Below are 72,089 nucleotides of genomic sequence, written 5' to 3' on the forward strand. Positions count from 1 at the left end.
GTGCAGGAGGGGGAGGGGAGGACGGTGACATATTTGTAGCCGATTTTTATGTACTTTGTATGTTTTCACTTATTTTTAAGCTCATTGACTACATGTAGTGCAGGAGGAGGCTCGTGTAGCACATGGAAACTGTCAGCAAGCGGCTAACAGATCTGATGTTATATAGTCAGTGCATTACAATGTCAGATCTACCTGGAAACTGTCAACAAGCAGGTCAGAAGATGACGACGGATCTTAGAGTACGTTCAGATGGGGTATTTTTTAGACCAGAACCTGAGGCGGAGGCAGTGTTATGTGACTACTCTGCTGGGCACTGCCATGGCAATCTCTATGGTGAGACAGTGGCGTCTTGCACTGTTATGGGGGCGCTGTGCTTGATTATGGCACTGCTATGGACATTGTAGGTAGGGTAGGTTCACACTGGTTTTTTTGGGCGGAGGCCGCCTCAGGTTCCGGTCGAAAAGCCGATGCAGTGCACCAGCATCCAGCCGCGCACTCCTCTCCGGATTAGGCCCAATGAAGGGACCTAGTCCGGAGGAGGGAGTGTCCTCAGGCCGAATCGCAAGGCGACCCCGCCTGAAGAATGAGCACCTCGCTTCTTTTTCCGGAAAAAAAGACCTGAGCGGCTCCCATTGATTTCAATGGCAGCCATCTTTTTGGTCAGGATTTTGAGGCTGTATTCGCCTCAAGAAACTCCGTGTGAACTTCCCCTTATTGTAGTTTCTCTTTATTCTCATTATCTCAGGTCTCCTGTCAAGTCTGTGTGGTCGGAGTGAAAACACCAGGATGGGCACGGACTGGAATTATTACCAAGGGGCACTGTTTATAGGGGGAACACTCTTGCTGCCCTAATATAAGGCACTGTTTATGACGGCTTTCTATAGCGGGTATTATTTAGGGCACTGTTTTTGTTTTCTTTGGGGGGGGGGGGTACCGTTTGCCTGCTACGCTATTATTTAGGGCACTGTGTATGAAGGGCTGTCTCTCGCCGGCATTACTTAGGGCACCGTTTATAAGGACACTCCTTTGTGGCTTCATTTGGGGAACTTGTTATGGGAGCACTCTCCAGCTGGCATTGCATATGAGGGCACTCTCCGGCAGGTATTATTTAGGGCACAGTTTACAGGGCACTCTCTGGCCGGCATGGTTTAGGGCTCTCTTTTGCTGTCACTTATCCTTTAGCGGTTTGTAGTCTATTAGGTAAGCCATGACTCGTGGCTGTTTGTGTAGCTGGCAGCCAATGCCCACTGGCAGTCTTAGTCACACGACTAGGAGTCACTTTGGTTAGTGGTTATGTGGTTGACACTTATTGCCATGTCCGCCACGCCTTCCTCCATGCCAGAGATGTGGACGCCCGGGCACCAGACACATTTCAGGCCTCCATATACGGTTCTAATGGCCTACAGATGTAGCAGAGCTGAATGCGTCATGTATCTCGCAGGGCCTGCATCCTCTGTGATAACTGTCTGAGTCATGATCTGCAGTCCTATGTAAAACCAGACAACACATCATGATATTACTATAGGAGTATTGCCAAATGTCATCATCAGCTCTGCTACACCTGTATGTAATACACCGCTAACATGTAAGTCATGATAGGAAAAAAACCCAGAGATGGTGCAATAGTGTTCCCCGCAGAGCTACGCCCAATGTTTTGTGGCGGTGCCAGGCGGGTAATCCGCACATCCTCTTTGTCCTAGGGCCCATCTGGAGAGGCCCTAAATAATTGATGGTGACTTGTGGACACAGAAGGCAGGAAGTGATGAACTCGGCTTTCTTAATGGGCTGCATCAGCACCCCCACCATCCCCCTCCCTCACGCCCTCTCCCTCTTCTATGTGGAAGTAGCAACAGGAAGTCTGAGGCCTTGAGCGGCTCCTGTATAGCAGAGCCTACAAACAGCACATTCCTGGCATAGCAGAGCCAGAGCTGTAGTAACACAGGCCAGGGGAGCTGCATTGTACAACCATGCACTGTGCTTGTATACCGCCACCTGGTGCCACGCCCATGCACAAGAAAAGTGCAGGGCTCTATTCACACTGCATTTGATTCCACAACAGGACGACATAATACAAACTTCTATATAGTGTACTGTACAGTCCATATAACACCGCCATACACCGCTCTACATGGCTGGAGGATTGTCTACATTTGTCCATGTAGTGACGCAGCCTCACAAATCTTAAAGGGGTTTTCCAGGATGTATATATCAATGATCTATCCCATTATGTGATCGGTGGGGGTCCGGGATATCGGCTGGTTGAAGAGTCTCCATGTAACCCTTAGCCATAAGGTACCCAGGGCTTACACCTACCTCCTGCTGTGCCCAGTGCTTGCCCAGAATCCTGAAAGGCAATGTATTGATGTATCCCCTGCCATAAGTAATACATTCCCTGCTACAAAGACTACACATGGGCTATCACCCATCTTTTCCAAGATTCTGAATGCCAAAGCAGCACATCCCTTACTAAATAACTGCTAGGAATCTGAGAAAGCTGTAATGCTTGCTAAGTTGGCTGTCCCCCAGCTTTCCCAGGCTTCTGAATGGCCAAACAGCACTTCCCGTACTGCATTTTGCTACAGGACTGCTAGGAATTTGTATGGCTAGCTATACTGGTAGCCACCCAGCTTTCCCAGGAACAGATAGATATGATTTAAGCCTAGAGATCTTGGCAGGAGTTAATGGGACCATGCCCTCTGAAGGCCAGACTGGAGCTGGGCAATGACTGGGGGACATTTCTGGAGTTGTTGAGATGTCTTGCAGGCTGCACCTATCTCAGGAGGATGAGCAGGATTCTGTCATCTAGGATATGGGTCACTATGTGACTGGCATCTTCACCCTGCCAATATCACGGGTATCATCTGGCCAGCCCAGTGCCAGCCATTAGCATACTCCTATAAGCCGGTCACATGATCCTGGCACTCCGACAAAATTGCAAGCAGCCAGAAATGAGTCTGATGAGTCTCTGAGACCCAATATGGGAGGTGGGAGGTGGGAGCTGGGGGGGAAGGCTCGCTTACCTAATGAAAGAGCATAGAGACCACTGTAAAAGCCTATAAAGCGCTCCCTCCTGGGAACATCAGCTCAGAGCAGCTGCCAAAGTCTGCGCTAATGGGTTAAATGGGATTGAGAAGCTGTGGATAAGACTCAGAGGAGCAATGCTCAGGAAAAACCATCTGTCCTCCTCTTAGCAAGAAGCATGGGGGGTGTAGAAGGAAGGAAGACCAACATACATACTCACATCTCCTCAATCACCGGCAATACTGAGTGCTATACAGAGCAAATGTAATACCGCCATACAGTGCGGAAATAATACACAGATAAAATAATATCAACATACATAGATGAAATAATACCGCCATACAGTGCGGAAATAATACACAGATAAAGTAATACCGATATACACAGATGAAATAATACAGACATATAGTGCGGAAATAATACCTAGATAAAGTAATACCTCCATACAGTGCGGAAATAATACCTAAAATAATACCAATATAAACAGATTAAATAATACCTAGATAAAATAATACTGACATACAGTGCAAAGTAATACCAACATACACAGATAAAATAATACCGACATACAGTGCGGAAATAATACCTAGATAAAATAATACCGACATATAGGGCGGAAATAATACCTAGATAAAATAATACCTCCATACAGTGCGGAAATAATACCTAGATAAAATAATACCAACATACACAGATGAAATAATACCTAGATAAAATAATACTGACATACAGTGCAAAGTAATACCAACATACACAGATAAAATAATACCAACATACAGTGCAGAAATAATACCTAGATAAAATAATACCGCCATACCGTGCAGAAATAATACCTAGATAAAATAATACCGCCATACCGTGCGGAAATAATACCTAGATAAAATAATACCGCCATACAGTGCTAATAAATACCACCATACATAAATAATAAAATACCAACATACAGTGCAAAGTAATAACAATAATAATACTAACACACAGTGATAAAATAATACCAACTTATAATGAAAAGATAATACCAACAAACAGATAAAATACCAACGTACAGTGCAAAGTAATACCACCATACAGAGAACATATAATACTACCATAGATAATACCACTAAACAGAACAAAATAATACCATCATACAGTGCCAAAAAATACTAACCTACAATGTACAAATAATACAACTATACAGAGCATAAGTATTACCTCCATATAGAGCAAAAATGATACCTCTATATAATGTACAAATAATACTACCATATAAAGCAAAAGTGATACCACTATGCTGTGCAAAAATAATACACTATACAGTGCCAATATAATACCCTCTTACAATATAAAAAATAAAACCACCCTACAAAGCAAAACTCACACCCCTTTACGTGCAAAAATAATACCAACATATAGTGTACAACTAATACTGTCACACATAAAGTACAAAAATAATACCACCATACTCAAAGTATGTCTCAAAATTGTTGCAAAATTGTCTCACTACAAAGTAAATATAATACCACAAAGTAAAAGAGAACACTACCCTGTAAATTCTAAATAGTAGTGTCCATAGGTCGTGGCTAGGGGTGCAGAGGTGGCGGTCACCCCTAGGCCCTGGTGCCTGCGTTGCCCTAAGACTCTTCTGGCAGATACGAAGGCACTCATTTTCCTAAATGGCGCAGGGTAGTCAGGGGCTCTATTGTAGATCTTACACTTGGACTCAGGGACCACACTTCTTGTGAGCACACCAAATATCCAAGCAGAACAATAGGTCAGATGGGTCGGGGAGGTTTTAATCATGTATATAGGTCCATTGGTAGTCCTTGGTGTAGTTTTGGAGGCCAAAAATTTTAGGGTAATTCTCTATTGACCTGTGATATAAAACCCCTCATTAAACCCCATTCTAGGATAGAGGGGTGGGTAGAAGAAGATGCCATCTACCTCTGTGGCTACTTTCAGATCTGGAGGACTATGTAGTGGACTATGTGTATCTTGCTCACTCCCCTAAGGCAAAATTTTTGGACACCCTCGAAATTTCTCGAAAGTCTCCAAAACGGGCAAAGTATGGATAAGGTTACTAGCCATCACCTTGACAAGGACTGGCCTCATGTCATGCTGGTGCTGATACCTTATGTGTATGGCGCACGGTCTCATCTAAGCTGCGGCTATGGAACCTGATCCCTCCATGGAGGATAGTACAATGCCTAGCAGGCCTGCGTGGTCCGGGTCGCTCCGCGCTGCAGCTGCCGGCCTCCTGTTTGCAGCTGTGATGAGCGAAGCGTTTTATAATCTATGAAGGATGAAGGATTCAGCGAGGCTGCGGCTCCAATTTCATGAAGGCCACGAGATTCATACAATGGGACATAAGAGGTGGAGAGTATAGGTCCGATACCATTCTATATACTCTGCTGAAGGGTCCTATAAGGTCGCACACTATGTACTATACGGCTACTAGACTGCACTATTTCCATCCCAGTTATGACCGCCAAATTCTTGCCATTCCGTGCTGGTCAACATGGAAGTGACCAATCCAATTCCTCTATGCGGCGTATGATGAAGGCCGGGACAATGTTACCTGCCGGACTACACTATGCCAGATGTAGTCTGGTGGAGGAGGGGCAATGCTATGGGGTTGTGTCTGACCTCACAAATCCCCCCAGACAAGTCCATATTATTACCTACAGATTTACAATGGGGAGTCAGAAAAGCGCCTGTAGGTGTAATGTGCACACAGTCCAATACTCTGCTCCTTATACTGAATATTAGGGCCAAAACATAACTTTTTAAGTTTTTGGAGTGCTGAATATTTTGTGTTTATTTATATAGGATTATGTAACCTGATCCCGAGGCCCAAATGTTTATGTATAGTATATATTAGAAATATAGATATGAGATAGATAGATAGATAGATAGATAGATAGATAGAGGATAGATAGATAGATAGATAGATAGATAGGAGATAGATAGATAGATAGATAGATAGATAGATAGATAGATAGATAGATAGATAGAGGATAGATAGATAGATAGATAGATAGATAGATAGATAGGAGATAGATAGATAGATAGATAGATAGATAGATAGGAGATAGATAGATAGGAGATAGATAGATAGATAGATAGATAGATAGATAGATAGATAGATAGATAGATAGATAGAGGATAGATAGATAGATAGATAGATAGATAGATAGATAGATAGGAGATAGATGATAGATAGATAGATAGATAGATAGATAGATAGATAGATAGACGATAGATAGATAGATAGATAGATAGATAGGAGATAGATAGATAGATAGATAGATAGATAGATAGATAGATAGGAGATAGATAGATAGATAGGAGATAGATACATAGATAGATAGATAGATAGATAGATAGATAGATAGATAGGAGATAGATAGATGATAGATAGATAGATAGATAGATAGATAGATAGATAGGAGATAGATAGATAGATAGATAGATAGATAGATAGATAGATAGATAGATAGATAGATAGCTTATACTACGCCAATTCCCTATCAGTAAGTCTATGGAGAAACCCCTGCGATCCCGGGCAGAACATACATATCCCATGCATACGATGTCCTTTGTTGGATTTGGACCCAGGCCCCCGATGCTGACCCCAGAGCACCCCCCACCTTGGAGGACTATGTATTACATTGTATTACATAGTTGCGCCCTGATTTTAGTAAGTGCCATGAAATATCCCGTCTTGTGATTTCGTGCACGTCAGGTGATGTTTATATAAATGTATGTATTAATAGGAGATAATTGGATGACATTGTGTAGGGCGGCGGGCCCGGCTGACTCACATGGCTCGCAGACCTTCCCCGTATAATTTCCTGCTTATGACTTGGTTGTGTTTTTAGGGAGGGGGGGTGGGGAGGAACCAGCCGTGTAAAGTGTCTGTGCAAAGACTGAGCCATAAAAGGAGAATCTGCAATGAAACCTTCGGAGGTGACGGGGAGAGGCCGGAGCACAGATGGGTTCCTTGTGCAGATATTTTTTTCTACAGGATCCTCCCACTTCATTTTTCGCATGTTCCTTTAAGTGCACCCCCTCCCCATCCAATACCAATCCAATATCCATAATCCAGACCGGCATGGTTAAGCAGGCGGACAGTTTTCCCGGTCGCTTTTGTCGCTAACCCGTTCTTAGCATCGTCGTCTTAAGAACCGCCGCGGTGTCTTGCGTTGCTATATATGGAAGCGTGTTTGATATTAAGAATGAATAACCAGGAAGCGAGCGAAACTTCTTCCAAGGATGAGCCCTGAGATGGGGGAAACAGATGTGAACAATCCAGCTGACTGGGATTTAAATATCTCGCATTGTTCGGCTGGGGATCCTAAGAAGCGGTGCTGCCCCCTGATGGCGCTTGTATGGTATTACACTGAGGCCTCTGTCCTCTCCTCTGCCCACCCCACCTAAAACCTCAGCTGTTTGTGGAATTGAACAGCCACGCTTGCTAACTTTTAGTGATTCATAAATTATTTCCTGTGATCTCTCGCTGGCAGAAGCAAGTGAACAAAGCCGTTAGAAGGCGCGGGGATGGCGAATACGGCGGGCAGCGCTCTTCATGTATCATAAAACTACTCCTTAAAAAAATACTTAATGTCCAATGTCTTCTGGTCGATGTAACAGTTCATATAGAATGGTGACATGTCGTAAAAATGTATACTGGGGTGTAACCAGTAGGGGGTGCACTGCGGAGTGGGGGGTTTTAGAAACCCCAATTTCCCCTCCCCTGTATATGGTGCATTAGACTCCTCTCCTGAGCTGTACAGGCGGTAGGTGAACCACAAATGGCGGCACGGTGAGGAAGAAAACGTAACGTATGGTGGACAGTATGAGAGTGACCCCAGACCAGACCTCTATATTACTATCAGACCCCAGACCTCTATATTACTATCAGACCCCAGACCAGACCTCTATATTACTATCAGACCCCAGACCTCTATATTACTATCAGACCCCAGACCAGACCTCTATATTACTATCAGACCCCAGACCAGACCTCTATATTACTATCAGACCCCAGACCTCTATATTACTATCAGACCCCCAGACCTCTATATTACTATCAGACCCCAGACCAGACCTCTATATTACTATCAGACCCCAGACCAGACCTCTATATTACTATCAGACCCCAGACCTCTATATTACTATCAGACCCCAGACCAGACCTCTATATTACTATCAGACCCCAGACCAGACCTCTATATTACTATCAGACCCCAGACCTCTATATTACTATCAGACCCCCAGACCTCTATATTACTATCAGACCCCAGACCAGACCTCTATATTACTATCAGACCCCAGACCAGACCTCTATATTACTATCAGACCCCAGACCTCTATATTACTATCAGACCCCAGACCAGACCTCTATATTACTATCAGACCCCAGACCAGACCTCTATATTACTATCAGACCCCAGACCTCTATATTACTATCAGACCCCAGACCTCTATATTACTATCAGACCCCAGACCTCTATATTACTATCAGACCCCAGACCAGACCTCTATATTACTATCAGACCCCAGACCAGACCTCTATATTACTATCAGACCCCAGACCTCTATATTACTATCAGACCCCAGACCAGACCTCTATATTACTATCAGACCCCAGACCAGACCTCTATATTACTATCAGACCCCAGACCAGACCTCTATATTACTATCAGACCCCATACCAGACCCCTATATTACTATCAGACCCCAGACCTCTATATTACTATCAGACCCCAGACCAGACCTCTATATTACTATCAGACCCCAGACCAGTCCTCTATATTAATATCAGACCCCAGACCAGACCTCTATATTACTATCAGACCCCAGACCCCTATATTACTATCAGACCCCCAGACCAGACCTCTATATTACTATCAGACCCCAGACCCCTATATTACTATCAGACCCCAGACCAGACCCTATATTACTATCAGACCCCAGACCAGACCTCTATATTACTATCAGACCCCAGACCTCTATATTACTATCAGACCCCAGACCAGACCTCTATATTACTATCAGACCCCAGACCTCTATATTACTATCAGACCCCAGACCCCTATATTACTATCAGACCCCAGACCAGACCCTATATTACTATCAGACCCCAGACCAGACCTCTATATTACTATCAGACCCCAGACCTCTATATTACTATCAGACCCCAGACCAGACCTCTATATTACTATCAGACCCCAGACCTCTATATTACTATCAGACCCCAGACCAGACCTCTATATTACTATCAGACCCCAGACCAGACCTCTACATTACTATCAGACCCCAGACCCCTATATTACTATCAGACCCCAGACCCCTATATTACTATCAGACCCCAGACCAGACCTCTATATTACTATCAGACCCCCAGACCAGAACTCTATATTACTATCAGACCCCAGACCCCTATATTACTATCAGACCCCAGACCAGACCCTATATTAATATCAGACCCCAGACCAGACCTCTATATTACTATCAGACCCCAGACCTCTATATTACTATCAGACCCCAGACCAGACCTCTATATTACTATCAGACCCCAGACCTCTATATTACTATCAGACCCCAGACCAGACCTCTATATTACTATCAGACTCCAGACCAGACCTCTATATTACTATCAGACCCCAGACCCCTATATTACTATCAGACCCCCAGACCTCTATATTACTATCAGACCCCAGACCAGACCTCTATATTACTATCAGACCCCAGACCAGACCTCTATATTACTATCAGACCCCAGACCAGACCTCTATATTACTATCAGACCCCAGACCAGACCTCTATATTACTATCAGACCCCATACCAGACCCCTATATTACTATCAGACCCCAGACCCCTATATTACTATCAGACCCCAGACCTCTATATTACTATCAGACCCCAGACCTCTATATTACTATCAGACCCCAGACCAGACCTCTATATTACTATCAGACCCCAGACCAGACCCTATATTACTATCAGACGCCAGACCTCTATATTACTATATTATTCCAGGCCTCTATAACCATCTGATCATAATTCAGTGTATGGGGGGGGCACAGGTTTGCATTTTGTCGGCAGCACATCCCCCTTGTATGTGAGATGTATATATGACAATATGCAGACTCTATAGGGACTGACCCATTGTCGCCCCCACACAGTTGGTATGGGGCAGTGTAACGCGCTCTCTACACGACCTATTATAACTTAAATACACTTGATATGGGCAGGTATAAGGACCGTAGCAAAGTTCAGACTGAAAAATATTCAGACCCCAGACCCGATGGCACAGATGCACTGGGTGATGTCTGCCGCTCTCCTGGTAATGGCGTGAGTTGGAGGTCACCACTGAGACATGGGCACACTGAGTGTCATGCCCATGGGATTGCTGTGGCCCCATCACAGACCCCAGTGCTGACCTTGTGACTCGACATCACCAGAAGAACGGCAGCCCAAGGGCCACATCACATCTACTGATGTAATTCAGAAGCTCTGAGGGCCTGACTTACACTTTGATTTTTTGGCCGTCCCATTGAATACAATAGGATGTAGATTTAGGGCAGAATAGGCCAAACTTCCACATGTGAACATACCCTTAGGGTATTTATGTGTAACAATATATAAGTGACTGAGTGCCCCCCCCTTCAGGAAGTCCTGGGTACTCCACGGCATCCAGCACCGATGCACTTTCTGTACAGCACTCCAGACTAGGTCAGCACTATACACATAGCAGGTAACACATGAATAAGATCATGTCCTCAACATAGAACTGTCTGCAGGGTTTGCCACGGTGAAGGAGTGCCTTCTACTGTCCATGGCTGGTACTACACATCTTCCCAGGCCTTCATGCTGAATGCGGCTCCTGCGCTCTCTGTATTTGGCTCTGGAGATATAACATGCCGTATTTATCCTTAGTTTTATTTTTGGGGGACAGAACCATCCGGCTCCGTGGCTTCTGGAAGTGACGGTGAGAACGTGGTCGCCCTCCATATGATTAGCACCTGGCAGGAAGCACAAGAGCCCTGTGGATTATTCGGTAACACCATGTGGTTTTCCTCTCTTCTGCAGCCAGTAATCTCTGCCTGTGCTGTCGCCTGTGATAATCGGAGCTGTCACAGAACAAAGAGCTTCCTCTCCTTTGGGGAGTGCTGCGCGCCTTGTAAGCTCTGAATGCTACAAGTCTCTCCTATTTATTTTTTAAAGCATCGGGCAATGGTCCTCTAAGAGTTCACACTGCCAATGGTGGCATGTTGGAGGTGGGCTGCCCCCTGGTGGAGGTTGGAGAGCATGGCATGTTGAGGGTACATGGCTGATACGGCAGTTCCATTTTTCCTGGCCTTGAATGTCTCTGGTTCACTTGTCCACAAACTCCCTTTACACCCCTCTCTTCACCCACAACCTATTGACTTCCTTTGGAGACCCCAATTATGGACGCATGACGAGTATCCAGTGTCGGCCTGAACTACCAGAGAATCAGAGGATCCTCCGGTGGGAGCAGGGTCTAACACAATAATGGTCCAGCAGTAGATACCCAAATTTTAAGGGTATTATGGTCTACTAAGGGGTTGTTGGAGGATGTGCCCCCATAATTATTGAATAATAGCATGTGCCCGCGACTTCATCTGTGGGTTGGGTGTGGCGCTGAGCCACTTCTATGTAGCAAATTCTTGATGGTTATGATGCGCTGCACCCCTTAGGCCCTCGCCCCCCCCCCCCCGCCCCGGCTACTTAACGCGTGCACCCGGCCCCCCTTCCTTCGCGTACCTGGCCCCTTCCCCCTGCATGCCCTTCCGTACCCATACCCCTCCTCCCCCGTGGTGTACCTGCCGCCGCCACTCCTAACCCTCCAGTGGCACGCGACAACGGCCCCCGCCGGTTCAAGATACACATAACCCCCACCGCCCCACGGGCCCACCCCTCAACCCGACATGTTCTGCGGCTTGCACATCGTCCATCGGCCGCCCACACAATGCCGCCAACGTATCGGGCCGCGCTGCTTCTCCTTCAGCCCGCCCACAGACTGCTGCGAACCAATCAGAGCCCGGCTGAAAGACCTGGGATGACGTCATCTCAGGTCCTGCAGCAGAGCCGGAGCATACTTTCGTCGGTTGAGGTCGGGATTTAGGGAGAGTGTGCATATGAAGTAGCCTATGTTTCCTTCCTGGTGAATATCTAGGTATGTGTGAAATCTCAGCCAAATCCGTTCAGCCGTTTTGCTGTGATTGGGGAACAAATAATCCAAGCGCAATAACTTTCACACTTATAATATTAATATTAGTAGGAGGATTATAATATTAGTAGGATAGGATAGTAGGATAGGATAGGATAGGATAGAGGGCCCATGGACCCGCAGTTCAACACTATTGTAGCTAACATGTAGAAAACAACGATTCTGATGGTGCTGGAATCACCATTCTCATCGTGTCTGCTACCTTCACGTCTTGCTCCGTGGCTCAGTCTCTGTGCACCTGTATTTATCCATTGCTACATAGTGGTAAGCTGTTGGAATTTTTCTTGCTATACTTTACTATTATAGCTACCTGAACGTACTGTCTGGTTCTTCTCGGGGGTCTTCCACCCATAAAGAGACTCTACCATTCAGATGGACCACCTAGATCTCCTCTTCGGCACGCCAGACCTGCGGGACCCATTGCCACAAAACTTCTCTCCTTTGGAAACAGCAAAAAACATACAATGAGGAAATTGATGAAGACTAGAATTTCTAGGTGTCCTGAATTTATTAAAGAGATCTCCCAGACATATTAAACGATGACTGATCCATAGAATAGGTCCTCAGTCAAAGTCTGACCACCAGCGCCATTCATCTGTATAGTGGCAGTGCTTGGTATTGCAGCTCAACCCCATTGCCTTGCATGGGACTGAGCTGCGAACAGGCAATGTCACCAATGAACATCACATGGTTTGTGAACGCTATCTAATGTTTATAACCAGCTTTAGGTACGGAGGATTTTAGAAAAAAAACAAAAGGCAGACAGACAATCTTGTTGATTGTTTCCAATAACAATCTGCAGAATTATGAATGCAGCTCCGCAGTATACAAGTTCTTACATGTTTTCTTTTTCTTATAATGGCTTCTCACTGAACAGAAGACCCAAAAACAAACCAGAGATGAAATACACGAAGAGTTACACGGATCCCCCACAGATACTGTGGCAGACACAGCTCCTCTACTGACAAGCCACATGGCTTCTATCTTGTAGCAATAAAGGAAAACATGAAAGGAATTTGTATCCAAGAGGAGAAGACAAGTCAGTGTATTTAAAGGGAATGTACAGAATGGGTATAGTCTACATAAAGTGGGGGTACACTCCCTTTAGGGATCAGTAATAGCAGGCTCTAGGCCAGGGGGTCGCTCACCCTTGTTGTTCAGCGTGACGATATAAATTATAAAAAAATCACAGGTGAGATCCTAAGTAATAATTGTAAGGCTGACAACACCTATGCTAAAGTATAAATTGCCATATTGTGCTTCCAGCCACGTGCGTATTTACCTTGATACACCTGTACTTCCATTAGAAGCAATAAGTAATGTAATGTATGTACACAGTGACTGCACCAGCAGAATAGTGAGTGCAGCTCTGGAGTATAATACAGGATAAGTAATGTAATGTATGTACACAGTGACTGCACCAGCAGAATAGTGAGTGCAGCTCTGGAGTATAATACAGGATAAGTAATGTAATGTATGTACACAGTGACTGCACCAGCAGAATAGTGAGTGCAGCTCTGGAGTATAATACAGGATAAGTAATGTAATGTATGTACACAGTGACTGCACCAGCAGAATAGTGAGTGCAGCTCTGGAGTATAATACAGGATAAGTAATGTAATGTATGTACACAGTGACTGTACCAGCAGAATAGTGAGTGCAGCTCTGGAGTATAATACAGGATAAGTAATGTAATGTATGTACACAGTGACTGCACCAGCAGAATAGTGAGTGCAGCTCTGGAGTATAATACAGGATAAGTAATGTAATGTATGTACACAGTGACTGCACCAGCAGAATAGTGAGTGCAGCTCTGGAGTATAATACAGGATAAGTAATGTAATGTATGTACACAGTGACTGCACCAGCAGAATAGTGAGCACAGCTCTGGAGTATAATACAGGATAAGTAATGTAATGTATGTACACAGTGACTGTACCAGCAGAATAGTGAGCGCAGTTCTGGAGTATAATACAGGATAAGTAATGTATGTACACGGTGACTGTGCCAGCAGAATAGTGAGCGCAGCTCTGGAGTATAATACAGGATAAGTAATGTAATGTATGTACACAGTGACTGCACCAGCAGAATAGTGAGCGCAGCACTGGAGTATAATACAGGATAAGTAATGTAATGTATGTACACAGTGACTGTACCAGCAGAATAGTGAGCGCAGCTCTGGAGTATAATACAGGATAAGTAATGTCATGTATGTACACAGTGACTGCACCAGCAGAATAGTGAGCGCAGCTCTGGAGTATAATACAGGATAAGTAATGTAATGTATGTACACAGTGACTGCACCAGCAGAATAGTGAGTGCAGCTCTGGAGTATAATACAGGATAAGTAATGTAATGTGTGTACACAGTGACTGCACCAGCAGAATAGTGAGCGCAGCTCTGGAGTATAATACAGGATATGTAATGTAATGTATGTATACAGTGACTGCACCAGCAGAATAGTGAGCACAGCTCTGGAGTATAATACAGGATAAGTAATGTAATGTATGTACACAGTGACTGTACCAGCAGAATAGTGAGCGCAGCTCTGGAGTATAATACAGGATAAGTAATGTAATGTATGTACACAGTGACTGCACCAGCAGAATAGTGAGCGCAACTCTGGAGTATAATACAGGATAAGTAATGTAATGTATGTACACGATGACTGTACCAGCAGAATAGTGAGTGCAGCTCTGGAGTATAATACAGGATAAGTAATGTAATGTATGTACACAGTGACTGTACCAGCAGAATAGTGAGCGCAGCTCTGCAGTATAATACAGGATAAGTAATGTAATGTATGTACACAGTGACCGCACCAGCAGAATAGTGAGCGCAGCTCTGGAGTATAATACAGGATAAGTAATGTAATGTATGTACACGATGACTGTACCAGCAGAATAGTGAGCGCAGCTCTGGAGTATAATACAGGATAAGTAATGTAATGTATGTACACGATGACTGTACCAGCAGAATAGTGAGCGCAGCTCTGGAGTATAATACAGGATAAGTAATGTAATGTATGTACACAGTGACTGCACCAGCAGAATAGTGAGCGCAGCTCTGGAGTATAATACAGGATGTAACTCAGGATCAGTAAGTATTGTAATGTACTGTAGTTTTCCAAAACTCTCTATATAAACTAGAATAAGATTTAATAAGGAAGATCCAGCAGCTCTTCATGTACAGATGAGTGACACAGGTCCAGCAACTGAAATTCAAGTTAAAGAGCAAATGCTGCAGACCTCTTATGTCTACATTATATGCCCTAAGACCAAGACCAAGGAGATGGTGGTGGACTTTAGTAAACGGAGAAGTGCTCCGACCCGGTGGAGATCCAAGGAACATGTATTGAGATAGTCAGGACCTATAAGTACCTGGGTTGCTCCTCAATAATAAACTAGACTGGGCTGATCACCTGGAGGCGCTGCACAGAAAGGGCCACAGCAGACTCTACCTGCTCAGGAGGCTGAGGGCCAGGGGTCCAGGGGACACTTCTTAGGGCCTTCTTCAACTCTGTGGTTGCTTCAGCCATCTTTTTCGGTGTGGCCTGCTGGGGGAGCAGTATATCAACCAGGGACAGAAATAGACTTGACAGGCTGATCAGAAGGGCCAGCTCTGTCCTGGGGAGCCCCTTGGACCCAGTACAGGTGGTGGGTGACAGAAGGATACTGTCTGTGGTGACCTCCATGCAGGAGAACAAATCCCACCCCATGTATGGGACCCTGATGGGACCTGGCAGCACTGTAAGTGACCGTCTGCTTCACCCCAAGTGTGAGAAGGAGCTATCGCAAGTCCTTCCTTCCAACCGCGACCAGGCTGTATAATCTACATCAGGCCAAGTGCAGACACTCCGCACAGAGAACTAATGAGTATGACTATGAAGTCTTCCTTCTTTCTTCTCTTACTTAGCTGCTATGGACTCCTAGTATATCTTCTCTTCTCAGCTTATGTGTGTCTACGTCTGTAATATATTACTGTGTATTATCCTGTATCTGTATTACTAGGCTGCTGTAACATGCTGAGGGAATATTAAAGGATTGTCTATCTAATAGGACAACCCCTTTAAGTAAGGTGCCCTTACACTTTTTCTTTTGGTTCATTTCCATGTCATACTGGATTTCCAAGTATTTTTACATGCAAAAAAAATTGCACAAAAGTGGCAAAAAATAAATGCAGCAAATGCACCAGACTGCAACCTTGACATGGCATAGGGAATGTGACATCGCCATCGTTCCTGTACATTGTCATGGTGGGTTGTCCCTCTCGCGCCGGTTTCCAGTTCATTGTATTTGATCATTTTGCTACAATTACCATTAGTGGGGCCTCCTTATTGCCCGGTCAGCTTTAACCAGGAGAGCTATGGTAACGGTATTGATTCCCTCTCTATCCTTTCCATTAAAAGTCCCAATTACTCCAAGTCTGAGATAAGGGAATCAGCTTGTCCACTAGAGTTAAAGCCGACGTGCTCTGTATTAAAGGAGCGGAGCGTGTCTGTACATCTCATCTGGCTGAAATCCAATTAGGTTATCCCTGCAGGGCGGCTGCACAAGACCCAGATCTGTCAGCTCGGAGAGGCCAATTGGACCATGCAGTCCTGAAGAGGGGGCTCTATGGGACACGCAGGCAGCAGAGTGTCAAATCCTAACCGACAGAACCACAAGCGCAATACTCCAAGGGACGCCGAGCTGCCTCGTATTCCCACTAGCTCCCGAGCATACAATCCTACTAAGCGCAGCTCTTCCTGAACCTAATTCCTGCTTTTTTAACTCCACGTCATCCTTTTGGGAAACCATGACGATTGGAGAGAATTTTTGATGAGGATGAACACAAGTCTGAAAATCCATCAGACTCCTCAGTAATGAGAGCTCGGCTCCCGTACGTCACAATTCGGTATTCTGTGGGGTTGACTGACCTCCCTAATGCAGCGCCCCCTGGAGACTAGAGTTCCTGTAATTTCATCACCATCATTAAAGGGGTTACCTATTGATAATCTATTCCTAGGATAGGTCATTAATATGTGGTTGGTGGGGGGCTGACACCTAGCACCCCCACCGATCAGCTGTCTGAATAAGCCACGACATTCACAAGTTCATCAGTCACCTGGTTCCCAGTGTTCTGTTACTTTCTATGGCATGATGATTCCTTCAAGGCGGAACTAAATTGTGCCCATAGGTTTCACCGCAGGAGTCGTTGGCTACTCTCCCATGGTGTGACTTAGTGACATGAAACTTAAAGGGATCCCATCATTAAAACTCAATTTTTTTTTATGCCTACCACGTAGGAATAGCCTTAATAAAGGATATTCTTCTCCTACCTTTAGATGTCTTCTCTGCGCTGCCGTTCGGTAGAAATCCCTGTTTTCTTCAGTATGCAAATGAGTTCTCTCGCAGCACTGGGGGTGGTCCCCATTGCTGCGAGAGAACTCTCCAGCGACACCTCCATCTTCTTTCGGAGCTGGGTCAAACCTCTACGCATGCGCAGTCAGCTCTGCCATTGGCCACAAGAAAATGGCACATGGCCGTCTGCGCACGTGTAGAAGTTTGACCTCAGCACTGGAAGAAGACGTAGGGAGAGGGTGTTCCAGAAGAAGATGGAGGCGGAGCTGGAGAGTTCTCTCACAGCATTGGGAACACCCCCAATGCTGCGAGAGAACTCATTTGCATACTGATGATAACTGGGATTTCTACTGAACGGCGGCGCGGAGAAGACGTCTAAAGGTAGGAGAAGAATAGACTTTCTTAAGGCTATTCCTACGTGTTAGTCAGAAAAAAATAACATTTTAATGATAGGATCCCTTCAATGACTTGACCCTGAACTTCGGTAGAGGAAGTTGAAGCTTTTGCAAGATGGATGGGCAACTTTGAAGGACCAAGTGATCCAAGGTAGCTTGGAGGATGTCATCCGGCTCCAAGGTCCATTGAGCCTTTGCAACACCTCGTGTGTCTTGCCTTGAAGTGGTTTGGCGGGGCTTGTTAAAATCAGGGTTTAATTCTTATACAAATTAACTAAAAAGGGTTTTAGATGACCATCCCTATCTGCCACCTGGTTCCTCTAACCATTGCTTGAGTGACATGAGTTCCTCTTGGGTGACACGGGTTCCTATTGGGTGACATGAGTTCCTCTTGAGTGACATGGGTTCCTCTTGAGTGACATGCGTTCCTATTGGGTGACATGGGTTCCTCTTGAGTGACATGGGTTCCTATTGGGTGACATGGGTTCCTCTTGAGTGACATGGGTTTCTCTTGAGTGACATGGGTTCCTATTGAGTGACATGGGTTCCTCGTGAGTGACATGGGTTCCTATTGGGTGACATGGGTTCCTTTTGAATGACATGGGTTCCTATTGGGTGACATGGGTTCCTCTTGAATGACATGGGTTCCTCTTGGGTGACATGGGTCCCTGTTGAGTGACATGGATCCCTGTTGAGTGACATGGGTTCCTCTTGGGTGACATGGGTTCCTCTTGGGTGACATGGGTTCCTATTGGGTGACATGGGTTCCTCTTGAATGACATGGGTTCCTCTTGGGTGACATGGGTTCCTATTGGGTGACATGGGTTCCTCTCCCGATTGTGTGAGGGGGTGTTTAGAGAGGGTTCAGGAGCTGACCCCTATCCATACACGGCGGGTGCCAGCTATATAATAGAGCCGGCACCCGTCACTAGCAGTACCAATCAGTTCCGACACTAATCACAGCTGTTAACACTTTAGATGCCGTGGTTAAACGTGACTGCGGCATCTCAATGGTGCAGGTGCCATGGGCGCCGACATCTTTAACGGATTGCCACTCTCTGGAACGTCATCAGTTGCGACTGGTTGCCATGACAGCTGAGAGCCTAGTGAAGGCTCCCGGGCTTGTCATTACTATAGTGTTATTACCATATTGCCATAGGCGGCGTGCAATAGAAGTGAATGGATTTTACTATACACCACAATACATAAGTATGAATGATCAGACCCCCCTGAAGGTTCAAGGCCTCTAGGGTGGTATCCAAATAAAAGTTAAAAGTATTAAAAAAAACGCCACAAAAATATAAAAGTTTTAACCCCCCCCCCTTCCTTTCTCTAGATCACATATAACAATAAATGAATATTAATAAACATAAACACTTTAGGTCTCCGGCGTTCAAAAATGCCCAAACTATTAATATATTAAAATATTTATCCCATGCTATGAACGTTACAGCGGGGAACAAAATCTATACGGCCAAATAGCTGTTTTTTCAACACTTTGTCACCTATAAAATGTCTGCTGTGAATACAACACTCACCACTAGATGCAAAAAGGGAGAAACGCATTCACATTCCAAGGGCAAAGGGTCAGAATAAACCCAGGACACTGCTATTAGGACCTAATAAGAGTCCATGCAGCGGCCCCAAATAATAGAAGTTGTATCCATACATAGTAATAACACAGATATCATACCATAGCTCCCAACCGTCCTGCATTCCGTGGGACAGTCCCGATTTTAGAGTCCTGTCCTGCTGTCCCGCACAGCTTCTCCGATGTCCCGCTCTGCACCTGAAGTGTTTTGCTTATTAACAAACTTTCCCCCGATCATCCCCCCGCTCTCATAACAGATAAAAGGTTGCAATCGGGATAAGAGCGGGGGTGATCGGGGGAAAGTGTGACTCCTGTACTCAGAAGGACCAGTGTGACATCAGACGGTCATGTGACTAGTTAGGCGTGTCTTTGTATCCCATGCAGTCCAGCAAGAGATGGAAAGATGTGTGGTCTAAAGTACTGAGGGGTGATGTGAGGGTGGACTGTGTGTGGGGGAGATGTGGGGTTCAAGGTGTACTGTAGAGTGTAATGTGGGGTGCAAGGTTGACTGTGTGGGGGAGAAATGTGGGATGCAGGGTGCACTGGGTGTGAGGGGAAAATATGGGGTGCAGGGTTTACTGTGGAGGGATGTGGGGTGCAAGGTTGACTGTGTGGGGGAGAAATGTGGGATGCATGGGTGTACTGTGGGGGGGCGAAATGTGAAGTACATGTGGGAGAGATGCGGGGTGCAGTATATACTGTGTGGGGGGAGATGTGTAGTGCATGGGTGTACTGTGGGGTGCCGCCTACATTTTGTCCCTCGTTCTGTCCTTTAAACGTTGGGAGGTATAATCATACTACAGGGATCCTGTGTATATGGAAAGTTTCCCTGGGGTCTAGTGAATCTGCATTATAAATAGACCGGCTGGTACCTGCTCCCTAGTCTCATGATGTTTCCCATGGATGACACAAAACTGGGGTTCATCAGGAGACCCAAAAATACTTGTACCCTGATAATGCACGCTCAAACAAGGAAGGCAAAGATAGTGCCCAAAGAACAGATGGAGTTGTCAGTCAAAACTATGTTTCCCAGGTCCTGATGGTGGACACCGGTACTTTGATGTGTACCCGCGACAATGCGACCAAACACCTGAGTACATAAAGGTATAGCCCCGCACCCAATGAAGTCAGCTCTGACGTCTCCTGTCAGACGTCTGTCCCACACATAGGGAGCACATAGTGAAAAATGACAATAACAGGACTTCAGTGTGTAAAGTGAGATGAAAAATGAAGCAAATTAGTATTCTGGTAAATAATTTCACATCAGTGACAGATATTCACAGGGATGGGGGCCACACGGTGGCTCAGTGGTTAGCACTGCAGCCTTGCAGCGCTGGAGTCCTGGTGTTCAAATCCCGCCAAGGGCATAAAACCATCTGCAAGGAGTTTGTATGTTCTCCCCGTGTTTGCGTGGATTTCCATCCCATATTCCAAAGACATACTGATAGGGAAAAAATGTACATTGTGATCTCTATGTGGGGCTCAAAATCTACATAAAAAAGAAAAAAAAAAAAAATTTCACAGGTATGGTATCGATACACAGATCCTGATCCTGTCTGTGGAGGATTATAGAATACATACCTCCAACCGTCCCGATTTCCGCGGGACATTCACGATTTCGGTGTCCTGTCCCGTTGTCCCAGTCGGCGGGAGGTATGTCCCGATTTCTCCGGACGCAGATTTGAGTTGAATTCATACGAAAGTTGAATCCACTAGTTGCTGCGCTCCGGCTAGTGGCTGTGTAGGTGCAATGTGATGACCTCACAACTCTGTTAGTGAGACTGCAGAGAGAACGGCAGGGGAGTGAGGAAAAGGAGAGTATAAGTGGTTTTTGTGTTAAACATTGAGGTGGAACATAATGAAGGGGGCCCATGCAATAAGAGTCCCTCACAGGTGCGCTCCAATGCCCAGAGGCAGAAGTCAAGGCCTGGGAGGAATCATGCAGCTGACTGTGTCCTGCGGTTTTGGGGGTTAAGAAAACATCAATTCTGCCATCTGAATGTTAAAGGGATCCTATCATTGGATACCATTTTTTTTCTGACGAACACGTAGGAATAGCCTTAAGAAAGTCTATTCTTCTCCTACCTTTAGATGTCTTCTCTGCGCCGCCGTTCGGTAGAAATCCGTATTTTTTTCAGTATGAAGATGAGTTCTTTCGCAGCACTGGGGGCGTCCACAATGCTGCGAGAGAACTCTCCAGCGCCGCCTCCATGTTCTTCTGGAACGGCCTCTCCCTGTGTTTTCTTCTATCCTGGGGTTAATCTTCTAAGCCTTGGGCAGAGCCGACTGCGCATGCCCGGGCCACAAGAAAATGGCCGCTTACACCGAAAGCTGGTGTAAACGGCCATTTTCTTGTGGCCCGAACATGCGTAGTCAGCTCTGTCCGAGGCCGAGAAGATTGAAACCCAGGACGGAAGAAGACACAGGAAGAGGACGTTCCAGAAGAAGATAGAGGTGGCGCTGGAGATTTCTCTCGCAGCATTGGGGACGCCCCCAGTGCTGTTTGAGCACTGAGCACCACCCCCAGTACTGCAAGAGCTCTTTTGCATACCGAAGAAAACCCAGATTTCTACCGAACGGTGACTATTCCTATGTGTTCGTGAGTAAAAAAAGGGTATCCAATGATAGGATCCCTTTAATATACTTTTATATATTGTACAACAAACAACACAGCACCATTATCATAAATGCCCAAGGTGGTAAAATATCCCCTAGACCCCTAGGTTGTCCGTACTGAGAATAGGCGGGTGCAGATGCAGTGACCTTTAGTGCCAACCTAAATAAAAAAAAAACCCAGAAATGACTATTCTACCTCTGAGGAAATGTGCACAGTCCTCAGGGCAATGTTCTATAATAACCAGGCGAAAAAGCAAAAGAAACATGAGGTTGTCTCTTTTTTTCTAAAAGCAATCTATGTTCTTCCAGTTTCAGTGTATATTAAGGGATATTAACCCCTTCCTGCACCATACCACTATTACATACCAGCGCAGTAAGTTAGGTAAGGCTGATTTACAGATCATACGCAGAACTGTGTGCAGTCAGTGACATCTTCTGGTGTAGAATGGAGATCACGGACAGGTCTGATAAACACCGCAGGTCATCGGCTGATCTGATCACTGGGGATTCCTTACGTGATAATCCAACGCTGGGTCCTAAAGAGCCCCAGATGTCTGCTGGATCAAAGTCAATGAATTTAGGGTAGGTTTTACTATTCCATAACAATGGCTCCATAGCTGATAACAGACCTTGTGCATTCATTGACTTTCCAAGCTGTATCAGGACTTAGTGGAGTGCCCACAGAATCGTTCAGGCCCATACTGTGCCTTTGTTGGTCTCCAATTTGATAGGGTCAGACCGCAATATTTTCTTCATGTATCCTGCAGAGAACACACGGTTAAATCTCCCAATGTTCTGTCCCAGTTTGAACGACTATGGGTGTGGCCTAAATAAGGGTCGGAGCCTAAAAATGTGTCCTGCTGTTTGCAGAGGGGGAGGATCCTGCTGCAGACAGAGAAGAGGGGGAGGCTCCTGCTGCAGACAGAGCAGAGGGGGGAGGCTCCTGCTGCAGACAGAGCAGAGGGGGAGAATCCTGCTTCAGACAGAGAAGAGCGGGAGGCTCCTGCTGCAGACAGAGCAGAGGGGGAGGCGCCTGCTGCAGACAGAGCAGAGGGGGGAGGCGCCTGCTGCAGACAGAGCAGAGGGGGAGAATCCTGCTTCAGACAGAGAAGAGCGGGAGGCTCCTGCTGCAGACAGAGCAGAGGGGGAGGCGCCTGCTGCAGACAGAGCAGAGGGGGGAGGCTCCTGCTGCAGACAGAGCAGAGGGGGAGAATCCTGCTTCAGACAGAGAAGAGCGGGAGGCTCCTGCTGCAGACATAGCAGAGGGGGAGGCTCCTACTGCAGACAGTTGACTTACAGTCGTACACAGGACAGTGAGAAGAAAAAGGATATGGTTTATCTGGATACACAGACTTCTTTTTTTCCATATATTTCTCAGAAAAGAGAACTATTAAACTATTAATGGGATTATACAGGGAGAAAAAAATTTTCACAATGGCTCAATGGCTAAAAATTCTTACTGATAATGTGAGGTTGCCCTGACATCCTGTTCTGCAGGTGCCAAATGTCTTTGGGTAGGATAGGCACCGTAGGTCATCAGTATTGGCTTTGCGAGGGTCCGACAATCAGTCCCTGTATTGGTCAACTGAAGAAATAGACACAGAGCTGCAGCCCTTTCCACTGTATAGCGATGGTGCTGGGAAACTGCAGCTCCATTTCTATTACATAAATGGAAGCTGGCAGCTGCCAATCCACGTCCACTGCAGCAGATTCTGGCGCCTGCTGGCTGCCGGATCAGCTGATCAGTGCGGGGTCTGGGTGATGGATCCCACAGATCAAATACTGGCAACCTCTGATGTTGAATGGGTCACCAGTATGAAACATGACAGAAAACCCCTTTAAACCCACTTTGAAAAATTTACTCTTCCACATAACTACTTTAACTACGCTCACACGGGGGTGGGGGGGTTGAGGTGGATTTTGACACTGACAGTGACGTGGGGAGCCGCATCACTCTCGGGTCAAAACCCGCCTGCCACGACTATCGCGGCTTACGCCTCCAGAGTCGTCTCAAATGAATGGGCCGACCCCGAAGGTTGCTGCCGCCAGGTGGACGCCGCGGAATCCGCCTGAAGAAAGGGCAGCTTGCTTCTTTTTTACGTGAGCAGCATGTTGCCTGGCGGTCTCCATAGACCACCATTGTGAGGGGGCGGATTATGACGTGGATTACGCACCATAATCTGCCCCCTCTGTGCCCGTGAACGGGCCCTAAAGGTTTTTAATTATTAATATTATTTTTTGTTTACTGTACCTTTAAGGCGGTGGTCTCTTTCAGAAGTTTTGCATCCACGGGAAAATACCTCTACAATAAAGTGCTGTAGGATAAGCCATATGGCAACGCGTGGAATGCCTATGGGTCCACAATGTGTGCGTTAGGCCAAAATCTGTTTTGGCGCAGTATTATATAAAAAAAACAAATAGACCATAACATACAAAACACAAGGTTAATAGAAATTAAATGTATTCACTAATCACAATTTTGATAAATATACATATATGCACATAAAAATAGTCTCCATCTATACGATAAATAAAAATTATTTTTGAAGTCTAGTTAACAAAAACTAAGTATTTTTTTTCCTTACAACAATTTATGTTGTAAATAAATTCACAATTTTCTAAATTAAAATTTTATAAAAGTAAATTGTACACAAAATGATTTCTTATTGCTGTATAAAATAAATAAATAAATTTAAAAAAATTAATATGGCCGTGTACAACTAGGGATATAACAAAATTGAACACTCGAGAAAACATCTTTTCATTTTTCCCTTGTAAGATAAATCCTACACAAACGTATTCGCGCTTTGAGTGTCGTCTAAAACAGTACACAAAGCCAAGGATTTTGGGCTAAAAATAAAATATATAAAAAAAATTAAAAAAATTGTAAAAAGAAAACGCTCTGCTTGCATAATTCCCATTAGCAGAGGTGAGACAAAGTTGCTCTATGTTCTCCTCATGTCAGTGTTAAAAGCCGGGTAAGACACGTCCAGAACATGCTTAGTTGTGAGAGCTCCCGGCCTCCTCGGCGCTGGGTATACGCTCACAATGACCTTATTTTAACATCTGAAGAGAACACAAAGAGCTTTTCACTGGACTCGAGCTCCGATCGGGTTTTCAGAAGCGATACAGCGCACTTCAATAATTGATAAGCTGTCAGCGCTTTTGGGAAGCTGCCTGCGAGCTACCAGTCCATTAGCTTAAATCCATACCTCCAGACACCCGGCGCAGAACAAAAGGGGATGTGAGGTCTGCATTAACCCTGTCACCCTGGAATCCTGACGAACCAAGCAGATGGGCTTTGCTGTATAACACATCGTCCCCATAAAAACGCAGCGCTTTATGCTGATCCTCGTGCTGCCTGTTACACGGATCCGTGAAAGCAAATTCAATAAATACAAAGTGTGGAAGGTAGACGGATGAGGGTTAAAGGTAGACGCTCATGTACGGTACAATGCCGGCACCTCCAGCAGCAAAATTCTATTTCTTTGCAGCTGAATTTGACAATCTAGGGCAGCGCGGGGTCCCAGCAAGACTTGAAGAGAGACACAATTCATAATACATGGTACAGGAACAGCGCCGCGAGTCATACTCGTAATAGGAACAGTGACAAATGCTGTCTCAGGTCCCTGGGAAGTAGGAAAAAAAGTATAGAAAAACAGCAAAAAAAAAAAAGAAGCTGGAGTCTTACATTCAATCCATATTTTATAATCACTGGTAAATAGTTACAGGGGTTGTCCCGTTATAGACACAGGACAGGGATTAGTGTCTGACTGCTGACCCCATGATCAGGCGGATGAAGGAGCCAAAAGTTTCCCTGAAGTCTCCTTGTGCAGCACTCCATTCTCTTCTATGGGGCTGTGGGCGTTGCTGGAGATTACAGTTGTTGAAGGCCCATAGAAGTGAATGGAGAGCTAGTCACACAAGCGCACTGGTGCTCTATACAGAAGGAGGTTTTAGGGGGACTTCTGGTTCCCGTGTCCTCCTGATCCTTGGGGTCAGTGACTGGACTATTATCCCCTGTCATGTGGATAGGGAATAAATGTTCTTAAAGGGATCCTATCATTGGATACCTTTTTTTTCTGACCAGCACGTAGGAATAGCCTTAAGAAAGGCTATTCGTCTTCTACCTTTAGATGTCTTCTCTGCGCCGACGTTCGGTAGAAATCCGGGTTTTCTTCGGTGTGCAAATGAGTTCTCTCGCAGCATTGGGGGTGTCCCAAATGCTGCAAGAGAACTCTCCAGAGACGCCTCCATCTTCTTCTGGAACAGCACACCTCCCTGTGTCTTCTTCCATCCTGGGTTTCAATTTTCTAGGCCCTAGGCAGAGCCGACAGCAGTAAGCTGTATAAGCGGCCATTTTCTTGTGGCCAAAATGAAACCCAGGACAGAAAAAGACACAGGGAGAGCGCGTTCCAGAAGAAGATGGAGGCAGCGCTGGAGATTTCTCTCACAGCATTGGGGACGCCCCCAGTGCTGTTTGAGCGCTGAGGACTGCCCCCAGTGCTGCAAGAGAACTCATTTGCATACCAAAGTAAAGCTGGATTTCTACCGAACGGCAGTGCGGAGAAGACATCTAAAGGTAGGAGAAGAATAGTCTTTCTTAGGGAGAAAAAAGGGTATCCAATGATAGGATCCCTTTAATGGGATAACCCCTTTAAGGGAAAGGCTGAGAACCCGTGGAGGGACAGGCAATCTTTAATTCAGGGAATTTGCAAAATGTCCATAAAGAGCACCCTATATCAGATGGTTAATAATAGGAGAACTTCACTGTAAGGCTCAGGTTATACGATGGCGGAAAATTGTGCACAAATCATGGAAGTGAAACGTATGTAGTAGTAGTAGTAGCGCCTCAGGGGATACATCCAGGTGACATTCAGTTTTGTAACAGCTCCTCTTTTCCATTGCTACCCAAACTGCTGCTGCTCCAGAGATCATCTAAACATATGACAACCTGGTGACATACTATGCCATGTAAGGGAAATTCTCAATCCGATCCGTAGTGCTGATTTGTCTCTGGAGGTTGCGTAGCGGCACAAAATTTTGGAAAACAGAAATCCGTAGCGCAGAAGGACTGAGAAGCAGCGGCAGTCTTGAAGGAGAGTATGACTTAGTATCATAATTTATGGACAACCCCTTTAACTAGCCATATCAGACCAAAAACAAATTTGGACAGAGGGTGGAGGCAGCGGAGAGAGTGTCAGACCCGCAGCGATCCTGTGGACAGATCTTCAGTATAAAAAAAATAAAAGATTTGGGGCTGGAAAAACTCCTTTAACTTTACATTTTATTTTTCTAGTCGTACATGAAGCTGCACAATCCTTTGGAATACTTTGGCAGGGTTCACATCCATTTGGAGACTTCGCTGCAGTGACTACTGAAAATCGTGGAACGAAATAAAGTTCTACAAGTCTAAACAGGAGACACGTGAGAGACCCCATTATGTCAAAGGATCCGTCGGTCACTGTTGGTGTTTCTGTGTTAACGGTCTGTGTCACTGTTGTTCTGCTCCTCTGACAGACCAGGACAACGGACAGCCATGCGCAGTAATTTATAAAGCCGGCCATTGCTTACGAAGCATACAACTATAGCAGACCTGTGGGTCTTGCTTCTGTGAAATACCAAGAGACTACAGATTTTCTGCAGTGACATCAAGTGTAAATTTAGGGCTATCCAAGGGTTGGGTGACGAATGTTTGTCCCGTAACTAGAAGAGATGTTCCGAGTCCCCAGGTACTCCTCACCTAAATGTAAAAAGGAGATTGCAGGAGGTGTAGGTTGGGCCAAGCACATGGCTGAGATTGATGATGGTCTCAGGAGACACCTCCAGCAATGAGACCGTTCTGTGGATATATGATAGAGGTGTTAGGTACGAGAGTCCTTATACTGTATAGGTTTATGAAGCAGCGCCACCCGTTGTGTCTGGTGTTACAGCTCGACTAAAATACAACACCAGGCAAAACCCAAAAGACGAGAGCGGAGCAGTTTTCAGAAGCAAGCAGCCATATTTCTCAGATCTCGTACATCCCTTTAAAGTGCTAATTCACACCGCACGCACACTTGAGCTCTACCCCGAGGAGAACCCCTATCCTCCCAGGAAGTCTGCAAACCTCCATAACATTGATAAATCCACCGCATCTGCAATAAAACCATTATACTGCTGATCTCGCTGACACTTCTAGGGCTTTTATTGGAATTATCCGCAGTGTTAACTACATCACTGAGTGCAAAGAAAATTGTTCTCTGCTCCACAGGAAACGAGGCTAATTTCCAGGCTCAATCACAACAATTATGCTATTTACCAAATCCAGCTAAAGACACCACTTAGGGTGAAAGGGACGCATCCGACCTAATCAGAAATCCAATGTGCCAATCTCATGTCTTGTCATGGGTGACCCCGAATTTGTAGATCAACCGCAGAACGTCTCATCTGATAGGACGGCTTATGTGCGAGGATACCATCTAAGTGTAAGAGGGCATTGAGATCACACATCACAAGTGTTGTCTGAGAACAGAAGAGAGCTGATATTTAGTTGTTTTAACCAAAAACAGCGCCACCTTTGTCCATGGGCTGTATTTGGTATTGCAGCTCTACCTCTTTTATTCACATACTGAAATACTAAATATATCCCACAGATAAAAAAAAAAAGTTCTGCTTCTTCTTCAAATATTGGAGTAAAGTTGTAGTTAGAGATGAGCGAGTACTATTTGAAACTCGTGTTTCGAATAGCATGAACCCATAGGAATGAATGGATGAAGCTGGCACACAGAGGATTAAGCAGCCGGCCGCCAGCAAAGTCTGTGTACCGTCCGCTTCCATTCATTCCTATGGGTGCGTGCTATTTGAAATGGCCGTTTCGAATAGTACTCGCTCATCTCTAGTTGTGGTATCTGATGCCACCTCTATAAAGCGGACTGTACCCAAAGCGGCTCACAGCTGAAAAAAAAACTGCAGCAATAGCCAGGATGAGGCATCTGTACGGGCACCGTGCCTTACTATATGCCTATACAGTGCGAGATGTTAGGGCTAGTTCACATGGAGCTAGTGACCGCATATTTTGATCCTGATTTTGACACGGGAACCGCGTCAGAATAGGACCAAAATGCGACTGCCGCGACTGTCTGCTCCGTAGTAGGCCCAAATGAATGGGCCTAGTCTGGAGGGTGCTGTTGTGAGGTGGACGCCGCAGCTGAATCAGCCATGGAATCCGCCTGAAGAAAGAGCAGCTCACATCTTTTTTCCATGAGCGGTCTACATAGACGTCTATTGTGAGGGGTCGGATTTTGAGGTGGATTCGGCGTCAAAATCCGCCCCCACTTGCCCCTTACAGCCTTCTGCTGAAAGTATGTGCAGACAATATTCCTTTTGGAGAAGTGATTCTGGTTTGGCCATTATTTTATTTTTATTCAGGCATTTTTCTGCAGAGAGCAGCCTTCCAAAAGGTGGCACTAGAGCACGTTTCTCTTTTATACCAATGAGGTTTTATTTGCATACTCCCTACCCAGAATTCTTAGCGGGGCATACATGGTCTCTATACAATCCCTTAGAGAATCTTACCAATCTATTCTTCTGACAGAAGGCTGACAACACGACGTGTACGGCCTCTAGTCTAAACCATGTCCTATTTGAGACTTTAATAGAAATTTCTAAACACCGGTTTCTGTCGTTTCTAACACTATGTCAGGATTTCCTGCTGAGAAATGGTATACAGCGCTCGGGACAAGGACAGGCTTGTTTTATCAATGAGAAGCGTCTTGTAAGTAGAGCGTCCTTTAATAAGATTGTCATATTAAATAGAAACATCTACATAGTTTCAGAAAGCGCTCACGTTTCTGGGCTGGATTTCTAATCTAACCTCAGTAACGTATCTGATCCTGACATATCTCTGGAGACGGCTTTCATCCTCAGCATAGGAATGAAGATTACGTTCAGACTCAGATGAAGAGCAGGCCTGGATCACGTAAGTCTCTGTAGATGTGAAGGAGTCTTTGGGCGGCTGCACTGGAGATGATGTCTTCATCCACACCCAGGCGCTCTCTGAGGTTCTTCACTTCCTTTAGTAAACGCTGAGTATGAAGAATGAAATCTAATCAGATGATTGACATCCAATGTATATGAACTCATAAACATACTACAAGTCTCCTGTAACCCTTTACCTTCCTTGCAGGCTTCTCGCCACTCAGCTTCACTGACAGGTCTCTACCATTACGTACATAGGAGACCTGTCAAGTATCTGTTGCTTGCAGACCTTCGTCATCGAACCCAAGTGGGTACTAAATGAAGGAGGCCGCTGGCTACCCCCTCCCATGGCTGTGCAAACTAAGACTGTCGCTCAAAAATCTCCCCTGGGATATATAATCTGCTGTGTGTGAATAATGCTGACTACAGACATCTCAACAGAGCTCAGAAAGACGGGGCAGACCAAATAATATACGATTGCAGTATCAGCCATGAGAATTTGTTGGCAATCTCTTAAGAATGGAGATGCAGCTGCCTCAGCCTTGTGTGCATCAATCTGCATAGAAGTAGAGATACTGCGGCCACACACAATGATATTTGTTTTCTACAGCCATGTTTTTTTCTTTTTCAATCACCTTGGCTAGCAATGACATCACACACGTGAGCACTGTCAGTCATGGCGTTCCTCGTGCCAGGGATTCGCTGGAGCAGTCAGGTTGGCAGACAGAGACATCATAGCTGCAGCCGTATACAGAAAGACAGATCATGGACACCAAAGCACCAGGTCTGAAATGTCCAATGACATCCATCACCTGATCAGGAACGTCACACTGAATGTTTTATGGTTTTTGTTTATCTGGCTCTGTTCAGCTATTCCAAAGATGTAAACCCTGTTGCTGTTAATGCAAATTATATATATATATAATATATATATATAAATAAAACAATCCGGTCTGTCAGCAACTTGTATGGATGGAAAATGTCCTTTTATTGGAAAAAGCAGTACACCACCTATCGGTCCACAATGGGACCTTTCTCAAGTGCTTTCCAAGTCCCATTGTGGACCGATACGTGGTGTACTGCTTTTTCCAATAAAAGGACATTTTCCATCCGTACAAGTTGCTGACAGACCGGATTGTTTTTTCTATTGCAAACCCTTTTGCCTGGAGAGGAGTTTCTGAGATGCAATTTGTGGGATTATTTTTCTTTGAAATAAATAAAAAAAAAAAAATAAAAAAAAATATATATATATACAGTATATATATATATATATATATATATATATATATATATATATATATATATATATATGTATATGTATATATATATATATGTATATATATATATATATATATATTGTCTCGCCAGGTGCAGGGACCAGTAATATGAGCATGGCAATGGTGTCTTAATTTTTTAAGCGTTGTGCTCCCAATAATTGACCTTTGGGGGTCTGGGGGGCATTTTAACATTATTATGATGATTTATTTTTTGCTGATTTCCCCTATAACAAGGGCTGATACATTAGCTCCAGTTACAGAAGGAATACAACCTTATAGTCAGTGGCGTAACTACCACCATAGCAGCGGTAGCAGCTGCCACAGGGCCCGGGACATTAGGGGCCCGGTGACAGCTGCTACGGCTGCTATCATTATACTCCGAGGTCTTTTCGGACCCCCGAGTATAATGATCGGGGCCCCCTGTTGGTGGAATACTTTCCACCAACAGGGGGCCCCGAAGCTGCAGCAACGGCTGAGACACAGGAGCTGCAGCTCTGGCTCCTGTCAGCGCTTCAGGATGCTCCCCCTCTCTCCCCCCTCCCTTTCTCTGCTGTCCTCTGCCCACCAATGAGAGGAGGAGGCGGGGCTTATCCCTGCCGAGCTCCTGCCGTCCTGCACTGGAGGAAGAAAGGAAGAAGGAAAATGAAACTAAAGCTACACAGGTACATACTGGGGTTACTTATTAATGTCAGGCATATGGGGTGATTACTTGTGTTTTAGTAACTCCATGTGCCTCATATTAATAGCAGTTAACCCCATCATCTCCCTCACATTAACCCCTGTGTGCCTCACCATAAGAGTTACTGATATGTGAGACATATGGGGGTAATAATAATGAAGATACTTTATTATTACCTCCATGTCTCTCACATATCAGTAACTCTTATGGTGAGGCAGACAGGGGTTAATGTGAGGGAGATGATGGGGTTAACTGCTATTAATATGAGGCACATGGAGTTACTAAATTGTAATGCACATGACCAGATTTTTTATCCACAATTTGTCCTGGTATAGCGGTCAGCGGGTGACGTGACAGTATTTAGTCCTGTAGGGGCCACTAAGGGACATAATACTGTGTGCAGTGGCCACTATGGGGTATAATACTGTGTGCAGGGGCCACTATGGGACATAATACTATCTGCAGGGGCCACTAAGGGACATAATACTGTGTGCAGGGGCCACTATTGGGTATTATACTGTGTGCAGGGGCCACTATGGGACATAATACTGTGTGCAGGGGCCACTATTGGGTATAATACTGTGTGCAGGGGCCACTATGGGACATAATACTATCTGCAGGGGCCACTAAGGGACATAATACTGTGTGCAGGGGCCACTATGGGACATAATACTGTGTGCAGGGGCCACTATTGGGTATTATACTGTGTGCAGGGGCCACTATTGGGTATTATACTGTGTGCAGGGGCCACTATGGAACATAATAAAGCGCGCAGGAATGCGTAGGAGGGACTCGGTCGAGATCTTCGGTGTCGGGGGGGCCCCATGTCAAAAGTTCGCCACGGGGCCCCGCCATTCCTAGTTACGCCACTGCTTATAGTATATACATCAGGCCTGATCTTGGTTCTCTAGGACCCCGTAGTTAAATAGAACTTGCCTCAAGTTTGGGAATCTAAAACAGTGACCTGTCTTTGCTTCTGGGGAGTAAGGCCCCAATCTGGTAATGCCAGATCCATGTGTGACTCCTTTAACAAATTTTATAACTCTTAATTTGCCGTAAATGAGCCTTGGACTCATCTCTGACCCCTCCGGTCACATGAATTGTGTCGCTGCAGCGAAGGCCCATACATTTCACTTTACTGCGCATTCAGGCAAATTAAAAGAAGCCGTGGACAGGTTGAGATTTCCAAGTCTGAGACCTTAAACCTAAGTGGCTTAAAGATGTGCTGCTAGTTTAGGGGTCCCCAAACCTGGTAACAGATTCCCTTTAATGTAAATGAAATGATCGTGTGACTTAGAGCTGTCTTCCATGCTAAACTAGTAACAAAGAACATGCGACTTACCTCGCGAGCACTGAACAGCTGCTGAACTTTTCCTAAATCCAAATCAGGGGACTGACATTCATTGTTTGGCTCATGTTGTTGAAGTAAGAGCTAAGAAATACAATGAGACAACCAGAGCGTTGGGTGAGTCTCAGTGCTAAGCTTTGCGTGAAGTAACACTATCACCATGTCCTTCATCTAGATATGTGCTACCAGTTACAACTGTAGTATCTGATATAATTTGGCCGCCCATTAACATAGGCAGCGTAAAAAAAAAAAAAAGACAGGTGGGGTCAGCCGTATTAAAAAGGGGCAAAGTGTACCCGGTTTATAAACATGAATCTAAACTAACTTATGCTAGGTTCACACTAGCGTTCGGGTCTTCGTTCTCAGCTTTCGGTCTTCTGCCGGCAGAAAACGGAAAGCTGTCAGAGCGGGTCCAGCCGTGAGCGCCGGTGGAGAGCATAAAACGCTCACCGGCACTCACAGCTGGACATCTTTCAAACCCATTCAAATGAATGGGTTTGAAAGAGTCCTGCAGGTTTCCATCTCCTGCCTCTGTTTTGTGCAGGAAACAGAAACCTGCAGAACGGAGACCGGGCGCAGATGTGAACAAGCCCTTACACATGTACAACGTTTGACAAAGTGTGCCTACATCATCAATAGACACCACAATAAATCTAAAAAAAAGTTCCACCTGTGAAAAATATGGGGAAAAAAAGGGGAAGATGCTAAATATCCCCAATATGTTTGGGATATAATCAGGATACCTATGGATGTGCTCCATTCACTGGGAAGAAGACATATAAAACTATCCTACAGTGATCACCTATGGATGTTACTAGCTCGCTGCATCAAAGGGTCACAGATTCCAGCATCTGTGATTTATATCTCTCTATATTATAAAAATGAATTCTTATATATATATATATATATATATATATATATATATATATATATATATATGTATATATATATATATATATATATATGTATATATATATATATATGATTAAGCTGTAACACTATACAAAATCTTTTTAACATCTACTTGAAACGAATGACATTAGGCGATTTACTGCAATGTTACCTTGAAGCGGCTGATAACAGCCAGATGTAGCGAGGCCACAACATGTAAATGAGAGCTTAGTATCTGCACCTCGACAGCCGGGATGGATCCCTCTGATGAAAGATCTGACACAGGTTCCTAATGAAATAAAAAGCAATATACAAAGGATTAGGGTCCATTCACACAGTGGAATATGACACAGATTTTGGCACGGAATGTGTGTCAGAATCAGCGCTGGAAAAAAAAAAAAAAAGACTTCCATTGCCTTCAATGGGTTCCGTTTTCCGCGCGGAACCCATTGAAGACAACTGAAGTCACAGATCACTTCTAGGCTGCTTTTTGCTTCAGAAACATGAATGTTAAGACATTTAGCAACACTGGATTTTATTTATTTTTTTTCATGTAGATTGTGAGCCCCATACAGGGATCACAATGTACATTTATTTTCCTATCAGTATGTCTTTGTAGAATGGGAGGAAATCCACGCAAACACGGGGAGAACATACAGACTCCTTGCAGATGTTGCTCCTGGCAGGATTCAAACCCATGACTCCAGCGCTGCAAGGTTACAGTGCTAACCACTGAGCCACCGTGAGCAACATTGGATTTTATGTCCAGACATGTCAGGTAGCGATCAGAGAGTAGGATGGGCTGCACCATAAACATCAGTACAATGAACAGGACTCAAAACGTATTACAATATAAAAAGTTCTTGTGTAAACTCAGTCCCTGTGTAATCATAACCTAATGTCCCCCCCACCCCGAGGATTTAATCCCCTCCTCCCTCAGCCTTATTTCAATTTTCATTTTATTTACTCCCGGCCTTCTAAACGCCATAACTTTTTAATTTTTCCATTCACAGAGTCGTATGAGGACTTAACAATTTTGGGACAAATTACACTTTGTAGTGGCTCCATGTAATATTGTGTACGATGTACTAGAAAGCTGGGGGGAACAATGTGGAGGAATAAAGAGAAAAACATTCTTATGAGCTGTTTTTTTTTGCTCACTATACAGCTAACATGACAGGTCAGGTATTCGATGGCTCGGCACGATTTTATGGCTATACCAAATTTATATACTGGTAGTTCTCTTTTTTGTATGTTTTAAACCCTTAAAAATAATACAAAACTCCTGGATGTCCTCCCCCATTTTCCCCTTTTGTTCTCCTATCTCGTCTTACCTTGTTTCATTGTTGGTTTTATTGGTTTACCATGGGCCCTGGTTGACCCATTTTTTTTGCGCACTGCGTTATTTACAGGCCTGATTTACTTGTGTTTTTATTATTAATGTATTTTACTCTGTTGGTTTCTTTTGTAATTTTTTTTTTTTTTTTACTATCTCAATGTTTGCCTTGTCTTGTTGCCTTCCTTATATGATAAACCTCTTTAAAGAGGACCTTTCATGGTTTGGGGCACAGGTAGTTCTATATACTTCTGGAAAGCCGACAGTGCACGTCCATAGACGAGTATTATCAGGAGGGGAGGGGGCGTTCCTCCCCGCTCACACTCTACAGCGCGATAGGCGCTGCTGTGCAGAAGGACATTCCTGGCTGACTGTCAGGAACGCCCTTCTGACTGTAAAGCGCTACGGTACCGGGGCCAATAGCTCTTCACCTGGGGCACAGATCGGGAAAGCCAACAGTGCGCTGAATTTAGCGCACTGTCGGCTTTCCAGCGGTATATAGAACTGCCTGTGCCCCGGACCATGAAAGGTCCTCTTTAACCCCTTCCCGACATGCGCCGTAATAGTACGGCGCATGTCGGGTCTGTAACTATGGCGACCGCCCGGGAGCCGGGCGGCCGCCATAGCCGCGCGGGTGTCTACTGGTTTAAGCAGTAGACAACCAGCTCTAATGCCTCCGATCGGTCCCCGGACCGATCGGAGGCATTAACCCCTCCGGCGCCGGAGGCGCCATTTTCTCGGCGCCGCATGGGCGCCGCCATTTTGGCCGGGATCGCCGGCTCCTGGAGCATGCTCCAGGGCTGACGTCCCGTTGCCATGACAGCCGGGAGCCTTGTACAGGCTCCCAGGCTTGTCTGCAAATCCTCTCTTTTGCAGGCTGGTCTATGCAGCCTGCAAAAGAAAGGATGCTTTTTGCAATGCATTGCAATGCATTAGCATTGCAATGCATTGCATTAGTGATCAGACCCCCTGGGGTTCAACACCCCTAGGGGGTCTAATAAATGCAAAAAAAAAAAATAAAAAAAAAAGTTAAAAAAAATATAAAAAAATATAAAAAGAATTAAAAGTTCAAATCACCCCCCTTTCCCTAGAACACATATAAAAGTAGTTAAAAACTGTGAAACATATACATGTTAGGTATCCCCGCGTCCGAAATCGCCCGCTCTACAAATCTATAAAAATATTTTTCCTGTTCGGTAAACGCCGTAGCGGGAAAAATAGTCGAAAGTGCCAAACCGCCGTTTTTTCACTGTTTTGATTCTGATAAAAATTTGAATAAAAAGTGATCAAAGCAATAACATTTCCCGAAAATGGTAGAACTAAAAAATACACCCGGCCCCGCAAAAAAAGACGCCCTATGCATCCCCATACACGGACGTATAAAAAAGTTACGGCCGTCGGAATATGGCGACTTTTAGAAAAAAAATTTTTTTAACAGTTTTGGAATTTTTTTTAGGGGTCAAAATGTAAATAAAACCATATAAATTTGGTATCCCTGGAACCGTACCGAAACACAGAATACAGGGGACATGTCATTTTGGCTGCACAGTGAACGCCGTAAAACCAAAGCCCGTAAGAAAGTCGCAGAAATGCATTTTTTCTTCAAATCCACCCCATTCTGAATTTTTTTTCCTGCTTCCCAGTACATTATATAGAATAATTAATGGCGGCATCATGAAGAAAAATTTGTCCCGCAAAAATTAAGACCTCATATGGCTCTGGGAGCGGAGAAATAAAAAAGTTATGGGGTTTAGAAGGAGGGGAGTCAAAAACGAAAAACGAAAATCAAAAAATGCCATCGGCGGGAAGGGGTTAAATAAACAGTTTTAAAAAAAGGGAAAAAAAATCCCAAACTTTGCAAAAAAAATAAAGGCTCCATACACATAAATATAAAATTACAGGTCTCATAAAATTATGGATGTCACAATATGACTTACCGTATTTTCCGGACTATAAGGCGCACATAAAAACCTACGATTTCCTCAGAAATCGTAAGTGCGGCTTATAGTCCGGTGCGCCTTATATATGGATGGAAGCGGCGGCAAAGTCTGCGTGCCGCTTCCGTACATACATAAAAGGCACCATAAGGGGGCATTCACACTACAGAACGCCGGCGTGTATCACAGCCGTACACGCCGGCGTTACAGCAGGGCTGCCGGACATTTCCTATTCATTTCTATGGGAGCCGGCATGCGAGCGCGCCCCATAGAAATGAATGGACAGACACTTCCCATTCATTTCTATGGGAGCCGGCATGCGAGCGCTCCCCATAGAAATGAATGGAAAAAAGCAGTCCATTCATTTCTATGGGGAGCGCTCGCATGCTGGCTCCCATAGAAATGAATGGGAAGTGTCCGGCAGCCCTGCTGTCACGCCGGCCTGAAACAGAACGTGAAACTTACCGAGCGGTGCAGGGCGGGCGGGCGGGCATTCAGGCCTCCTCTTCCTCCGATGTCCTGACCACTTCCTCCGGCGCTCGCGAACTAATGGCCTGGGCGCATGCGCAATATCATAATGCTTCTACGGCTACTGCGCATGCGCCCAGGCCATTCTCAGCGAGCGGCGGAGGAGGAGGACGGAACATCGGAGGAAGAGGAGGCCTGAATGCCCGCCCACCCTGCACCGCTCGGTAAGTTTCACATTCTGTTTCAGGCTTTTATTTTAAAACGGGGGGGTAGTTTAATCTAACTTTTACGGTTGGGCTATATCAGCATGATTTTGCTGATAGAGCCCCTCCTCGCCTGCCGAGCGCTTCCAATAGAAGCGGCTGGCACGCGGGGGGTTAAGCGGCCGCTGACAAAGTCTGCCTGCCGCCGCTTTCAATAACATATAATGCGCACCGGACTGCGGCTTATAGTCCGGTGCGCCTTATATATGAACCGAGACGGACTATAAGGCGCTCATGGGCAATGCGGCTTATAGTCCAGTGCGCCTTATAGTCCGTAAAATATGGTAAGCAGATTTTGGCCTCTTCCAAAGATTTCTATTATTTTTTTTTTTATTTTTTTTTATTAAACATGAAAAAAGCCTTGCTAGTTTTGGTATTACTGGGACTGACACATATAATATAAGGAACGTGACATTTTCACAGCATAGTGAACGCCAGGAAAACTACACCCATAAGAAAATGAGTCAATTGTGTTTTTTTCCCTAATTCCACTTCATTCCAGCAGCACAGAATATTAAATGGTGCTGCCATTATGTACAATTTTTTTCTAAAAGTCCTCATTCGGCTATGTGAAGGTAGCCTTAGAATAACTGACCTCTTGAACCTGGAGACAAAACTCTTTTCCGTCAGGGGTTACACCTCGCACCTCATGTACATCAAGCTCCTTCACTAATACTTCTGACAACAGCCAGTGCAGTACAACAGAGCAGAGAGATCTCCCTATGGAAAAAGCACAGAAATCTGTAATACGAAGTCATCATTGAACTAGAGCACGCTCACTTTAAAAATGACTTATAAATAGGTAAGAAATCTTAATCTAAATACATTCTATATATACATACACACACACACACACACACAGCGTTGGCCAAAAGTATTGGCACCCCTGCAATTCTGTCAGATAATACTCGTTGTCTTCCAGAAAATGATTGCAATCACAAATTCTTTGGTATTATCTTCATTTAATTTGTCTTCAATGGAAAACCACAAAAAGAATTGTCAAAAAGCCAAATTGGATATAATTCCACAGCAAACATAAAAAGGGGGTGGACAAAAGTATTGGCACTGATTGAAAAATCATGTGATGCTTCTCTAATTTGTGTAATTAACAGCACCTGTTACTTACCTGAGGCATCTAACAGGTGGTGGCAATAACTAAATCACACTTGCAGCCAGTTGAAATGGATTAAAGTTGACTCAACCTCTGTCCTGTGTCCTTGTGTGTACCACATTGAGCATGGAGAAAAGAAAGAAGACCAAAGAACTGTCTGAGGACTTGAGAAGCAAAATTGTGAGGAAGCATGAGCAATCTCAAGGCTACAAGTCCATCTCCAAAGACCTGAATGTTCCTGTGTCTACCGTGCGCCGTGTCATCAAGAAGTTTAAAGCCCATGGCACTGTGGCTAACCTCCCTAGATGTGGACGCAAAAGGAAAATTGACAAGAGATTTCAACGCAAGATTGAGCGGATGGCGGATAAAGAACCTCGACTAACATCCAAACAAGTTCAAGCTGCCCTGCAGTCCGAGGGTACAACAGTGTCACCCCGTACTATCCGTCAGCGTCTGAATGAAAAGAGACTGTATGGTAGGAGACCCAGGAAGACCCCACTTCTTACCCAGAGACATAAAAAAGCCAGGCTGGAGTTTGCCAAAACTTACCTGAGAAAGCCAAAAACATTTTGGAAGAATGTTCTCTGGTCAGATGAAACAAAAGTAGGAAAAGGCCTCAACATAGAGTTTACAGGAAAAAAAAAAGAAACCTTCAAAGAAAAGAAGACGGTCCCTACATCAAACATGGCGGAGGTTGCTTTGCTGCCTCTGGCACTGGACTGCTTGACCGTGTGCATGGCATTATGAAGTCTGAAGACGACCAACACATTGTGCAGCATCATGTAGGGCCCAGTGTGAGAAAGCTGGGTCTCCCTCAGAGGTCATGGGTCTTCCAGCAGGACAAGGACCCAAAACACACTTCAGGTCAGCACTAGAAAATGGTGGTGAGAGAAAGCCCTGGAGACTTGTAAAGTGGCAGCAATGAGTCCAGCCCTGAATCCCATAGAACACCTGTGGGGGAGGGGCAGAGATCTCTTGATGGCAGTTTGGAGAAGGCCCCCTTCACATCTCAGGGGGGACCTGGAGCAGTTTGCCAAAGAAGAATGGTCTAAAATTCCAGCAGAGCCTTGTAAGAACCTCATTGCTGGTTACCGGAAGTGGTTGTGCGCAATTATTGTGTCTAAAGGTTGTGCTACCAAGTATTAGGCTGAGAGGGCCAATACATTTGTCCGGCCCATTTTTGGAGTTTTGTGTAAAATGATCAATGATGTGACTTTTTTTTTCATTCTCTTTTGTTTTTTTTTTCATTGCAAGCAAAATAAATGAAGATATTACCAAAGAGTTTGTGCTTGTAATCATTATCTGGAAGAACACGAGTATTATCTGACAGAATTGCAGGGGGGCCAATACTTTTGGCTAACACTGTATATATGTATATGTATATATTACAACTAGCCTCTGCCCGCGTTGGCGTCAATGATGCGCCTATATTCAGCAAATTGCTGCCGTCGATGGTTTGCCTGCTCTGCCATTTTGGCAGCTCTAAAGCTGTCCTGCTGCTGAACTTGTTCCTTGCACCGTGCTTGTGATTGTTCCGACATCTCAGCAGCTCGCTGGAACGTCATACAATGAGCGTGTGGTTGGCGTCAATGATCTCCGTCAGCTCCTCTTGAGGAGAACTCTGTTGACTTCTGGCTTCCTTCATAGTTCTCGTTGTTTGCAACAAATTAGAGTTTCTTTTTCCCAGCATGTTTAAAATTGGCAAACTGCCAATTTGGATGAAAGGTGTTTGCCCATTTCAGTGTGTCAGCATTGCCTGGAGCAGATCAGATAATAGGCAAATGTGTGTACACAATCCACTGAGGGTTGGTGAGTGTTTACACATAGAGATAGCAGCCCCGGCTGAGATAAGGTGCTGCCAAGAACAGTATAATATAGTTTGTGAACATAAATTCATAACAGTCGTGAAGCCATGTCATTTACTGGGATAAAAAAGTAGCCTATGTGTTAATTGAGGTTACAAATTATCTATGTGCTGAATTTCATCCAAATCCGTTCAGCCGTTTTTGCGTCATTGAGGAACAAACATCGAAACATCCAAACACACAAACTTTCACATTTATAATATTAGTAGGATACAATAGTTGTGGGAAGTTACAGATGACAACTACATTTTACAGTTTTGGATGAACGGATAGTGCGGTATGTCTCTACGTAAGATTGTAATATATCTCCCAGCAGGAGCCAAATACTTATAGCTGAGAACAGGATTGGATCAAGTGTAGTGAAGCTTCAGGAAAGGCTCCTCTGGTTTACGTATGACATGATCTGACCCCATTTTTGGCTCTACAAACAAGGCTCCTGCTGGGAGTTGTATTGTAATGGGTTGAGTGTGGCCCAACAGACCCTACAAGACCCTGCAATTCATTTCAAGCAGATGTTTTATACTTGGACTACGGACTAACAGATTTTCCATACTGAGCACACTATACATGTTTTCTCACACCCCCGTGCCATGAGTTTGCACGTGAGGGTAAGCCGTTTTCATGGATCCCTGGCATGTTATATGAGTTCACTGATCGGTCACACAGACTGTGTAAACAACCGTCACGTAAATGAATCCTATGTTGAAAACGCTATCACACGGATGTGAAAACCCGTCCGTCGTGTGAATAGGATTCTACTACAGAACTTTAACCCCTTAAATACTCTTAAATTGGGTTACAAGGCCTGTAAATACGACCAGGAATATGTATATAGAGATATATAATTTTGTTTTGTGGAAGTCATTTATGTGTAGGATCAGTAGATAATAGTCTCCTGCTCATTTAGAAATGTGGGTCTGGCTGTCGTACCCCACGCCTGGAGGATTCAGCCGCTGGACCCATGATGACCAGATGAGTGATAACAAAGGATAAAGATTTCAGACATGGGTATAGCAGCCGTCAGTCAGTGACCTATACAGTAATGTGAGAATCAGAGGAAATCTTGATAGATTACTTTATAAAGGCGGGTTCACATCTGCGCCCCGGTCTCTGCTTTCAGGATTCCATTTTCTGCCGGCAGGAGACGGACGCCCAGCAGTCAGTGTCCGCCCATGAGCATTTTGTGGTCTCCGTGGCGAAACTGTTTTTTGTTTTTTTAAAACGGACACAAAGTCCCGTATGTCCGACTTTGTGTCCGGTTAAAAAAACGGTTTCACCACGGAGATCAGAAGAGTCACATGAATGGGTTTGAAAAGTGACTGGAAGTTTCCATCTCCTATCCAGTTTCTCGGGCAGAAGACAGAAACCTAAAAGCGGAGACCGGGGCGCAGATGTAAACCTGCCCTAAGTCAATGGTGTTAATCAGGATTCTATAGTGTCCAATTCAAAATGGATTAAACAAAGCAAAAGCATCCATTATACACAAAACCAATGACAGTGAGAGCTTAATATATTATGTCCCATTAGATTTTATCAATTCTGCTTAGGTAGAAAACCACAACTGTACTGTAATGGAAGGAGCTACTGCCCTAAACAACAGCTGACCCCTGGACTTTTTCTTACAAGGCCCCAATGAACCCAAGCTACACCTAATGTGTGTATGTGCAATATGCAATGGCACAAACTAAGAAAATGTCCTTTAAAGGGGCTCTATCAGCAAAATTATGCTGTATGAGCCCCACATATGCGTGAATAGCCTTTAAAAAGGCTATTCAGGCACCGCTAATCTTATTTTAAACCCCCGTCCCGTTTTAAAATAAAACTATAAAAACAAATAGGTAAATCATACCTGAACGTGCACGGACGTCATGTTCTGGCACGCCCACCTCTTCTTTCTTCTTTCGGCGACGCCCTCCGGTCCTGGCTCTTCTCCGGCTTCATCTTCATCCTTTTCCGGTGGTTCAAATCCGATTGGTTGAAATCCGGCGCGTGCACTGCCATTGAGAAAAATGGCGCTGGAGTGTGTGCAGTAGCTCCAACCAATCGGATTTGAACCGCCGGAAGAGGATGAAGATAAAGCCAGGGAAGAGCCAGGACTAGAGGGCGTCGCCGAAAGAAGAGGTAGGCGTCCCAGAAGATGACGTCGGATCGCGAATCACCGTCCAGGGTGCACGTTCAGGTATGATTTACCTATATGTTTTTATAGTTTTATTTTAAAATGGCACGGGGGTTTAAAATAAGATTAGCAGTGCCTGAACAGCCTTTTTAAAGGCTATTCACGCATATGTGGGGCTCATACAGAAACATTTTGCTGATAGAGCCTCTTTAAATCAGGGCTGTGGAGTTGGTCGGACAAGCCACCAATTCTGACTCCTACTTTTCCAACTCCGACTATAACTATATATCATTTTATTTTGAAGCCGGAGTTGGAAACTTTTTTCAGACTATAAAGCCCTGTTATAAATAGCTAAACAATTACATATTTTTCCATCACAGAATAGAAACACACTACTGCTGTGAAAACGTAAGGCCAAACATGGAGCAGGCGCAGTATACAGATGTTACAAGCGATGGTGGTGATAGATGGTGCACAACCCTATTTAAAGAACATTATCCCAGGGCTTGAAATTCACTTACCTGATCAGAGTTTTTGTCCAGGCTGGCTCTGACTCCGGGTCACATGATCAGCCTCTATCCTCAAAGTCACTCTGCCCAGTCTTTCCTCTCATTTTCAAAGGTCATTACCCTGGTATGAGGTCTGGCTGCCTATAGTAAAGCCAACCCCCATAGCACAGGTAGAACTATCTGCACAAAGAGGAGAAGAGATAGGAAGCGGAGTGACTTTGGGGACAAAGACTGGTTCTGATCATGTGACCTTAAGTCGGAACAAGTCTTTAACCCCCAGGACCAGCTGCAATAACACCCGGACCAGGTAGGTTAATTTCAAGTCCGTGGATAACTCCTTTAAGAAATCAACATTTCCTATCTCAGTAAATTAGGGTCAATGACACAGCAGGGCGATTAACATATCAGTAAATTTTGGAAGGAAAATGAAGTACCTAATGCACCACAATGCAAAACACACAATCTCCATGTAGATGTCGTCCTTACTTGAATTACACCCTGAGACCACCTATAAGGCTAAGGCCTAATTCACACAATGATGAAAAACAGCTGTCATACAGCCATTTTTAAAACAAAGAGTAAGACCTGGTTCACATATGCGCCAAACGAAAATCTAATCTGCATAAAAAAGCGGTTACTTTAGGAAACCCACTGACCCTATAAGACTATAATGGGGTCCGTGTGGTTTCCGCACAAAAAAATGCAGAGAGAAAAGTGACTGCAGCGCTTTTCTCTCTGAATTTTTCATGCAGAGAGGGGAACGGAAAGGCCAAACACAGATGTGAACCGGGCCTAAATAGTCACATGTCCGGTTTTGTTTTATCAACATGTTCTATCTTTGTTTTTTGTGATAGACCCAACAGAACTAACCGTGTCTGTTTTCAATGGCTGTAAAAATGGACGTCCGAGTTACAAGAGCAAAGTTACAAGGTTGGCTGGGTCAAGGAAAACATAAACCCAGAAACAGTGAAATTCTGTCAGCCATCAAAAAAAGGAAAATTGTACATGGAACGAATACAAAACACCCAATAAAAAGGACCAATTTGTTTCTCGCAGCCAAGAAATGGACAGTCATGTGACTATAGCCTAATACAGAAATGGTACAGAGCAGTTACCTGATTTTTCATTCTTTAATGCCCGAGCCAAGATCATGGCTGACACTCGAACTGAAGCTTTAAAATGTATTGTATAACTAGGTCCCTGGTTAAAAAATGCTGTAGACGGTGCCCCCTGTTGGTCACTTCCAGAGGACGATTTCCAAATAGCTTGCACTGTATCCTTCAGCGAAGTGTGTGATAAACCAGAGCAATGTGCAGCCACGGGGTTTAGACGCAGGCAATGCAATATGTCAATAACGTGCTCCTGTACAGGTATACAGATTCCATGTTTGTACGAGGAAGACGTGTGTCGCTGTAGAGGGTTAGCAAATCCCTTTAAACTGTAAGACAAGGAGCAACATATTCTAATAGGGAAATCAAATCGGTCTGAATCTTCTCCATTTAAGGGGAAAGCAAATTCTTTCGTCTCCCCGGGTTTTAACAACAAAACAGGAAAAGAATAAGAAGTGATTGGGTCAGTACTTATGAGGACACACAAGGTCCAGCCGTGCTCCAAGACAAAGTCACTCTTGTTTTCCAAACTACAGCATGCGGTCATATAGGATTTCTGAAGCATCTGGGTCCATGACACCCGGATGTCACATGTGACTGGACGAGTCGTCCTCTGCCCAGACAGCAACGCTTGGCTCAGTGACATCACCTGGTTGAGCTTTGTTAAGGATTTGCTCTTCTCATCCGAAAGGATCTTCAACGCAGAGAATCTAAAGAATAAGAAAGAGGAAAAGTTTTGAATATATAGACATTTACACATTACACAGGCATTGCTAATAGTGTTATATATGTTGTCCTGTCCTGAATAGCTCGAAATATAGCAAAATATTACAAAAAAAAGAGTTTTGTGCCATTTTACCTGCTGCAGCGATATATTCTGGATTGCAGATGGCTGTGATATAAGAATGTTGTCTGCACCCATACTGTGAAGATATCTGTGTACTCAGATTATGCTGCTCTGCACAACTTTAATACTTCCATGTTCTGTCTGCAGTAAACCTTATGTGCAGCAGGGGGCAGAACAGAGCCTTACATAAAATTCCAAACATGGAGGATATATACATGTGCTTATTATATTCCCCTCAATGACTGTACATTCTGCTACAACAACATAGGGACGGTCACACTAGCTTGTTCTGGTTCCTAAAAAGGAATAGGCGGACCACTCAAATGTGGGTTACACACGGTGTCCGACAGACCCCATTGATCACAATGGGGGCCGGTGAATGGTTGTCTTTTTCAGCCGCTGATCTCAGGCAGATATTGCGGCGCCTCCAGTGCAGAGGTTAACCTTGCCTTAAATGGCCAAAATTTATTAAGCTGTTTACGGCAGATTTCGGCTGCTAAAATGTTTTGTGTCATCACTTGGGACAACTTACAATTATATTTTGTGTTCTCATTGCTTGGCAAATTTGGAAGGTGCTGAGAAAACAAGGCAAGGCCTTCAAAAAAAAAAACACAAACTATCTGCAGAAACTGTAGAAATGGCGCAAATTTTATTTCACAATTGTAAGATAGCTGAGAATTTGCCTAGAAATATATTCGGCGCAAGTCATGGCATCTGCCTACATAAAACACACCAGTGTTAGTAAACGTGGGTCAGTAATTGTGGATCTGGATGAAAGGAGAGCAAGTCCTCTCTGTTATGCTGGATGACCCGACTCCACTGTATAAGAGAACAGAGAGGGCAAAATGGGGTAGGGGAAGGTTTAAATGGAGCAGGGGAATACAATCCGTACCTATGCCTTTCTTTATCCCTCCAGATCATGGTTTATACAATGTTTTTGAAAAAAATAAAAAAAATGGAGTAGGGGTAGGGTAAAACTTCCTGCAGGAATTCTGTGCGTTAGATGTGGGACATAGAGATGAGCGAGTACATTTGAGCGAATACCTCCGCCGCATAGTTCTTGGTGTAAAAAAGCGCCGGGGAAGGTGGGAGGGACAACAAATTTATACTGCCCCTCCCACCTTCCTTGGCACTTTTTTTTACACCAAGAACTATGCGGCGGAGGTATTCGATCGAATATACTCGCTCATCTCTAGTGGGAAACAAAGGTTTTCGTGCAGTACTGAAGCCGTTTCGAATAGCACACTTCCATAGAAATGAATGGAAGCGGCACGCAGACTTTGCCGGCGGCTGGCCACTTCACCGCCCGCGTGTCGGCTATGTCCATTCATTTCTATGGGAGCGTGCTATTCGAAACAGCTGTTTCGAATAGTGTTCGCTCATCTCTAAACACGCTCATCTCTGTGTGAAGCCCGGGGAGGTACTATTGCTCCATTCCAATATTTTATAGGAACTGTAACAAAAATATTGTAACCCCCTTGGGCTGCCACTGGGACACACTCAGACTGTACACTAGGGGGTGTGCATGAAACCTCAGACTAAGCCTACGCTTTATGGAAATGCAGCTAATATAAATTACTGCAAAAAAAAAAAAAAAAACCAGAACAAAAACAATTACATTTTTCACTGTTTTTCCACAAAATTTTTCATTTACGTAAAATTGACATGTTGCTTTTTTGAAAATGCAGCATTGTTCTCCTCATCGTATAGATCAGTGGTTCTTAACCTTGTTTGAGGTACCGAACCCACCAGTTTCATATGCACATTCAGCGAACCCTTCTTTAGTGATAAATCAAATATGATTTTTTTTCCAAATTCAAGACATAGGTATATGTTTTTTTACTGGTACACAAAATGAACCGTGCATAGGGCCTAGGGTTGGATCGAACCCTGGTTAAGAACCACTGGTATAGATACAATAGCACAAAATCTCATTCGCTTTGCTGGTACAGTAAATGCAGCATTTTTCTCCGCAACAGCCAAAATGCTCGATTTTCACAATCTCTGGCCTTAGCCTAAATGTCTCTGTATTCTTCTCTTGGTTTTACATTTAGACTAAGGCTAGGTTCACGCTAAAATTAAATTACATGTGGACCCCGACAGACCCTGATGACTATAATGGGTTCTGATGGGTTGATTTAAAATTGAAACCTACAGTGAAAAAAGTCCTCAATGCATGAGACTCCGACGCAGATGTGAACATAGCCTTAATAAGAAATAGCAATGACTAATGGGGTAATTGTTTGATCCAATATAGTAGGAATGGCGGATTTACTAAGTTTTAGACAGAGAAACAGGCTAGAAAATCTTAAACTGCGCCAGATTATCAAAGTGTCTGATGGCGTTTGATAAATCTGGCATATTGTTAGATTGTCTAGTCTAACATTAGTTAAGGGGATATCGTCACTCCTTAGGGAGAGACCACCATGTAGGTGTGTGGAGTCTTATTAAGCCATATGCGCTCCACTGAGGGATCATGGGAAGAATATGCGAATCTGTCTTCCATGATGTAAATAGGAAGACAGTGCCTCAATCATGCAGCCCACTAGGGGGCGATCCCTTTAACAGGGATCCAGAGATCCAAATAGATCGAAACAGCTGTCCTCGGCTGAGACTGTACTTGGTAAAATCCCACATCATTGCAGCAAAGGCTTCTGGAGAGGTCAGGCATGATATTAAAGGGAGCGCCCCCTAGTGGGCTGCATGACTGAGGCACTTTCTTTCTATTTACATCATGGAAGACAGATTCGCATATTCTTCCCATAGTCTAACATTACGCCACTTATTAGTTGGTTTAAAAGTAGCTGGTGCATTTTCGGTGCACAGAGTTTCAACTTAGACCAAGCCCCATTTTTGTACAAGTTGTACAGGTAAGACTATTTTCTGGTGCAAATTACACCAGAATTCTGACGCATTTTGCTTAATAAATCTCTCCCACTGTATCACCCAAAGAAAATGGAAGGTACATACTAATACTGGTGTATCTGCAATTTAAAATATGACTCCAGAATAAAAGCTGTGAAATTTGGTTCAACTCTGACACCCATAAAAGTCTTGAGCTTTGGTGCTAAATACCCTAGACACAGAATAAATAGACGGGGAAAGAAAGAGATAGAGGTAGGTAAGTAGGTAGATAGAAAAACTGGAGGGCTCCCGACAAAGCGAAAATAGATTGTTCCTTTATTCACCCATGCTATATATTACAAGCAATGTTTCAGCACATTTATTGTCTTGACATTTTCTGCCCACCTTTCAGACACGGAGCCAATTCCAGAGAGCAGCTCTTTGATCTTCTGTCCGGCATTCACAGAGCTCCATCCACGCTGCTCATCTTTGCTTCCTTTCTGATTTAACTTGCAGAGCATAAGGTGTCCCCTCTTAGACAAGGCAACTAGCTGAGTATCTTTCAAGAAAAAACAAGACATTACCTAGAGAATATTTATAAATGTAAGAGCATGTGCACACGATGTAACGCGGCGCTCATTCTGACATGTAAACTCGTGTCAGAGTCAACGCTTCAAAACAGAATCCCATTGACTTCAATGGGTTCCGTCTTATGCGCACTACACATTGAAATCAATGGGAAGCATTTTAACTGATTGATTTCAATGTGTAGCGCGCGTTAAACGGAACCCATTGAAGTCAATGGGATTCTGTTTTGAAGCGCTGACTCTGACATGAGTTTACGTGTCAATATGAGCACCGCGTTACGTCGTGTACACAGGCCCTGAGTCTGTATTAGACTGTCAGATATCAGCCCTGAGTGAGCAATGTACAGTCAGAGGGGGAGACTTTCCACCCACCCTTGTTAATAGACAAAAAAAATATATATATCACACACAATGACCACAACACATCCGTAACAAGCCCTACAATAAACTTAGCATGTTACTTATTCAACAGGATAAATCCCATAAACCTTAAAGGGATCCTATCATTGGATACCCTTTTTTTTCTGACTAACATGTAGGAATAGCCTTAAGAAAGACTATTCTTCTCCTACCTTTAGACGTCTTCTCCGCGCCGTCGTTCGGTATACATCCCGGTTTTCTTCGGTATGCAAATGACTTCTCTCGCAGCACTGAGGTCGTCTCCAGCTCTCCAGCTATGCCTCCATCTTCTTCTGGACCGCCTTTTCCCTGTATCTTCTTCTTGGCAAATGGCCACTTACACAGCTTACTGAGTAAGCAGCCATTTTCTTGGGGCCACTGGCATGTGCAGTCGTCTCTGCCCGAGGCCTAGAAAACTGAAACCCAGGATCGAAGAAGGCACAGGGAGAGGCCGTTCCAGAAGAAGATGGAGGCAGCACTGGAGAGCTCTCTTGCAGCATTGGGGACCGCCCACAGTGCTGTTTGAGCTCTGAGGACCGCCCCCAGTGCTGTGAGAAAACTCATTTGCATCCTGAAGAAAACCAGGATTTCTACCGAACGGCGGTGCAGAGAAGACATCTAAAGGTAGGAGAAGAATAGCCTTTCTTAAGGCTATTCCTACGTGTTAGTCAGAAAAAAAGGGTATCCAATGATAGGACCCCTTTAAAATGAAGATGCCAGAATTGATGTTTTCTGTTCATCTCACCTCTCAAAAACAAAAAGCAATAAAAACTGATCAAAAACTCTTATGTACCCACAAAATACAAAGTCTAAGTAAAGCTTCAAATGCAGAGAGAGATAAAATGTCACTGGTGTAAAATGCATCAGATCCCCAGCTAGATTGTAGATTGCCCTTGTAACTTACCATCCAATGAGGACACATGCGATAATGCGGCTATCATGGGTATATTGTGATGCAAGGAAGACACTGTGGCCTGCGCCATGTTGCTCGCTGCCTCTTTCTCCAGGTGTGGTATGGTCACATAGAGGAGATCGCTGGATGTGCAGCAGAAGACACCAGACATGGAGTAGGAAGTACAGGTCACAGGAGCAGGTAGTCTATAATCTTTATATGTACAGGACACGGCATCTGGATTCTCCCCACATGTCATGGACACTATAAGGCCCTTTTGGCCAACAAGCAGTAAACAGTCGCAGGCTTTATTTTCCATAGGCGGTTGCTCACTTGCAAGGTCACTCGGTACCATCCTTATGGCTCCAATAGAAACCACGGGCTGTTCCAAGTGATATAGAAGCTTTGCTGAGCCTTGGGCCGTGCATGGCTGATGTAGGGCTGCACTATTCAATGGAAAGCTTACAACCTGACCATCTGGGAACCCACAAAGGATCATGGGAGAATCCAACATGGCAGCATCAATTCCAAACAGCTTAGTGAATAACGCCGCCTCCAGAGCCAAGTTACACGGCACATCACTGCTAATAGCTTTTTCTTTCCACAGAGAAACAGAAATGAGTACGGGGTGCGGATCGCCGCTGTTTATTCCATATCCGTGAGAAAACTTAACGTCTTTGGACACGGATGTGATAGGGTTTTCATGGTTTATGGATTCCTTTCGAAGAACTGTTATCTTCCATTTGTCCTGCTGTGCGGATACCACGACAAGAAGCTCATTGACCACTGTGAACGAGCAGAGAGATGGATCTAGCAGAAGGCCAAAATTGGAGCCTATGTGGCATATAGTCATGCCTCCTCTACTGACGGCAGAGCTTGGATCCAGTAACAACCTTAGGTGAAAAAAAAGCAAATAAAATTATGTTCAGTAGTGATGGGGATTGTACGAGTACACGAAAGATCACAAGCTCATCATCAGAAGGACAAATATCACAAGCACAGGTTTCACTACATTTTTTTCTGGAAGGGTATATATATTATCATCATTTCTGAGGAGTATTTTTTGCTTGAAAGGAGCACAAAGGCCTAATAATGCCAAGCGGGTGGTTTATGTGGTGCCACATATAAAGTTACAGTCCAATACGGCATTATATCGTGTGGGTTAATGTGGGAGTGTGAACAGAGGAAGGTTAATTTTAAGGATTCTAACTACAGTATGGACGAGTTTACATTAGGACTTGTGATAGGCTTGTCTGATAAGATGTGTCTTTAGTTTGCACTTGAAACTGTAGAAATTGGGAGTTAATCTGATTGTCCGGGGTAGAGCATTCCAGAGAAGTGGTGCAGCTCGGGAGAAGTCTTGTATACAAGCGTGGGAGGTTCTGATAATAGGGGATGTAAGTGTTAGGTCATTGAGTGAACGGAGAACACAGGTTAGGCGGTAGACAGAGATGAGGGAGGAAATGTAGGGAGGTGCGGCATTATGGAGAGCCTTGTGGAGGAGGAGGATAAGTATATATTGTATTCTATATTGAATAGGCAGCCAATGTAGTGACTGGCACAGACCAGAGGCATCGCTGTAGCGTCTAGACTGATAAATGAGCCTGGCCGCTGCATTCAGAATAGATTGTAGAGGAGAGAGTTTAGTGAGGGGAAGACCGATTAGTAAGGAGTTACAGTAGTCAAGGCGAGAATGAATCAGAGAGACAATAAGTGTCTTTAGTGTATCTCCGGTAAGGAAAGGGTGTATTCTGGAGATGTTTTTGAGGTGGAGGTGACATGAACGTGTGAGTGATTCAATATGAGGGGTGAAGGAAAGGTCTGCGTCACACATGACCCCGAGGCAGCGGGCCTACTGCCTAGGAGTTATAGTAAGGCCTGAGACTGCAATGGATATATCAGGGACAGATCTATTAGATAGTGGAAACAGTAGTAGTTCAGTCTTGGAGAGATTTAGTTTCAGATAGAGTGAGGACATGATATTAGAGACAGCAGAGAGACAGTCACTGGTGTTCTGTATTAGTGCAGGGGTGATGTCACGAGAAGATGTGTATAATTGGGTGTCATCAACATAAAGATGGTACCTGAAGCCAAATCTGGCAATGGTTTGTCCAATGGGGGCTGTGTAAAGAGAAAAGAGGAGGGGGCCGAGGACCGAGCCCTGAGGAACCCCAACTGCGAGGGAAAGAGGGAAAGAAACAGAGCCCGCAAATGATACACTGAAAGTGCGGTCTGAGAGATAAGAGGAGAACCAGGAGAGCGCAGTGTCATTGAGGCCGACTGAGCGGAGCATAGTGAGGAGGAGATGATGGTCAACAGTGTCAAATACTGCTGAGAGATTCAGAAGAATAAGGGAGCGTTCACACTACTGTCGGTGTCCGACATGTAGTGTCCGCTCCTAGTGTCCACTCAAAATCTGTCACGGACACTAGATGTGTCCGTGACACCTGTCATTCACTTGAATGGGAATCGGGTGCGTTCTTTTGCACTCCGTGCCCGTCCTTCCCTGTCCGCAAGAGAAGATGTCCGACTTCTCAAGCGGACAGAGGAACCCTGCATGCAGGGTTTTTCTGTCCGCTTGAGAAGTCGGACATCTTCTCTTGCGGACAGGGAAGGACGGGCACGGAGTGCAAAAGAACGCACCCGATGCCCATTCAAGTGAATGACAGGTGTCACGGACACATCTAGTCTCCGCTCCTAGTGTCCGTGACAGATTTTGAGCGGACACTAGGAGTGGACACTACATGTCGGACACCGACGGTAGTGTGAACTCCCCCTTAGAAGAGAGAAGTCACCATTGGATTTAGCCATTAGGAGATCATTGGCGACTTTTGTGAGAGCCGTTTCAGTAGAGTGCAGAGCGCGGAAACCAGATTGAAAGGGGTCAAGCAGAGAGATAGCGGATTAAACAAGAATAGACCAGGCGTTCCAAGAGTTTGGAGATGAAGGGGAGGTTAGAGACAGGTCGGTAGTTAGGAGCATAGGACAGGTCAAGGGAAGATTTTCTCAATAACGGGGTTATGACACCATGTTTGAAAGAGGATGGGAAGATTCCAGAAGAGAGAAAGAGGTGAAATATTTTAGTAAGGTAAATCGTGACAGCAGGGGACAGAGATTGGAGAAGGTGTGAGGGGAAGGGGTCACTACTGCAGGTTGTAGGGCGAGATGAAGGAAGTAGCCAGGAGACTTCCTCTTCTGTAACAGGTTCAAAACATGAGACATTTTGATCACTTTTTATAAAATTTTTCAGGGGAAGGCAAGAAAATATTGATCTTTTTTACTTCTATGCTGTTCACTGTATGGGACAAACATTTTTATAGTTCAAGCATTTCCGGGCATGACATTTTTACTTGTGCTCTATAGAAGGGGGGTGATTTGAATTCATAAATTGTATTATATATCTATTAGATTTTTTTTTTTTCTGAGGAAGCAGATATGATTACGACCTAGGTGCCATGGTTATTATTCACCACGCCAACTAAGAGGGTAATGCAGTAGCGCTGTTTTTGGAGGACTTCCCTATATCCACTGCTGCAGCGTTCGGTGGGCTTGACACGTCACTGAAACAGAAGTGATATTTACAGTTGTGACATGACTGCATTATGTGAAGAGATTTTATCTCACATTTATCACTTGTCAAGGATTTACACTACTTATAACGTGAGTGACAATATTATAGACCATCGCCTGCCATAACACAACCAGGGTATCATAGAAAGGGTAAAATCATCTTGTACTATTCTGACAGGTTCTGATCAGCTCAAACTAAGGACATGTATCAGACAGCAGTGACCTGAATAATACGCCGGCTCACCTTCTCCGCTCGTCCCACTCCAGAAGGTATAATCCATTCCTGGCACAAAGGACATAAAGCTGCTGTGATCCTGCTGAAAGTTGTATGTGCCAAACGTCAGAAGGAAAGTGATAGGTAGTCTAGGAAGTAAGAATAAAGTCGAATTTTAATGAATCATATCTTAATCGGAATTATCCTACCATTCTGTGTATATAGTTTGCATCTCCATGGATATGGATACGGTCTGACCATGGAGTTGTTCAATACACAGAATACAGTTTCTCACCATTACTTGCTTCTTCTCCATGCTGTAGACATACACAAATCTGCTTCCGTTACAAATATAGACGTCTGTGTTCCTATAGATGATCTGTGCTTTTGATTTGGACAGACCTCCATTTGGACCCTGTAACGTGACCAAGTGCTCAACTTGAGACATTTTGGAATGGCTTGAAGCTCAAAAATGAGACCTAAAAAGATACAGAGAAAATCAATGAGGTAAGCACAGGGTTATGATCAGTATGTCTCTCATGGGTACATTAGGATCACAAAAATATGTCGAAGCTTATTAAAAAGGGGTCAGCCCAAAAATTTAGAGGACCAATCAAACTAATGGGAGCCAATCTGCAGTTACCCAGTCTGGCTACGACAATGAGGATGGAGCCGTCTGCTTCTGTACTCTATGTAAGTTCTGGCACCCTGCTATGAACAGTTGGCTGGTAGGAAGGTGGGGTGTCAGACCCCAAGAGAGCTTATATTGATGACGTATCCTAAAGAAAGCATTTAGCCCCAGTTGAAGGAGCAATGGCGTCTCCTGACCATAACTACAGGGCTGATCTGGGTACTCCAGGCCCCAGCAACTCTTACAGTTTCTGGTCCACGGTGTATCACATGACCAACAAGTCAGAGAGGAGCCACATTATGGCGGCTCCCATAGTGGTCAGTTACGTAGGAACGGTTTATTACTGTAGTTAAAGCCGACTCCACACCTATTCAATAGCTGAAGGGGAAAATGAAGAGAAATCTAGGCAGATGTCCGTCTGAAACTCGTCTTCATTTTCGGTCACGTGAATGGCCCCTTAAAGGGAAAAACCATTAAAACTCTTTTTTTTTCTAGATAACACGTCGGAATAGCCTTTAGAAAGGCTATTCGTCTCCTACCTTTAGATGTGATCTCCGCCGCGCCGTTCGTTCGAAATACCAGTTTGTACCGGTATGCTAATTAGTTCTCTCGCAGCGATGGGGGAGGGCCCCAGCGCAGGAAATGTGATGGGGGCGTCCCCATTGCTGCTCGAAAACCGACTCCAGCGCCGCCTCTGTCTTCTTCTGAATCCTCCCCTTCCTTCCTCGGCTTGACATCGGACACCTACGCAGTACGCTCTGTTCGGCGAACTTGCGGTGTCGGCACTATGGCCGCGGGCATGCGCAGTACGTTCGGCAACGTTCGCCGAACAGAGCGTACTGCGCAGGCGTCCGACGTCAAGCCGAAGAAGGAAGGGGAGGATGCAGAAGAAGACAGAGGCGGCGCTGGAGTCGGTTTTCAAGCAGCAATGGGGACGCCCCCATCACTGCGAGAGAACTAATTAGCATACCGGTACAAATCGGTATTTCGAACGAACGGCGCGGCGGAGATCACTTCCAAAGGTAGGAGACGAATAGCCTTTCTAAAGGCTATTCCGACGTGTTACCTAGAAAAAAAAAGTTTTTTAATGGTAGAATCCCTTTAAGGTTGTCCAAGGCTAAGGTTTTTATGGCCTATCCTTAGGATGGGCTACAAATACTTAATGGATCAGTGGATGGCCGACAGCCAGTGCCCACATTGATCAACCTCCGGCGCCCATCCTATATAAAAAATGAGGCCATAATAAGAAAGCTGTGTGCCCTGTATAGGGTCCAGGCGCCCTTACTGCAGCTTAGTTCCCACTGACTTCAAAGGGCGCTGAGCTGCAGTGACAGAGCCCGGTCACCATACTACGGTAGCATCAATCAATCGCCATATTGTTATACAATAAAATGGTAATTGATTGATACTACCTAGTGTGAAGTTCAGCTCTAGATTACAAGACAGGTTGGGACCCTAACTTCACAGTTTGGAACAACTACTGTATCCCTATACATACTACGGTAGTAGTTCCATACAGCAGATCGTTCCGTAGCCCATACGGCAACCACAGCTGATCATCGGAGATGAGGAGGGTCTCCATTTTAACGCATAGTTACCAACAATATTCTGGGGGGCTTTAGCTCCTCCCATAACCTAATGGAGGACAGCCTTTTCACACATAGGAATGCCCAAAAACTGCCCACAACTTTTCTCTCCACCGGTAACCCATTTTGAAACAACGGACACCATTATAGTCAATGGGGTCCACGAGTGTCCATGTGCAGCCACTAAACCATGAGTCTGGCTCTCCTTCATTCGGGTCCCCTGATGGACCCACTGACAGAAAGACCGGCCCAAATTTGAACTTAGCCTTAAAGGGATTCTACCATTAAAACAACTTAATTTTCTAATTACCACGTCTCCTACCTTTAGATGTGGTCTCCGTCGCGCCGTTCCTTATAAATACCGGTACTTACCGGTATGCTAATGAGGTATCGGCAGCAATGGGGGCGTCCTTCTTCTTCATCTGCTGCCTCCCCTTGTCTGTCGTCTTCTTTCTTCGTCATGTCTGGCGCCTGCGCAGTCGGCTCTGACAGTAGAGACTCTGTTAGAGCCGACTGCGCATGCTCAGTAAGGTCCGTACAGCCCTCCGACGCCTGGATGAGTTCACTCGCGCGTCGGAGGGCTGTACGGACCTTACTGAGCATGCGCAGTCGGCTCTAACAGGCTCTCTGCTGTTAGAGCCGACTGCGCAGGCGTCAGACATGATGAAGAAAGAAAACGACAGACAAGGGGAGGAGGCAGATGAAGAAGAAGGATGCCCTCATTGCTGCCGAGACCTCATTAGCATACCGGTAAGTACCGGTATTTCTAAGGAACGGAGCAACGGAGACCACATCTAAAGGTAGGAGACGAATAGCCTTTCTTAAGGCTATTCCGACGTGGTAATTAGAAAAAAAGTTGTTTTAATGGTAGAATCCCTTTAAAGGGATCCTATCATTAAAACGCAATTTTTTTGTGACAAACATGTAGGAATAGCCTTAAGAAAGGCTATTCTTCTCCTACCTTTAGGACTCGCTCACACGGGGGGGGCAAGGAGGCAGATTTTGACCATGGATTTCACCTCAAAATCCGCCTCCATAGAATGATGGTCTATGGAGACCGCTAGCTTTCGTTTTTCTACTAGCAGTTTTTTGCCGCTAGCAGAAAAAAGAAGCGACATGACCTTTCTTCAGGCGGATTCCGCCTGAGGAAAGCAATAGAAGTGAATGGGAGGCGAATAACGCATCGTGTTTTTTTTACGGTCCATTCACTTTAGGGGAGGGGAAAACCGCCGGGAATTAGGAAATAAGCCAGGCGGTTTTCACGTGTGAACTAGCCCTTAGATGTCTTCTCCACACTGCCAGGTTTTCGTTGGGCGTCCCCAATGCTGCGAGAGAAGTAAGCGGCCATTTTCTTGTGGCCTGTGGGCATGTGCAGTCGGCTCTGTCTGAGGCCTAGAAATTTGACCACCAGCACCGGAAGACGACGCGTGAAGAGGACGTTCCTGAAGATGAAGGCGTCGCTGGAGAGTTCTCTCGCAGCATTGGGGACGCCCCCAGTGCTGTTTGAGCGCTGAGGACCGCCCCCAGTGCTGCGAGAGAACTCTTTTGCATCCCGGCAAAAAGCAGGATTTCTACGGAACGGCGGCACGGAGAAGACATCTAAAGGTAGGAGAAGAATCGCCTTTCTTAAGGCTATTACTACGTGTTAGTCACAAAAAATTGCGTTTTAATGATAGGATCCCTTTAAGCGACGTTCACATTGGCGTTACCTGTCCGTTGGAGAACAAGAACTAGCAGTCACCTATGGAGACCGGCGGACACCATTGACTATAACGGGGGTCTGTAGTTTTAAAACGGCGGACGAAAAAAGCAGACTCAGGTGCAAATGGAAAATGAATGAATTAAATTGGCGGACGATTTCCTTCGCATTTTATTTTACAAGAAAAAAAAAATGTTAAAAGTCATCAATGGCATTTGACCGTCATTTGACTACAACCCTATCACCTGCCACAGCCAGTCACCACACTATAAGCTGCTTCATAGGCCGCCATGTCTTGTACCAGAAACATCCCATAGTTCTGCACTTTTTACCTCAGAAAGATAAAAAATGGCGCTGCCCACCGACTACCGTCACCCAGCAAATATATAGGAGACCTATGAGCTCAGGCCGGGGCTCAGTCTCGTCACTTCCCTCAGAAAAACTCAGTAATCGTCGGTAATATCGTTATCCCGCGCCATTTCCCGCTCGCCGGTCCCCCGTCAGCCTCACCGCGGCGGGAAGAGCCCGCCATTTGCTGACCGGAACTCCAGCGCTGAGTTCATTGGCCGACGTGAGTTAAAGGCCACGCCCCCCCTGCTCGAAGCGAGAAGGCGCGCGCGGCGGAAGGAGGGGTGTGGCTTCTTGTCCAATGTCAATCACGGTGACTGGAAGTGGGCGGGGTCGTGACTACTCAGCGCTACAGTGGAGGAGCTTTATGACGGGACGTGCTGTAGTTTGTACAATAACGAAAGTGACCTAAAAAACGATGTAGGAACCTAAATAGTCTGGAACGTGAGAAAAACAAAGGTAAAGTTGTGAGGGATGTCATCCTAAATATAATACTTTCACCAATCAATGGGAAGCAATTTTTAATATTTTAACACATGCCCCCAGTTTAATGTTCCCCCTCCATCTGCCCCCAGTTTAATCCCCCCTCCATCTGCCACTAGTTTAATGTTCCCCCTTCATCTGCCCCAGTTTAATCCCCCCTCCATCTGCCCCCAGTTTAATCCCCCTCCATCTGCCCCCAGTTTAATGTTCCCCCTCCTTCTGCCCCCAGTTTAATGTTCCCCCTCCATCTGCCCCCAGTTTAATGTTCCCCCTCCATCTGCCCCCAGTTTAATGTTCCCCCTCCATCTGCCCCAGTTTAATGTTCCCCCTCCATCTTCCCCAGTTTAATACCCCCGTCCATCTGCCCCCAGTTTAATCCCCCCGTCCATCTGCCCCCAGTTTAATCCCCCCGTCCATCTGCCCCAGTTTAATGTTCCCCCTCCATCTTCCCCAGTTTAATCCCCCCTCCATCTGCCCCCAGTTTAATGTTCCCCCTCCATCTGCCCTCAGTTTAATCCCCCTCCATCTGCCCTCAGTTTAATCCCCCCTCCATCTGCCCCCAGTTTAATCCCCCCTCCATCTGCCCCCAGTTTAATCCCCCTCCATCTGCCCCCAGTTTAATGTTCCCCCTTCATCTTCTCTCAGTTTAATCCCCCCCTTCCATCTGCTTCCAATTTATCATAATAAAACACTGATACTCACCTCTCCACACTCTCTGCCGCCTCTTGTTCCAGACTGTTCAGGGAGCTGGCAGTGCAATGTGAGTGATGTCATCACATGGCGCCTACATCTCCCGGGGCCGGAGCACACAGGGATGTACTTCACACTAAGAGTAGCTGTCTGAGGATGGCTCCTGCTTCACCATTGTACTTAGTTAGAGTTGCACCAGGACAGAACCCGGGATAGTTGGGAGGGATGTTTATTATTATTGTTATATGTGATCTAAGGAAAGGGGGAGGGGGTTGAATTTTTATATTTTTTGAGGTTTTTTCACTTTTATTTTCAGACCCTCTAGGGACCTTGAACTCTAAGGCCGGGTTCACACGATGTATTTTGGCACATAATGTGGCACGTAGACTCCGCAGGAGCTTTTGCGGGCCATATACGCTCACATTGATTTCAATGGGAGCCGGAACCATATACAGGGCGCTATTTTGCGGCCGTGATTTTGTGGGGGCCCGCAGAATAGCGCCACGTATACGGTCCCAGCTCCCATTGAAATCAGTGGGAGCGTATACGGCCCGCAAAAGCTCCCGTGGTGTGTATGTGCCACATTATGTGCCAAAATACATCGTGTGAACCCAGCCTAAGGGGGCCTGATCATTCATACAACACACTGCAATACTAATACACTGCAGTGTGTAAACGTATTACACACTTCCTATGGCACCCATGGTACCTGTGCTGTTTAGATGCCGCGGTCACATTTGACCACAGGATCTAAAGCGTTAGAAGCCACAATTTGTGCTACTGGTGTTATTTGGTCATTATAAGAAGGTATTATAGCAATACAGTATGGTTGAATTATTCACTGTGTGGTGATATTGTCTGAGTGCTGTATTATTTGGCTACTATATGGTAGTACTAGCTGGTACCTGCGACTTCGTCTGCGGTGATTGTAGCAGTGGGTATATACAGGCGGGGGTAAGGTTTTCGGACTGTGTATAAGGTATGGGATATGAAATGTAGCTTTGTATCTTGTGTTTGCTGTAATTCAGAGAATACGTGAGACTTTTGTGTTGCAGTTACTTTGTATTTGAGCTGCTATATATACGGTGTTGTGAGAAACTTTACATAGTGACTTTGGGACAGAAGTATTTGAAGTTAACCCTTTCCGGCCGATGGCATTTTTTGATTTTCATTTTGACTCCCCTCCTTCTAAACCCCATAACTTTTTTTATTTCTCCGCTCCCAGAGCCATATGAGGTCTTAATTTTTCCTGGGACAAATTTTTCTTCATGATGCCACCATTATTTATTCTGTATAATGTACTGGGAAGCAGGGAAGAAATTCAGAATGGGGTGGATTTGAAGAAAAAATGCATTTCTGCGACTTTCTTACGGGCTTTGGTTTTACAGCGTTCACTGTGCAACCAAAATGACATGTCCCCTGTATTCTGTGTTTCGTTACGATGCCGGGGATACCAAATTTATATGGTTTTATTTACATTTTGACCCCTTAAAAAAAAATCCAAAACTGTGTTAAAAAATTATTTTTTGAAAAGTCGCCATATTCCGACAGCCATAACTTTTTTATACATGCGTGTACGGGGATGTATAGGGCGTCTTTTTTTGCAGGACCGGGTGTACTTTGTAGTTCTACCATTTTCGGGAAATGTTATTGCTTTGATCACTTTTTATTCAAATTTTTAGCAGAATCAAAACAGTGAAAAAATGGCGGTTTGGCACTTTTGACCATTTTTCCCGCTACAGCGTTTACCGAACAGGAAAAATATTTGTATAACTTTGTAGAGCGGGCGATTTGAGACACAGGGATACCTAACATGTATGTGTTTCACAGTTTTTAACTACTTTTATATGTGTTCTAGGGAAAGGGGGGTGATTTGAATTTTTTATCCTTTTTATTTATTTTTTTTATATTTTTTTTACTTTTTTTAAACTTTTTTTTTTGCATTTATTAGACCTCCTAGGGGTATTGACATGGGTGGGTGGTGTCGCAGATTGTCAGAGCGGTGGGGGTCGGCAAACATGGCTGCTTCGGAGCGTTAAAGAGAGCCTCCTGGAGTATCGTTAAGGTGAGGGGCAAAGTGGTAAAGTATATGTATATGTGATTGTGTGGGGTTAGGGGCGAGGCTGTAGAGGGCAATATGAATTTTGTGGCTTGCTATGGTCCAAAGTGTGTGAGATTGCAGAGATGGTGGTGTGAGTTTGGGTTTTGTGGGGGTCCTGGCACAAACGTATGTGCGCTATTGTGACGAAAAGTAGCCTATTGCACAATGGGGTGTATTAACTATGTTTGTGGAAAATTTCAGCCAAATCGGTGGAGCGGTTTTTCCGTGATTGAGGAACAAACATCCGAACATGCAAACATCCAAACACACAAACCCACAAACTTTCACATTTATAATATTAATAGGATTGTCTTTATCACTGTATAGTATACTTGGGTATTATTTGGCAGTATTATGTTTATCAACATAAGGTCCTATTATTTGGTAACTATGTAGTAGTATCATATAATCACTTTACGGTTCTATATGATTTGCTCACTATGTAGCAATCTTATATGATCACTATGTGACAGTATTATACTTAGTACTGTACACTCACCGGCCACTTTATTAGGTACACCTGTCCAACTGCTCGTTAACACTTAATTTCTAATCAGCCAATCACATGGCGGCAACTCAGTGCATTTAGGCATGTAGACATGGTCAAGACAATCTCCTGCAGTTCAAACCGAGCATCAGTATGGGGAAGAAAGGTGATTTGAGTGCCTTTGAACGTGGCATGGTTGTTGGTGCCAGAAGGGCTGGTCTGAGTATTTCAGAAACTGCTGATCTACTGGGATTTTCACGCACAACCATCTCTAGGGTTTACAGAGAATGGTCCGAAAAAGAAAAAACATCCAGTGAGCGGCAGTTCTGTGGGCGGAAATGCGTTGTTGATGCCAGAGGTCAGAGGAGAATGGCCAGACTGGTTCCAGCTGATAGAAAGGCAACAGTGACTCAAATAGCCACCCGTTACAACCAAGGTAGCCAGAAGAGCATCTCTGAACGCCGCACAGTACGTCCAACTTTGAGGCTACAGATGGGCTACAGCAGCAGAAGACCACACCGGGGGCCACTCCTTTCAGCTAAGAACAGGAAACTGAGGCTACAATTTGCACAAGCTCATCGAAATTGGACAATTGAAGATTGGAAAAACGTTGCCTGGTCTGATGAGTCTCGATTTCTGCTGCGACATTCGGATGGTAGGGTCAGAATTTGGCGTCAACAACATGAAAGCATGGATCCATCCTGCCTTGTATCGGTAACGGTTCAGGCTGGTGGTGGTGGTGTCATGGTGTGGGGAATATTTTCTTGGCACTCTTTGGGCCCCTTGGTACCAATTGAGCATCGTTGCAACGCCAAAGCCTACCTGAGTATTGTTGCTGACCATGTCCATCCCTTTATGACCACAATGTACCCAACATCTGATGGCTACTTTCAGCAAGATAATGCGCCATGTCGTAAAGCTGGAATCATCTCAGACTGGTTTCTTGAACATGACAATGAGTTCACTGTACTCCAATGGCCTCCACAGTCACCAGATCTCAATCCAATAGAGGAGCATTTTTGGGATGTGGTGGAACGGGAGATTCGCATCATGAATGTGCAGCCGACAAATCTGCGGCAACTGTGTGATGCCATCATGTCAATATGGACCAAAATCTCTGAGGAATGCTTCCAGCACCTTGTTGTATCTATGCCACCAAGAATTGAGGCAGTTCTGAAGACAAAAGGGGGTCCAACCCGTTACTAGCATGGTGTACCTAATAAAGTGGCCGGTGAGTGTATGGTTCTATGATGTGGCTACTATGTGGCAGTATTATATTTAGCACTGTATGGTTCTATGATGTGGCAGTATTATATTTAGTACTGTATGATTCTATTATTGGTCACTATGTGGCAGTATTATATTTAGCATCATAAGGTTCTATGATGTGGCTACTATGTGGTAGTATTAGATTTAGTACTATATGATTCTATTATTGATCACTATGTGGCAGTATTATATTTAGCACTGTATGGTTCTATTATTCAGTCAGTGTGTGGCAGTGTTATATTTAGTACTGTATGGTTCTATGATGTGGCTACTATGTGGCAGCATTATATTTAGACTGTATGGTTCTATTATTTGGTCACTGAGTGGCAGTATTATATTTAGTACTGTATGGTTCTATGATGTGGCTACTATGTAGCAGCGTTATATCATCACTGTATGGTGCTATTATTTGTTGATGTATACCTTGAGAGAATTTTCAGCAATGGTTCTATTGCATAGTCACAATATGGCAGTAATATTTATGGTTCCTTTGTCCACAATATGGTGGTATTATTTTGAGGTATAATAATCCACTTACCTATAGATGTAAGTGCCTTTGATGGGTCGGTAGGGGGGCAGCTAAGGGAATATGCACCCCTGGCACCAGGGAGCTGATGGACGGGGGGTGGATTTTTACATATTGGTTCTATCTTCTTCATTATCTTGGCAGGATCAATAGTCCAAGGGAAAGGACAGATCCTAGAAGTCACTCTATCCAGATATTTCCAGGAGGAACAACAGAGGACTGTGATAGTCTGAGTACTAAGGATAGATACCCCAGAATGATCCTTGGTCACAGGATGTACTAACACAAGGAAGACTGACCACGTATGTCTGGGCTGCAATACCACGCGTGACCCATGAGAAAAAGTGGCGTCGTGTCTGAATAAAGCAGACTACCCCTTTAAGACGACAGAAAACGGATGAAATTGGCTCAGAACCGTAAGTGCAGCAGACAGACGTACAGTATAGATTTATTATAAAACTCTGTGTACAAGTTACATACCGTTGTCATATAGATAGTCAGAAAGTGATCTCACTGATCAGGAAGTCATAGTTAAAGGGGACCAGTCACCATGTCGTCCACTAGGAGGTAAACTCGGTGTACCACATTACCACACGCCTAGCCACAATACAGGGGTCTGCACTATCCGACCCCATGTTATGTATAGTCCAGGGGGGGCTTATCGGTGCTGGGGACCAGCTGTCGGCCCCCACCCATCAGATATTGATGGTCTATCCCAAGGATAGGCCATAATAACCTAATTCAGCACTGACTGCTCAGGAACGGTGGGGGCTAGAGAAAAAATTCCAACTGCGCTGGAATCAGTAGATCGGGGCCTATAAAGGATGCAAAGAGTTGGAGTTGGTGAAAGGTCCCCTTTAAAGGAAGGCTTTGCCGATAGAAGATTACATTGTAAATCAAGGATATGCATCGTCCATATAAATGCGCAGTATATACTCGGCAGGGATCTAGGGATGGAGAACGGCCGGGTGTCGCCTCTACCAAGCCCACTACATGGTGCCTTAGCCTGAAGTTCAGAGACAGACTGGCTTCAGCCAGGCTGTCAAACATGACGGGGGGCAGCGGTCACACCCTGACACTCCCGATCCCCCCCACCCCTATTGTGTGTGATCTGCCCGATGAGCAGGTGCTTTCACTTTTCTCACTCTTGGTCGTGCTTGTCCGCCTTGGTTTGGTGCCATGTAGGACTCTACTGGTGCGGAGGGTGGTCTTGCAGGTGGCACGTGCCTTCCAGAATTCACCTGGTCCACAAAGGCTTCCACACCATCAAACTTAGTGGTGAGCTCTCCAAGACGTTCTTTCAAGGCGTTGAACTCCTTATATAAGTCATCAAGAGCCTCTGAAAGTGACTTTATCCTAATGGGGAGAAAAGGACGTGAAGATGACTGGACGTGTTATAAATAACATGAAAAGTAGAGGTGCGGGACGGGGGGCATTGGTAGCTCTGTGCGGCGATGTGATACTATATAGACTGACACTACTGGGGGTAAAGGGCTGCTGTTACTGTGAGTATTAGAGTATCAGACATAACATCTACTATGGGCTCCAGTGACTAAGGGTTAATGACTATTGAAGGTGGTGTACTGTGACATCACTGTGTGTATTATCCCTGTACTGTGACATCACTGTGTGTATTATCTCTGTACTGTGACATCACTGTGAGTATTATCCCTGTACTGTAACATCACTGTGTGTATTATCTCTGTACTGTGACATCACTGTGTGTATTATCCCTGTACTGTGACATCACTGTGTGTATTATCTCTGTACTGTGACATCACTGTGTGTATTATCTCTGTACTGTGACATCGCTGTGTGTATTATCTCTGTACTGTGACATCGCTGTGTGTATTATCTCTGTACTGTGACATCGCTGTGTGTATTATCCTGTACTGTGACATCGCTGTGTGTATTATCCTGTACTGTGACATCGCTGTGTGTATTATCCTGTACTGTGACATCACTGTGTGTATTATCCTGTACTGTGACATCACTGTGTGTATTATCCTGTACTGTGACATCACTGTGTGTATTATCCTGTACTGTGACATCACTGTGAGTATTATCCCTGTACTGTGACATCACTGTGTGTATTATCCCTGTACTGTGACATCACTGTGTGTATTATCCCTGTACTGTGACATCACTGTGTGTATTATCCTGTACTGTGACATCACTGTGTGTATTATCCCTGTACTGTGACATCACTGTGTGTATTATCCTGTACTGTGACATCACTGTGAGTATTATCCCTGTACTGTGACATCACTGTGTGTATTATCCCTGTACTGTGACATCACTGTGTGTATTATCCCTGTACTGTGACATCACTGTGTGTATTATCCCTGTACTGTGACATCACTGTGTGTATTATCCTGTACTGTGACATCACTGTGTGTATTATCCCTGTACTGGATAGGCCATAAAAATCAAATTCCGCACTGACTGCTCAGGAACGGTGGGGGCTAGACAAAAAAAATTCCAACTGCACTGGAATCTGCAGATTGGGGCCTATTGAAGGATTCAACAAGTTGGTGAAAGGTACCCTTTAAATTTAGGCTTTGCCAATAGAAGATTACATTGTAGACTAAGAATATGTATTGTCTATATAAATGCGCAGTTTATACTCAGCAGTAATATAGGGATGGAGAACGACGACGGTTCAGCCTCTAACCTGATATATACTAATCTGCCAGAGGGGCCCAATTTATTAGAGATCTGGCAGACGGGGCCCATCTTTCTGAGTGGACACTGACTGAAGAGACAACACTCACTTGTCTGATCTCCTTTGTCACTAGAATAATGGGAGAAGGTTTCTGATACAGCAAGCTGCCTCCCAGATAGACATCATCCTACGAGACAAGGCATGGATACAGCAGATGTACAGGAGCGGAGATGCTCACCTCCCATAGTCGGGCAGTACAGTGTGATGGTCATAAAGAAGCAAGTTCCTGAATTGTGTCAGGATGGCAAATTTCCAGTTGTCCAACACATTGGTTAGATTAGCGCAGCCTCGCATGTTCACTTTCTCTGCTGTGGAATCAAAGAAGTGAGAAACGTTTGAGCCGAGCCATGACTGAAAACATCAACAAAACATCGGATGTGACTCAACTACATCACATTGCGAAACGCCGTCATCGTGTTATATAGGGCAGGAGGAGCCGGGAAGAGTGATATATGGACTGAACGGCTAAAAAAATCTGGCAGAGTATTCTCAGTGTGAGGTGATCTATGGATCTACAGGGTATAGGGGAGAACTGGACAATTGGGAGCAAGCTCTAGGACCATGTTGGCACCTGTAGTCTGGATAGAAGATGAGATACGGCATGACAGGTATATACAGGTTCTGTATGGTAGCCTGCAGTCCTGGGGGTGCGGTACTTCATTTTTTGTTGTCAATGTGTGCAGTTTGTAGGGAAAGGTCCAGACTGATGTAGAGATTGACGTCCTTGTTCAATCTTTGCTTAGGAGTCCAGTGGGCGGTCCTAATCAGGTGCTATACATAGGAGTAGGACCACCCACTGGACTCCTAAACCCACAATGAACAAAGACTACATCAATAAGCTACATTTTATAAGAATCTCCTCAGCTCCTCATGCAAATATTAGTATGGTGAACGGGTCTGCAGCTCATGGGCCGCAGCCTGAGCATGCCCAGTACAGCTAAAACATTCATAAACTTACAATTAAGGTTCATTTTAGAGCCCCCTACAACATGGGGCCTATACTGTATGGCGGAGTTGTCTGAAGGAGGCAATTTAAAGGGGTTTCCCAACAATCAGTGGGGGATTGGAGGAACCCCTGTCTCCGCTACCAGAAGTCCTTAGCCTCACATGACCGAGAAACCAGTCACTAACCTCAGCGGTCCCTGGCAAGGAACTGGTGGTGAACGTGATCTGACCGGTCCCTGGTTGCAGCGGTCATATGATGCTGAGGTCTACCAGTGTTCAGGCACCAGAAAGAAACTATATGGACACCAGCGATGGACAACGGAGCTTCGAGGAAAGGTGAGTATGCTTTATTAGTTATTATACACCTCCCCAGATCTTGCTCCAATTCCTGGACAACCCCTTTAAGACACATTCCTTTAAAATATCATGGCAAGACTAATGAGAAGCTCCAGACTCTCCATTTTACCTCTATGTTCCCAAAATCGCCACCACTCACCCAATTTCCACCATCACTAGTCATTATGTAAACTCCCTATCTCACCTTCTGACCGGTAGTCCCACTCCAATGGCTCCCGCTTCTGCTTAGCCGCGAAGCCTATTGTGAAGGCCAGCAAGAGACAGACCAGGATCTTCTCCATGGTGGGTCCTAAGACTGGAGGGATAAGAGTAGACATCAATACTGAAAGGACCTGCCAATATCATGGTTTGTGATGGTGACCATGGCGGGTCCATCACCTGGACTACAAGAAGGGGAGATGTTAAATGGTGTCCATAGTGGTGGTCTTGACTTTTGATGCCCTTCTTGGTTGAAACTTGACGCATGTAAAGAAAACTGGTGGAAGTTATTGAGCGGTATGTTAGGACAATGTGACGTGAGTCAGATCACAATGTCCTGGTCAACCAAGTCTACAGAACATGCTGGGACTTATGGTTGACCTTCTGCATTGGCCTCCTCCTGTTATTGATCGTATTGAGAGGCGATGGACTAGATCCACCTGCGTGGAGCATGAAGACCATGGAGAGAGGATGACGTCAGTGTAACACAAGGAGGGAAACGTATCTGATAAGACACATCTGTTCTCAGGACGATAAAAGCATTCAGAACATTCTAGATCTCCTTCCTGAGTCTTACAAGTCACGCTATGTTCAGGATGATTTCCTATAAACAGATGGACACGTATCCTAAGGAGGTAAGGTTTAAGGCTGGAGATGATGAACTCAGAAGACATGTCAGTTTCTTATAGAACACTATAAGAAGAGAAGGAGGCCCAATAATGAAGAACATAGTCATGTGGTGGTCCATCGTGTCACCACAACATCCATCATCTGGTAGGAGGTATATAAGAGACACCACCCAACTAATAGACATGGACATAATACCAGGGGCACAATGTGGGGGTGCAGAGGGAGCAGATACACCCGGGACCACTACCACATAAGACACTAGAACTGTAATTGACATTTAGTATTTGGGGTGCTGTTTGCAAAGGGGCCCAGGAGCTTCATATTACATCTCATATTACCCCCAACATGGCCATAACACAGGTCTATTATACTCTATACATAGAGGACTACAACCCCCAGCATGGCCATAATACAGGTCTATTATACTGTATACATAGAGGACTACAACCCCCAACATGGCCATAATACAGGTCTATTATACTCTGTACATAGAGGACTACAACCCCCAACATGGCCATAATACAGGTCTATTATACTCTGTACATAGTGGACTACAACCCCCAGCATGGCCATAATACAGGTCTATTATACTCTGTACATAGAGGGCTACAACCCCCAACATGGCCATAATACAGGTCTATTATACTCTATACATAGAGGACTACAACCCCCAACATGGCCATAATACAGGTCTATTATACTCTATACATAGAGGACTACAACCCCCAACATGGCCATAATACAGGTCTATTATACTCTATACATAGAGGACTACAACCCCCAACATGGCCATAATACAGGTCTATTATACTCTATACATAGAGGACTACAACCCCCAACATGGCCATAATACAGGTCTATTACACTGTATACATAGAGGACTACAACCCCCAACATGGCCATAATACAGGTCTATTATACTCTGTACATAGAGGACTACAACCCCCAACATGGCCATAATACAGGTCTATTATACTGTATACATAGAGGACTACAACCCCCAGCATGGCCATAATACAGGTCTATTATACTCTATACATAGAGGACTACAACCCCCAGCATGGCCATAATACAGGTCTATTACACCGTATACATAGAGGACTACAACCCCCAACATGGCCATAATACAGGTCTATTATACTCTATACATAGAGGACTACAACCCCCAACATGGCCATAATACAGGTCTATTATACTCTATACATAGAGGACTACAACCCCAGCATGGCCATAATACAGGTCTATTACACCGTATACATAGAGGACTACAACCCCCAACATGGCCATAATACAGGTCTATTATACTCTATACATAGAGGACTACAACCCCCAACATGGCCATAATACAGGTCTATTACACTCTATACATAGAGGACTACAACCCCCAACATGGCCATAATACAGGTCTATTACACTCTATACATAGAGGACTACAACCCCCAGCATGGCCATAATACAGGTCTATTATACCGTATACATAGAGGACTACAACCCCCAACATGGCCATAATACAGGTCTATTACACCGTATACATAGAGGACTACAACCCCCAGCATGGCCATAATACAGGTCTATTATACCGTATACATAGAGGACTACAACCCCCAACATGGCCATAATACAGGTCTATTATACTCTATACATAGAGGACTACAACCCCCAACATGGCCATAATACAGGTCTATTATACTGTATACATAGAGGACTACAACCCCCAGCATGGCCATAATACAGGTCTATTATACTCTATACATAGAGGACTACAACCCCCAGCATGGCCATAATACAGGTCTATTATACCGTATACATAGAGCACTACAACCCCCAACATGGCCATAATACAGGTCTATTATACCGTATACATAGAGGACTACAACCCCCAGCATGGCCATAATACAGGTCTATTATACCGTATACATGGAGGACTACAACCCCCAGCATGGCCATAATACAGGTCTATTATACTGTATACATGGAGGACTACAACCCTCAGCATTACCAACCACTGGACCTGAACACGTCTGTTCTTCTGTGTAATCCTGTTCTATCTGGAGCCGTTACAGATGTAGCAGAGCTGAGCGTGTCCTTTGGCTTTGTTGACTAGGACGGCAGGGCCACTAAATCGTCCACTTTTTCTGAGCCACATAAGAGCTCGGTCAGTGACGCGCTCAGCTCTGCTGCATCTCTTATGTAATATTTGTAGTGATTCCTCAGTGCAGCGTGGAGAGTCAGTCCAAGTTCCTGGGAGTAGTTGCCAGGAGTTTGCAGATAGGAGTCCATGTGGTTACCATCATACCTGCTGCGCTGCTCACACAAGTCTCTCCACCTTCCCTGGTCCTGATCCCTCCAGACTCCCTCCAGTCCTCGCCGTTTATAGTCCTCGCCCACTTTGGACTCCTCTACATCTCCTCCCTTTCTGATGGGAGATCCAGCCTTTCACTCTCACTATTTTGGCCGGAATAACTGGGAGCCGTTATTATAAAGCGAGAACTGATGTGGTCATAAAATGCCGCTATTAATAAGATTGTCCAGGATTAGGAAAAACATTACCGTTTTCTTCAAGAAACAGCACCACACCTGTCCACAGGTTGTGTCTGGTATTACAGCTCAGCGCCACTAAAGTGAATAGAGCTAAACTGCAATACCACATCCAGACTTTGGACCGGTGTGGCGCTGTTTATGTAATTTTGGCCAAACTTGACCAGCACAGTAAACGGAGAATTAAAGCACCCCACTTTGGATAGGGGAACGTGTCAGATTGCTGAGGGTTCGACCAGTAATCAGGAGAAAGGGGGACCTAAGCCACTGGGCTTACATGATGGCACTCCGGACATATCTATGGGGCAGCCCTACAGAAGAGAATGGAGCACCAACCACACAAGAGCGGCGTTATTAAAAGGGAGGATGCAGGGGAACTTTTTGTACCCCGTCCTTCCAAACTCCATTGGCCCAATCCCTTTAATGATAAGTGGCTCACAGGATGTCCTGC

General features: G+C 44.8%; 1 protein-coding gene across 1 annotated transcript; it reads right to left on the reverse strand.

Annotated features, from left to right (window-relative positions):
* Window positions 1-29,992: 29,992 nt before the first annotated feature.
* Window positions 29,993-54,879, reverse strand: FAAP100 (FA core complex associated protein 100). The gene is made up of 9 exons (XM_075278174.1): window positions 54,721-54,879; window positions 54,456-54,574; window positions 50,654-51,534; window positions 49,169-49,322; window positions 45,079-45,782; window positions 38,958-39,082; window positions 34,531-34,647; window positions 33,462-33,551; window positions 29,993-30,270 (listed from the first exon to the last, which is right to left on the reverse strand). The coding sequence occupies exons 1-9, from the start codon at window positions 54,871-54,873 to the stop codon at window positions 30,139-30,141; spliced, it is 2,475 nt and encodes an 824-aa protein (XP_075134275.1). The 5' UTR covers window positions 54,874-54,879; the 3' UTR covers window positions 29,993-30,138.
* Window positions 54,880-72,089: the final 17,210 nt, after the last annotated feature.

This window comes from Leptodactylus fuscus, chromosome 6 (assembly GCF_031893055.1).
Source record: "Leptodactylus fuscus isolate aLepFus1 chromosome 6, aLepFus1.hap2, whole genome shotgun sequence".
In the NCBI taxonomy this organism is placed as follows: Eukaryota; Metazoa; Chordata; class Amphibia; order Anura; family Leptodactylidae; genus Leptodactylus; species Leptodactylus fuscus.

Bases quoted from the DNA above. Each gene is read 5' to 3' on its own strand.
- FAAP100 (XM_075278174.1), bottom strand. From the start codon at position 54,873: ATGTCTCAAGTTGAGCACTTGGTCACGTTACAGGGTCCAAATGGAGGT. The intron at 49,323-50,653 runs GTAAGTTACAAG...TTTTCTTGAAAG, and splicing joins GCATGTGTCCTCATTGGATG to ATACTCAGCTAGTTGCCTTG. The intron at 33,552-34,530 runs GTAACATTGCAG...TGTATTTCTTAG, and splicing joins CTGTTATCAGCCGCTTCAAG to CTCTTACTTCAACAACATGA.